The sequence below is a fragment of the Lathyrus oleraceus genome, chromosome 7 (assembly GCF_024323335.1).
Source record: "Lathyrus oleraceus cultivar Zhongwan6 chromosome 7, CAAS_Psat_ZW6_1.0, whole genome shotgun sequence".
NCBI classification, from domain to species: domain Eukaryota; kingdom Viridiplantae; phylum Streptophyta; class Magnoliopsida; order Fabales; family Fabaceae; genus Lathyrus; species Lathyrus oleraceus.
In genome coordinates, this window is record NC_066585.1 from 195,056,211 (window position 1) to 195,128,299 (window position 72,089).

General features: G+C 35.5%; 2 protein-coding genes across 2 annotated transcripts in view; both read right to left on the bottom strand.

Moving 5' to 3' along the window:
* LOC127108432 (heat stress transcription factor B-2a) overlaps positions 1-354 on the bottom strand; it is a 1,652-nt gene extending 1,298 nt beyond the window's left edge. Inside the window, exon 1 of the mRNA XM_051045893.1 lies at positions 1-354. This exon is cut by the window's left edge and continues 64 nt beyond it. Coding sequence (XP_050901850.1) covers positions 1-212 — 212 coding nt within the window. The 5' untranslated portion in view covers positions 213-354.
* Positions 355-28,817: 28,463 nt separating this feature from the next.
* LOC127100734 (vesicle-fusing ATPase) lies at positions 28,818-42,379 on the bottom strand. Its single transcript, XM_051038004.1, has 21 exons — positions 41,961-42,379; positions 41,658-41,752; positions 41,484-41,568; positions 41,335-41,385; positions 41,002-41,172; positions 40,433-40,587; positions 40,242-40,350; positions 39,529-39,628; positions 39,391-39,446; positions 37,467-37,532; positions 37,294-37,376; positions 35,861-35,994; positions 32,503-32,713; positions 31,680-31,811; positions 31,549-31,609; positions 31,383-31,442; positions 31,092-31,150; positions 30,922-31,009; positions 29,770-29,892; positions 29,542-29,607; positions 28,818-29,247 (listed from the first exon to the last, which is right to left on the bottom strand). The coding sequence occupies exons 1-21, from the start codon at positions 42,147-42,149 to the stop codon at positions 29,101-29,103; spliced, it is 2,241 nt and encodes a 746-aa protein (XP_050893961.1). The 5' UTR covers positions 42,150-42,379; the 3' UTR covers positions 28,818-29,100.
* Between the last annotated feature and the right edge of the window lie 29,710 nt (positions 42,380-72,089).

Genomic DNA, 72,089 nt, shown 5'->3' on the forward strand with positions numbered 1-72,089 from the left:
AGCTCTGAGAATTCAGCTGGAGACCAAACAACAAAACCATTTCCTTCTTCATTCCATGACACTATTTTCATCTCATCTTCAACTTCACTACCTTCTTCCAATAATTCATAAGTCTTCAACAAAAATGGTGGAGGACACTTTAATGATGATGCCTTAAGGGATAAATTGCTTAATGAATCACCAAAGTTTATCTCTATCACTTTTTCGCACATCTTCAATGTATTTCTACGTGTTGCCAAAACAAGTTATATTCTACACAAACTTGCTTATTTATATAGAAGCACTTAATTTAAAATTTAAGTTACCACTTGGTAGATAGGAAGCTACTAGTACCGTGGAAGGTTGGTTATTATTTCTTTTTCTTCAACTTTCTTCAACTTTCACGTGAGAAATATTAATATTTAAATGAAGACATATTCTAGCAATCTATTTTGTTTCTGTATGGTAATTGGAGAAAATGACATCATAATCTCTAACATTATTTATGTTCATGTCGATTTTAAGTTCACGCCATTGCCAATAAAGTGTTGTTAGTTTTTGATTCTCAAATCATAGTTTTGTCCTTAAGAAAAATATATTATTGAATTATATATATATATATATATATATATATATATATATATATATATATATATATATATATATAAGTAAATCTGAACCGTTAACGTGATTGAATCGTATTAAATGAAATAAAAAAGTAAAAAAAAAATACATGGTCGATCCAAACTAAAAATTGATTAAAATAATTACAAATCAATCCAAACAATAGAAAGTTATAGAAAATAAAAAATTATTAAATGTGTTATTTTATAAAATCAGATTGAATTTTGAAATGATTTTTCAAAATTAATTCAAACCAAATCGATCGGTATAAATGTATGCATATATTTTTATATTTATTTATATTAGTATGATATATTGTATTAATTCATTATTAGATTATACTTATTTTTTAAAATAATTTTTATTAATTTAACTTATTTTATTTATTTTTATTATTTTACTTTTTTTTCAATATTTTATAATATAAACTATATATTATATTAAATTTATTATTTATTATTATTTTTATAATAATAAAAAAATATAATTTTATAATTTGAATATTTAAAAAATCGATCTAAATCAAATCGTATAAAACTAAATCTGATTGAATTTGATTTTTTCATTCAGTTATCTAAAATCGAATTGAATTTATAATGATATTTTGCTTTAAAACCGATCTAAAGAGTAGCACAGACACTCTAGTTGATTAGATCAAAACTATTTTTTTTTTATTATGTGAGTCTCATCAATTTTATTCTTTTTATGTAATTTAGTGTTTTTTTTTTTAAAATAACCATGTTTTTCAAAAATAATACGAAAATAACCAATTTTTCAAAAAAAAAATCATGTATGGGGGAGGATGCGCCGGGGGAGTTGGCGCACCCTCCCCCATACATGGTTTAAAACTAAATCTGATTGAATTTGATTTTTTCATTCAGTTATCTAAAATCGAATTGAATTTATAATGATATTTTGCTTTAAAACCGATCTAAAGAGTAGCACAGACACTCTAGTTGATTAGATCAAAACTATTTTTTTATTTTTTATTATGTGAGTCTCATCAATTTTATTCTTTTTATGTAATTTAGTGATTTTTTTTTTTAAAATAACCATGTTTTTCAAAAATAATACGAAAATAACCAATTTTTCAAAAAAAATAACCATGTATGGAAGAGGATGCGCCGGGGGAGTTGGCGCACCCAAAAAAAATAAGAGGATGCATTGGGCCTCATGAAGAGGCGCCAATGCAGCTGGCGCCTGCATGGCGTGTGTGAGAAGGCGCCAATACAGCTGGCGCCTGCATGGCGTGTGTGTTTCTTTTGAAAATAAAATTTATATTTGCAACCAACAGAAATCAAACACACAACCTTTGGATGAATAGTGAAAGACGTTACCATTACACCATAGACCCTTCATGTTAATTTGTTTCATCATATATTTAATGAGCCATTCTTCAATTGTATTTTTTAAATAGTATTAAAATAAAACACAAAATAATTTTATTAATAAAACACAAAATACATTATATATTAATAATGTATTTTGAATACATTATAAAATAGGAGTATAATATTTTGGCGGCCAACAATTATTTTGTATTAATATAAAAAATATATTGTTCTTTTTTCATTTTATTAAATTTTATCTCTATTCTTTAATTTTTAAAAATATTATATATTAATATATTATTTTATATTTAATGATCCATTGTTCAATTGTTTCATCATATATTTTGTGTTTTATATTATATATTAACATGTATTAATATTTCAATTGTATTTATAATAAATATTATGAAGTTTTATTTGAATTTTTGTGTAAAAATTAATATAAAAACTTCATAATATTTTTAAATATAATTGAAAAATTATATTATTTTAAATATAATATATTTTTAAATATTATATTACTTTTTATAAATAATATAATATATTAATACATGTTAAGTTATATAAAATAATACTTAAATATTTAATATATAAAAAATTAATAAAATATAAATACATTATAAAATAAAACACAAAATAATTGAATATTAATTTGAATATATTAATATATAATATTTTTAAAAATTAAAGAATAGAGATAAAATTTAATAAAATGAAAAAAGAACAATATATTTTTTAAAAATAAAACATTATAATAAATCAGATTTATTTTAATAATAAAATAAATACTATCAATTATTTTTTAAAATCGTGCATAACTTAAATGAGATACTTTCTTCGTCCTAAATAATAATTTCTTTATGATATTTCACACAAATTTAGATTATAATTAATTTTATAAATAAATAAATTATATATCATTTATTAATAAAATTTAAAATAAAAATTTAGTGTTTTTCTCTTATGATCTAAGAACAATGGCTCATTAAATATATGATCAAACAAATTAATATGAAGGGTATGTGGTGTAATGGTAACGTCTTTCTCTATTCATCCAAAGGTTGTGTGTTCGATTCCTGTTGGTTGCAAAAATAAATTTTATTTTTAAAATAAACACACACTTGGTTGCAAAAATAAATTTTACGCCATGCAGGCGCCAGCTGTATTGGCGCCTTCTCACACATGTCATGCAGGCGCCAGCTGTATTGGCGCCTTCTCACACATGTCATGCAGAGGCCCAATGCATCTGGCGCCTCCTCTTATTTTTTTGGGGTGCGCCAACTCCCCCGGCGCATCCTCCCCCAAACATGGTTATTTTGAAAAAAATTTTAAAAACTTGGTTATTTTCGTATTATTTTTGAAAAATCTGGTTATTTTAAAAAAAAAATCTAATTTAGTGAAACTCATTTAAATATAATCTTCTCATTTTATATATTGGTCAGAGTTAGGAAGTTTTATTTATGAGATTATTAGTATGTGACAGTGACAACTAACATGCACGTGGATTCTTGTTTTTCCTATTAAGTTAAAATAAAATATAACAACTTTTGGGGCTAGGACCAATTAGAAAAAGGAGCCGAAATACAATGCATATAAAAACAAAATAATATTCAAAAGTTTGATAATGTAAATTAAGACAGCTCAGAAGAATCAGTTAAATAAACATTTCATAAAACAAAACTGAAAGAGAAAGAGGTATACATTTCAAACTTGCTATAGTCATAGTATTATACTTCAAAAATTGATCTTCTATATAGTTCAATTAAACTTCAAACCATTGATATAATACTATATTCTATGGTTGAGATTAAAGAAAAGATATCTTATGTGCATGTCATTTGTTTTCTTTATTGATAGTTGTGAGTTTTTCCTTCTTTTTAGTAATTGTATGAAGGGAAGAAATATCTTTTTTATTTTGATTTGAATAAATTGGATAAAGGAAAAAACAAGATACGTACATCTAAATTTAGATTAAGTGATTAGTTAAGATTTTAATGAGTTGAAGATTTTATATGTCAAAATTTGTGTGTTCTTCGTTGAGTTGAAGATGGAAAAGAGAAGAAGATAAATTTTTAAATTAATTATTTGAGATTTTAGTTAAATAATTGAATTTAATTGAAATACACTGACTTTTTCACCGTCAGTTGATCATAACCGTTGGATATTGAAACAAGTTTGACTATTATTTTAAAAATCTATAAAGTAATACAAATAGGTGATGGTGATGAATTAATTGTGTACAACTTTTTACACTAATAGGGTATAGTAATTAATCTCTAAATAATTATAAGGTTATAAAAATGAGAGATGTTTGATAGAGAAAGAATTTTATTATTTTTTGAAAGAGAAAAAGAAAAATTACTTTTTGTTTCTTACCCGTATTGATATTAAAAGAATGATTGGCACTAAAAAAATTATTGAATTTTTTTTTTTTGCTTTTTTATTGATGTTGATTAATAATAAAGAAGTTAACTTCTTGATATTGATTAGTTAGGTTGATTAAAAAGATTATTTTTTTGGATAAATGAGATAATTTATATGTAAATTATTAATTTAAAGTTTAATTTCTGATGGTAATATTTATTTATATTTATCTATTAATATAAATAAGTTATTGATATTTATAAATTAATAATTTTATTAAAAAAATAAAATATATTATATTTAATAATATTGATTAAAAAGTTATAATAGTTTATATATCTTATTTAATTATATTTTTAAAATGATTTGTTAACTTATAATTGTCAGTCAAAAACCATAATGAACCAAAATTGTAGTACTGATCATGCTAAATATCACCTGTAAATCATTTAAAAATATATATATTTAAAAATGTTAGGTGCAAATGAAGAACGTGGTCTTCTTAAAGTCAACAATCTTGGTAAGTGTTTGTAAATTGTAACCCAATAAGATAATGAAATCCACTAAATTTTATGGCAACCTTGATTTGACTACTCTATAACTAAAATAAATATATCTTTACTCAACTTTTTATTACTTCTTTTTCTCCACTCATTTATTCTTATTTATTGTATTTTAAATTATATAACTACTTCACTATCTATTATTAATAAAATTATTTTAATAAATAACATTCATTTTATCATTAAAATTAGGGTAATAAATAACAAGTTAAAAAATCCATAAATAGAAATTTTTTATTAAAAAAATAATATAATCATTAATTATAAATTTGTATTAAATTGATCGCACAATTTTCAAGATTTTTTTACTTTATTTATCTCTTAACTTGTGTCTTTGGGGCACAAGTTAGCATTACCCTTAAAATTAATATAATTAATTATTATTTTGAAATGAATAAAATTTTTAAAAAATATATCTATTGTGAGATGGAAAGAATGACACCTATTGTTAGATGGCATTCTTGTACTTAATAAAATCTTGGATATAGTCGATAAGGATAGGAAGGAGTGTTTGTTGCTGAAAGTTGACTGTGAACAGACCTGTAATTGTGTGAATTGGAATTATCTCATATTTGTCTTAAGGAGCATTGGTTATTGGGAGAAATGGTTGAAGTGGATGGAAGTGAGCGTGTTCAACAGTAACATGTCTGTTTTGGTTAACGGAAGTCAAACGGATGATTTCAAGGTTGAACGTGGATTGAGGCAAGGGATTCCTATATCTCTGTTTCTATTTGTATTAGCAGTAGAAGGATTAGCTTGCCTAATAAACATGGGTGCAAGTATAGGTGAGTTTGAAGGCTTTTGGTACAATAATTGCACTGAGCACAAGATCCTTCAGTTCACAGATGATACAATTATCCTAGGGAGAGGCAGTTGGGAGAATTTGTGGAGTATAAAGGCGACTTTGAGGGATTTCGAAATGGTGCCAAGGTTAAAATTAAATTTCTTCAAAAGTAAGTTGTATACACTTCACATTAAGGATGCATTTATGAAGGCTCCATCTCATTTTTTATCTTGTAATATCGATGTTGTCCCGTTCTAGTTTTTTGGTCTTCTGATATGATGTAATCTTAGAAGATATGAATTGTGGAAGTCTTTAATCAATAACTTAAAACTAATGGTCTGAAAATCCAGAAGTCTCACAATAGGAGGTAGAGTTATTCTTTTGAACTTAGTGCTTTCTAGTCTATCAGTATTTCTCATGTTGTTCTACAAAGCTTCAAAGAAGATAATCAAAGAGATAAATCATCTCCAAAGCTGATTCTTGTGGCACAGTTCTGAAGAGAATAAATGAATTAGTTGGATAAAATGGTTCAATGTTTGCAAATCAAAAGAAGAAGAAGGATTAGGGGTTTGAAGCTTCGAGTCATTCAATGAAGCTCTACTATATAAATGGAAATTGAGGTTTTTGCAAGAAAATGATGCCATTTAGAGGGATCTTCTGTCAGCGAGGTACAATAATTTGCAGCAGTAAGTCATGGAAGGGGCAGCTCCGAGAGGTACTAAAAACTTCTCAAATTGGTGGAAAGATATTCATTTATTAGGAAGGAATTTTCTATTGAGAAAAAATTGGTTTGTAGAGAACATTTCTATCAAAGTTGGGGTTGGAAACAAGATTCTATTTTTGAATTAGAGGTGGTTAGGTGTGTATGAATAAAGATGTAGTGGTAGCTATGTTGGAAATCCAACACAACCTATGGATAATTTCTATCAATCTTGACGAATAAGATTGTTATCAACCATGCAATAACAATGAAAAGAAAATAACGATTGAGAAAGAAAGAAAAGAACGTTGGAGAAGAAGAAGAATATTTTCTGCAAAGTTTTCTCTCTGCCCACAACCTGTGGAAAACTTATTTATTCACTTTGCAACTGCAAAATTCTGTAAATACAATGTTATGAGTTCATAATGAGAATATGGGTTACTCCCTATATTTATTGATTTAGATTAACTTACTCCCTAAGCCAAAGCCCAAAATTATAAAAACCCAAAATAGTTAACACTACTAAAAATAGGCCTAAGTCGAAATCATGTATGAATCAACATGCTTCGACACACTAATACAACTCAACACACCCTTGCTCTGTCGAGCAACCTGCTTCAACACAAGGAATTAGAATTCAATACACCACCTAATTCATTGTGTCTAAGCTATCTACATTCATCATAGCTCTTAGTCTAATGAACACTTCGACCTGCACTCCCTTCGTCATGATGTCTACAATCTGATTCTCAGTTCTGCAGTGCTCGAAATTCATCTTCCCATCTGCTACCTACTCTCGAAGATAATTGAACCTCATTTCGATGTGCTTTCTTCTACCATGTGCTATCAGATTCTTTGGCAGATTGATAGTTGACATGTTGTCGATCTTCATAGTAATTGCTCCATGACTCTTTGTTGTTATCTCTTCAACCAGACTCACCATCTATGTCGCTTGACATGCACAAATGGAAGCAACTATGTATTCTGATTCACACGATGATAATGCCACTACTGGCTCCTTTCTCGAACTCCAAGCAACCGGTGTGCCACCTAGCATAAACACATAGCCATCTGTGGATTTTCGATCCTTAGCATCACTACACCAAATTGAGTCGGTGTATCCCACTAGTTTGCATTATTTTCCTTTATCAGCTGCAGGAAACAAAATGCCATAGTCGAGAGTTCCTTTCAAATACCTTAATATCCTTTTCACTGTTGCTAGATGTGATACATTTGGCTTCTGCATGAATCAACTCACTATACCTACATTGTATGCTAAGTCAGGCCTTGTGTGACAAAGGTATCAAAGTGACCCAATAAGTCTTCTATATTGGGTTGGGTCGACATCATCTTCATCTGAATCTTTCGAAAATTGTAATCTGGGCTCAGTTGGAGTCGAAGTTGGGTTGAAATCTTGCATCACAAATCTGTTGAGTATTTTGCCTACAAACCTTATTTGGTGCATTATCAAATCTCTACCACTCTTGTATAATTCGATTCCAAGGGAATATGAAATGTCACACAGATTTGACATTTCGAATTCCTTGTTGAGATCACCTTTGAAGTATTTGATCTCCTTCTTGCAATTACCTATTATCAACAAGTCATCGACATAGAGGCATAGTATAAGCAATTCACTCTTGCTTCTTCTTACATATACTCCATGTTTAGTTGTGCACTTCACAAATTCTTTCTCCCTTAGAAAGGTATCTATCTTCTTGTTCCAAGCTCTTGGAGCTTGTTTAAGCCCGTACAGGGCGTTATGCAGCCGGTACACCTTTTTTTCTTCGCCTTGTTTCACAAACCCAACTGGTTGTGCAACACAAACTTCTTCGTCTAAGGGGTGTGCCAGTTGTTCATGTTTTCTAAACCAACAACCAACCTGATTGTTTCGATCCTAGCAATAGGTGCAAAAACTTCGTCAAAGTCGATTCCTTCTTTTTGAAAAAATCCTTTCGCCACAAGTCTCGCCTTGTGTCGAGTCACTTCTCCTTTGGGATTCAACTTCACCTTGTATACCCACTTCACATAGATTGCCTTCTTGTCTTGGGGTAATTCAACAAGTGACCAAGTGTTGTTGACTTTGATTGACTTCAGTTCTTCGTTCATTGCTTTCACCCACTTTGAATCTTTCAATGCCTCAATTGCATTGACTGGTTCAACATCTGTGTAGAAAGCATAGTTTACTAGCTCACCTTCTTCATTGATAATATCATCTGATGTAATCACACATTCTTGCAACCTTGCAGGCATGTGTCTTGTTCTTTGAGGTCTGCTTAGGCTTGCTTCACCTATGACTTTTTGTCGAACTTCTCTTTCGACTCCACTAGTTGGCTCATTGCAAAAGATTATCATTGAATCTTTCTTAACATTCTCAGTCCAATCCCATTCCATAAGCTTACCTATGATCACGTCCCTGTTGATCACCACTTGCTTGTTCATTGGGTCAAACAATTTGTATCCTTCAGTTGAATGATATCCTATCAGGATCATCTGACTCGACTTGTCATCAAGTTTTCTTCTCAACTGATCTGGCACATGTCTATGTGTTATAGATCCAAACACCTTCAGATGACTCAAGCTAGGCTTGACACTAGACCATCATTCTTCTGGTGTGATTCCTTCTAGCTTCTTCGTTGGACATCTGTTAAGGATATATGTTGTAGTCGACACAACTTCTCCCCATAATTCTTTGGGTAGATGTTTGCCTTTTAACATACTTCTCACCATATTCACGATGGTTCTATTCTTCCTTTTTGCGACTTCATTCTGCTGTGGAGTGTAGAGTGACACCACCTCATGCATAATTCCTTCTTTCACACATAATGCACCGAAGTCTTTCGACACATATTCTCCACTACCATCTGTCCTCAGAATCTTGAGCTTTCGACCGCTTTGTCTTTCGACCATCGATTTAAACTTGGCAAATACATCGATCACTTCACTTTTCTTCTTGATCAGGTAAGCCCACAGTTTATGATTGAAATCATTTATGAGTGTAACAAAGTATATTGTTACCTCCAAATTAATCCACATGGGACCACATACATCAGAGTATATGACTTCAAGAATTGTCTTCGACCTGCTTCTTGCATCCTTACTGAAGTTGTTCTTGTGCTGCTTCGCCTGCACACATTCTTCACACACTTCGTTTGGAATGTCGATTTCTGGTAATCCTGAAATTATATTTATTCAATCCAAACTCCTGATGTCTTTGAAATTGAGATTACCAAGTCTATGATGCCATATTCATTCATCTCTGTTGGCTGCTAATACAAGGCACTTATGCTCCATCACATTAAGCTCAATCTTGAAGGTTCTATTCTGAGACATTAGAGCCTTCAAGATCAACTTTCATTTGAGTCGAGAACTCTCATTATCTTGCCTTCGATGAACACCTTGTAGTTCTTTTCGAGTAATTGGCCTATGTTGAGAAAATTACTCGTCATGCCTGGTATGTACAACATATTTGAAATTACTGACCTCTTGTCATCTTTCCTCATAATCAGAACATCACCAACACCTTTAGCTGCTAGAGTATTGTCATTTAAAAATTTCACCATGTTCTTCATTGAGGGCTTTATGTTGACAAACCAATCTTTCCTTCCAGACATGTGTGATGAGCATCCGTAGTCCAAGTACCATTGGTCCTTGAATCTCTCTTCATCTCTCGTTGTAACCATCAGCAACATCTATTCTTCTTCATGTTTCACCAGCTTTGCATCAGTTTCTTGATTCTTCTGCTTTTCTGGACAATCACTAGAATAGTGACCATGCTTCTGACAATTGTAGCACTGAATGTGACTCTTGTCTGGCTTTTGACCACCACCTCTTCCTCCATCTACAGCACCACCTCTTTGGTTGCCTTGATTCCATGGTTTTCTCTGATTCGACCAATTTCCTTCTTGCTGATTTTGACCAGTCAAAATGTTGTAGCCTCCTCTGCCTTTGTTTCCATTCCGACTTCCTTTGCCTTTCCATTCTTTTGTTGATTGCGCCTACAAAGCCACATCACTCTTCGACTTTCTTGTAGCTCTTTCCGTCATTCTTCGTTCATGAGCTTCAAGCGTCCCTTGAAGCTCTTCCTTTGTCAGTTTTGACAAATCTTTCGACTCTTCTATGGCTACTACCACGTGGTCAAACTTTGGAGCCAACAACCTCAAGATATTTTCGACAACAGATCTTGATGTCAACACTTCTCCACATACCTTGATTTGATTTAGCAGTTTCGTAACCTTAGTGAAGAAATCTGTTATGCTTTCATGGTCTTCCACCTAAAGTAATTCATACGTTTTTTATGAGTTTGTAACCTCACCTCTTTCACTTGCTTCGCGTCTCCAAATGACTTCTCTAGAATTTGCCATGCTTCTTTCGCTGACTCTATATCACTAATATTTTCAAATTTATTTGGATTAACACGTTGATGGATTATAAAGAGAATTTTAAAATCTTTCTTTTTTAATTCTTTATGTACAACCTTTCTTGATCTGTCGCATTTTTTGCAAGCGTTGTTACTCATTACTTCACAAGATCCCAAAGATCTTGATAACAGAACACAACCTTCATCTTCTTGCACCAATTCTCATAATTATTGTTCTTGAGAATCAGAAGATTCGCTGGAAAATACTTGTTTGGATGATTCATTGCCATCGTGATTTTCTTCCCACGAATTGCTCAAACCGGAGCTCTAGATACCAGATGTTGGAAATTCACCACAATCTATGGAGAATTTCTATCAATCTTAATGAACAAGATTGTTATCAACCATACAATGACAATGAAAAGCAAAGAACGATTGAGAAAGAAAGAAAGAAAAGAATGTTGGAGAAGAAGAAAAATATTTTCTGTAGAGTTTTCTCTCTGCCCATAACTTATGAAAAACTTCTTTACTCATTTTGCAACTGTAAAATTCTTTGAATATAATGTTATGAGTTCATAATAAGAATAAGGGTTACTCCCTCTATTTATAGATTTAGGTTAGCTTACTCCCTAAGTCAAAGCCCAAAATAATCAACACTATTAAAAATAGGTTTAAGTCAAAATCTTGTGTAAAACAACATGTTTCGACACTTCGACACACTAATAGAACTCGACACGTTATTGTTCTGTCGAACAACCTGTTTCGACACAAGGAATTACAATTCAACAAGTTGCTGTCAGAGTTTTGGGTTAATGGAAGCTGGAAGCGGCATTTCAACTTAGTAACAAGTATTGATAGTTCTGAAGTGGCGGAGCAAAGTGCGTAATTGGTGGAAAATTTGAAAGATATTTCATTATCTCTCAATTCTGGTGATGTTTTTCGTTGGAGAAACAATATTGATGATGTTTTCTCAATTAAGAGCTGTTATTTAAAGGTAAATTTTGTGGATGAGGATGACAAGTACAAAGAAGAGGTGATGATAGCTTTGAAACAGGTTTGAATAACAAAAGTTTTGTCTAAACTCAAAAAGAAATGCACGAGGAAATTTTGTGGTTCAGAAACCCAAAGTAAATAACATAGAATAAGAAGAAGTAATATTGAGTGAAACTATTTATAAGGAGGGTCCAAAGAGTTAGACCGCTAATCATTTTAGGAGTTAATGAGAGGTAAGTGGGCGTTGAAAAATCAAATCTTTAAGTTATTTTTCCTTTTATAAGTCAAGACTCAGTTTACAATAGTTATTTTTCTATTTTTATGATGCAATGATGTTCATATTCAAATGTTATTTTTATGAAGCAATGATGTCATATTCAAATGTGGTGTGACATGTTTAACTATTTTTCTCATATTTACTGAGGCTATGAGTGTTGTAATGTGCAAGGAAGTGTTAAACGCCATTAACTGCAATTGACGAACAATGCAGAAACACAACTTGAGCAATAAAGCACACGAGAGATATGGCAATGAGTAGGGGTGTTCGCGGTTTGGTTTGGATCGGTTTTGAGACAAAAAATCATCCGATCCAAAGATACAAAGAGCATACGGTTTGGTTCGGTTATTGGATGACAATAAAAAAAATTCAATCCAATCCGATCCAATTTATACGGTTTACTTCGGTTCGGTTTTATTCGGTTTTTAAACAAACACTACTTCTAAATCTAAAATAATTTTAATTTTAATTTTTTTTTAAATTCTGACAAAAACATTTTCTATATGACATTATATATATATATATATATATATATATATATATATATATATATATATATATATATATATATATATATATATATATATATATATATATATATATATATATATATATATATATATATATATATATATATATATATATATATAAAAGAAACCAATTTAATTTTTACATGCCCGTGGAATCCGTGGATGGTGAATTTTCCAATATGACACTTCAAATATTAAATTAAATTTTCCTGCAACAATTTAATATTTTTTACATGCCTTGGTGAATTTTTTGAACAATCAATTTGCATGACAGGAAAACAATTCAATTTAATTTTCCGTCAACAATTGGATTTGAACAAAAGAACAACAATAAATTTAATAGAATTTCAATAGAATTGCAATAAAGAATTTAATTTAATAGAATTTCAATAGAATTGCAATAAAGAATTTAATTTAATTGAATTTAATATACTTTAGAATCTTGCAACAATTCAATTTTCCTGTATGTAACAGAACAACAATCATCATCATTGTAGAAAAGCAAATCAAGAATAATTATTGAATTGCAAATTCAAGAACAATTCAATTTTCCAGTAGAAATTTAATTTTTCTGCAACAGAACAAAAATCAACAACATTACAGGAACAACAACAGTTTTCAGAAAATTATTACAGGAATCAACAGAACAATAACATAACTGTAGAAAATCATAATAAAAGCATGTGTATTTCCTGATAATCAAAATCACCATTCTTTCTAATTAGCCTACAACAATTCCAGCTTGTTAATAAGAATATCCATTCTTTCTAATTGGTCTGGTCTGCAAAAACAAAAACAAAAAAACAAACATATCAATAGAGTGAATCATTTGCAGCAACTAAATAAACAATATGATCATATTAGTATAAGCAATACAGTCATACCATATCAAGACTAGCTCAAAGTACCATAGCTAATCAGAATCAATATCAGATACATCTTCATTCAATTGTGGAATTGGAACAAGTTCTACAAAAGTAAACCATATTCAAGATAAAAACAAGATAAATATTAATATGAATGGATAAGAATGTTAAACAAAAAAATAATACAAGTTATAATTAATTTACCTAATTTCAGATTTTCTAATTCATCCACAAGCTCTTCAATATCAACTGACACTGGGGATGCTTTACACCAATTTTGTGTGCAAATTAATGCTTCAATTGTCTTTGGTGTAAGAGAGCTTCTATAACAAGTAAGCACTCTACCTCCGGTAGAGAAAGCGGACTCCGAAGCAACAGTTGACACAGGCATTGTCAATACATCTCTAGCCATTTGACCAAGAATAGGATACTTGTTGAAATTCACCTTCCACCAATTCAAGATATCAAAACCAGGACTTTTCTTCTCTAATTTCTCCATGAGATACAAATCCACCTCATTTTTCTGCATGCTCTCATTTAGATTCATGTCCATCTCAACTTCCAAAGCAAATGCATCCTCTGGTGCTTTAAGTTCTACCAATTCTACTTCATGAGAGGAATGTGTAGGAACTTCAGATTGACCTTGACCAACAAAAATCCTATAACTATCAAATATTTTGTATAATGTATCCTCTATTTTCTTATACAAAGATTCAACAACATTCTTCTCATACACCTTGTTCAAGCCCCACCTAACAAACTGCATCTTATGTCGAGGATCAAGCACAACAACAACAAAGAGCAAAATGTTCATTTTTTTAACATCACCCCAATAGTTCTCATATTTAGCTTTCATATTTTCAGCCATCTTTCCAAGCAAGTTGTCTGAACTTGTTAATCCTATCCACCCCTTGAATGTAGTCAAGATCATAATGTGTTCATTGAAATATTGAGAAGAGGTTACAAAAGTAGAACCTGAAACCTTCTTTGTGATATCAAAAAATATTTTCAAAAAATTAACAAAACATTTTGCATTATCCCAATCCTCATTATTTGGAATACCACCTTGAATCAACACAAAATCAGCACACTTCTCACTCAATCTCTTAAACGCCTTCTAAAACTTCAACGCACTTTCAAGCATAATATATGTGGAGTTCCATCTAGTGGAAACATCCAACTGAACAATCGACTTTTCTTGTAACCTAGCTTCCTTAATACAAGTTTTAAACCTATCCAAACGACCCGGAGAGGCACGAACATATCTAACAGCATTCCTAATCTTACTAATTGAAGAATGATAGTATTTTAATCCATCTTGGACCACAAGGTTCAAAATATGTGCACAACAACGAACATGCATATATTCCCCTTTCAATGGATGTGAATTCCAATCATCCATTGTATTTTTCAAGTAAGTGATAGCAACATCATTGGAACTAGCATTATCAACCGTAATGGTGAAAACTTTACCTATTAGCCATTCCTCCAAACATTTTTCAATTTTTTTTCCTATGGTCACTCCTTTGTGATTTACAATTGGGCAGAAATTAAGAATCCTTTTATGGATTTTCCAATCATGATCAATGAAATGTGCAGTAAGACAAAGATAACTCAAATTTTGCACAGATGTCCAACAATCAGTTGTAAGACAGACACATTGATTTGATTTACTTAACACAGTTTTTAACTTATGTTTCTCACTCGTGTACAAATCCCAACAATCTCTAGCAATTGTAATCCTTGAAGGAATTGAGAGTTTAGGTTGCACAACACTCATAAAATGAAGAAATCCCTCTCCCTCAACAAACTTAAAAGGCAACTCATCAATAATTATCATCCTAGCTAAAGCTTTCCTACATGTCTCGGCATCAAAATGGACACTAATGAGAACACTACCATATCCGTTTCCATCTTCTTTTTTCAATTGTTGAAGAACAAGAGTCTTTTGAGTGGGATCAAGAGACTCTTTGGGAAACTTCTTACATTGGTGCAACAAATGGTGTTTCAAATTACTTGTGCCATTTTTTTGTGAATCAGCAGCATATGATACATCACACCATTTACACTTAGCTCTTGATCCTATTTTTGTAAAATGTTCCCAAGTCCAAGATCTAGGTTTAATAGGTTTTCTATTACCTGAGTCTCCAGATGCAACATTAGGATCGTTGGATGTGGTTAATGTTGAAGCTTCTCCAACTTTCCTTTTCTTATTAGCATTTTCTTCATCATTGTTTACTTCATTACTTTGTACCAATGGAGGTGGAGGTTGAACTGTTTCACCCTGCAAAATATGCAAAATAGGAAACAGATGAAAAATAAATTGTAGAACATCAACTGTTTCAACATTACACCATTGTAGAACATTAACCAACATTTCCTAAGGTAAAACAAACTAATTCGAATTAAATTTTTATACCTGGCTGGTGTTGCTAATAAGATCAAATTGAGTAGATGAAGCAATAGAATCAGAGGATTTTGCTTGGCTCATTCCTTAAAAACAGACAATATTTTTTTATTAAAACGGGAAAAATTAGAAAATACAATCTAAATTCAAAAACAGAAAAATTATAAATTAGAACATATAAAAGATACAAACTTACTTAATAGTGAATGAGGGTTCCGAATAGGAAAATAGGTTGAGATGAAATGAGAGAGAGAATTGTGAATAATAAAAATTATAATGGTTTGTGGGAGATGAATTGAAATAGGAGAGAGCTTAAATTGGAACTTGAGGAATTGTCTAAAGCTAAACGTGCTTTTCCAAGAAATAATTATATTTATTGTTTTTAATTTTGGGGATGATTGAGATTGGGTAGATATTATTGAAAATCTGAGATTGAGATTGAGGAGAGATTATAGACGATTGAGCTCTGAGTTTTATGGACTAAAAAGACAATGTTTGACGGTGGAATCCCACAAAATATTTAATATAATACTATTTTTTAGGGGTAGGAAATCATCACCGAAACGTTTGGCTTTTCATTGTCATATAATATTTAATTAGTATGCATTCTAGTAAATTTAATAGTATTTATTTGCAGAAAATCATATTTTTTAAAGCATGACCGAAACGTTTTTTAGGGGTAGGAAATCATATTTAACTATAACTATTAACTAGTATGGATTCTAGTAATAGTATGTGTTTAAACAATTGTATTTATTAGTATTTAATTGTATTTAAATTGTAATATTTAAATAATATTACTAATTAGTGCATGATGTGCTGTAAAGGTGCATTGTATTTAATTTGTAACGGTGCATTGTATTTAATTAATTAGAGTTAATGAGAATACTATATGAATAAATATCGGTTCGGTTTGGATTGGTTCGGTTTTCATGCAGCCAACCGAAAACCGAACCGAACCGGTCGGTTATTCTACAAGGTGGTCCAAACATATCCAAAAAAAATCGTTTTTTTTTTGTTTTCGATTTTTTCGGTTCGATTTTCGTTTTTTTTTTATTGGATTGGATTTGAACACCCCTAACAATGAGTAGCATCGCAAAGATAGAAAAATTGACCAATGATAGAATGCCACGTACCCGAAACAAAGGGAGCACTAGTGCAACACATAAAAATAAGTCATAATTCTATAACCAATAGAATAACTTCCTCTATAAGTTATCTATTCAATCAAATCAAACTATAAATCAAATAATATCATTTATTTATTTACGTTCCTGTATAAATACACCATAATTTATACATTTTTTAGGCTCAAATAAAAAAAAGAGCTGAAATACAATGCACATAAAATAAAGTATTACTCAAAAGTTTGATACTACAAATTATCACCGCTCACAAGAATAAGTTAAATAGACATTTTATAATGAAAAACTAAAGAGAAAGAGATATACATTTAAAACTTGCTAAAGTATTATTTGTTTGGATCCTGCTATAGTATTATTATACATGTAATATTGCAAAACTTGATATTAAGTTGTAATTAAGAATATATGCATATAGGTGCAACATTTTTAGACTATATTTTCTATTTTATTCTATATTTATTTATATTTTACACCGCATAAAAAGATTTAAATGATTAAAAAACATGTAGTTATATATGTTGGAACTCCTAATGCATTTTTCAAATTTTACTAAGAAAATCGTTGAAGAATTTAAATATACATTATCACAATTCTTTCTAGAAAATATTAATTAACTTTGTTTCAATTGATAAAGAATGAACTCATTATACATGTAAGAATTCTTTGATATTATATTATAAAAATTATTTGAACTATAATCTATATAACTTTTAAAAAAGAATGCTTGTAATATATTTGAATATTTTAGAAATGACTCGATTTCCTTCTTAAATAAGAGAAGCGATTGATAACTATAAGTGTGAACTCAGCCGTTAGATTGATCTAGAGAGTCAATAAGACTTCCGCACACGTGTAATCATCTATGACGAAGAGAAAGGGGAATTTATATGTTCTATGTTTTATTCTTTCATATTATTAATGGGTCTTTATCCTTTGGGACTTATGAGCGGCCCAAAACAGTTGCCTCAAGCTCTTACTTTTACTTTGTAGGACGAGGGTTTATGACATATGCTCTCGCTTGGCCATTGAATTTGGGGATGTGGAAGTCTTTGGTGGGACGTCGTTGTCTTTGAGAACGGATGCTTTAAATGTCTTTCTTGTAAGAGGTGACATTTTCTTGGGAGTGGTTGACACGTCTTCATACGTTAGTTAGTGATGATATTTCCTCTTCCTTAGGAAACTCGAGTATTTCAAACAGTTTTTGAGGAGATCACAACTATTGGTGGTGGTGTCGTGGATGTACGATCCTTAGTGGAAGAATAAGGTATAAAATGATTTTGGAGTGCGATTTTGGCCTTTTCTGTCATTAGCGACCTGCAAGAGAGTTCTTTCTACTTCCTTTCTCTTTCAGCATTTGATCAAGTTCATACAATCTTGTTCGTTGGTACATGTCATGCATGTTTGATTGACTCATCTTCTCTAAGATAAATTTCAGTGTTTTTCTTTTTCTTTTGCTCCATATTTTTATATTTTTTGAAATAGTGAATGTTTGGCCTCTTACCTTATTTCTCGGGATATTTCCTCTGTTGTTGGTATTTTCTTCTAATGGTGCAAGTGTCTGAACTTGAGTGCATCTTATCTTTTGCACAAATATCATTTACTATTACTCAACATATTTTTAAGTTTTCAATGAGTGGACTCAATCCTATAAAATAATATTACAAAAATATTTAATAAATAAATTGATTAATACTTGCGTAATAATATTGAACTAATGTAAAAAAAAATGTACTTGTTTGTTGTTGTGTTCCCTTGAGTGGCTTGGTTAGTCTCTGTATCAATAAATTTCTCTTTATAGGATGACAATCATATTTGGTTAAAATAATCAACAAATGATGGGATATCAGCACATACTAGCTCAAAATATTGCAAGGATTGCTCATACTCAAACACCCTATTTGAATACATAACCTTATTACATAGTTTCATCACATGATCTTGTCTATTAACTTCGACAAACTCCTTGCACTTTGATCCCACATTTTTTGCAACATAGAATACACATAAAAGGTGGATCGAGGATGGAAAAACAACTTCAATGGCATTCATCAAGGCAAGTTCCCGATTAGACACCATGACCTTGGGAAATAACTTTTCTGATGCGAACAACTCCTTCAACTTCTCTAGTGCTCATGTGAAATTTCCCTCCTTTTATATTTCAAGTAAGCAAAACCAATAAAGAATGTCAATTCAATTAAGTAACACCAACATTCTCGAGTAGTGGAATCGAGTACCTGTTAATTTTATACGTGTAGTCAAAGATCAAAACCATGTGAAACATATTTTAAAACTTAAGTGAATTAGAATGTGTCCAGAATATATCATTCACTACTTTTGAATCATCTATGTTTCTAATCCAACACATATACTTGTCATTATGATTTAAGGTCAACAAATGTTGAATTTTTGTCAATGGACCTCAAATAGTATACTGGATGTCGATCTTGCCTAATAATTTGCCTGACACTAATCCGATTCTTAACATTCTTGTCTTTCAATGCATCAATTATGTCGTAGGTGTCATGTTGTACTTTGTCATGTCATTTACAAACTATCTTTCTTCGAGTTTTAGATGGTCTAGTATGTCATGATCGTCTAAATCATCTACTAAACGGTGGTTATGAATACCACATCTAACTTTTATGTACCAACCACAACCACATGGAATAGATCTCAGTCGAAAGAAACACACAACACTTCTACTACAAGTAACTTTCGACTTTCCTTTCTTCTTATAATTTCCTCCCTTCTCACAACCAAGAATCAATTTGTCATTTCTTGCTCTTAGCCCATCTGTTGTATCGGAGCAAATGGTAACCACAATAATATTGTGTTGTCTCTCAATATATTGTGTCATGATATCACTTATGTCCAAAAAAGAAATATCTTTCCGTTATAATATAAAATGAATTATTCATAGATTTTACAAGTCGATTACAAATTTCAAAAGTTTCAATAAAACTTGTAAGTAAAACATACCAAGTGAATAGTGAAGAATTGTGTAAAATCTTCTAAAACATCATTCATTGTAGATTCATTCATGATGATCAATTTAAAATCCTGTGTACTTTAAAATATTTGATATGTGAAAATTCACACCGATTTTTTTTTGATATCCGATATAAATGGATAGAGTTTTTGATTGACAATGTAATGTCTTTTAAATCTACAAACTTTTCCTTTTTAAAATTTTTATGATTCTATCGGATTTTATGTGTAACTATCAGATATTTAATTTTCATTTGATTTTTTTTAAGTAATTTTTTTCCAAAAGCTATAAAAGTTTGCAGATGTAAATTATAAGAGAGACGTTGCATTTAGAAAATATGGAAGTGTCAAGTTTAATTTGGAGTGCCATGTTGAAATCTCTGATTATTCTTGCCTTAGAATGCATGAAAAGTTCTTTGATATTAGTTCAATCAATACTATTTTCTAAGAAAATCTGTTATTTTAAGCTACAAGAAGAAGAAAAATTACTAATTCTACTCTAAGTAGTCCATATACAATTTAAAAATGCCTCTTTTATTTTGAAAATTCATACGCATTTAAAATACACAAAATTTATGTATAAATGAATTTTACACTATTTTATAAATAAAAATTAATCTAAAAATATATTTACTGATTAAATTTGAAAGTATATTTCCGTTTTTACTGATTAAATTTGAAAGTATATTTCCGTATTCCAGTACGTTGTGTATTTTCTCCTTCCCACGGACCCACCACGCACAATGATGTACTCTCTACACATTACCACGCAACGATGCACATTCCAATGATAAAGATATGACCATAGTGAGTCATCTTAGCCACACTTTTTCACGAGAGAATTCAGTAACTTTTGGTTCAACAACTTTAGGACATTTTAGTCATTTTCTTACATATTTTATGAAATATAAAATTAAAAAGAAAATTAAGATGAAAGAGAATTGTAGATGAAAGAGAGAGGGAAAGTCATGTGACTTCTTTCTCCAAACTATTAGTACCTTCGTCGTTTTATTATAAATTTCGTCCTCTTATTATAAATCATTTTGAAAAGCACAGTATAAATTATTTTATAATATTAATAAATTATTATATTTTTAAAAAATATTTATTATTTTTTTTCTTTTCAATTAATCTCTTATATTATTTATCTTTTTAGTAAAGAACAATTTTATAAAACTCTTTATAATTTATCTTTTTCATATCATAATTATTATATTTTTTAATACGTGTAAAAAGAAAAAAACGATAATTTATAATAAAAAAACAGAGGGAGTACTATTTTCAATACTTTTAATATATAAACTCTCTTTTAAAAAGAACAAGAAGGTACTTAGGTACTTTCTGAAATGTGGAGGAATCATTTTTCACTTAGTATTTTTCGGTGCTTTTATATAAACTCTTTTAAAAAAATAAGAAGCTAGTTCTGAAAAGTGGGGAAATGGTTGAATCTGGAACTCTACTTTCAGATTTTTTCTGTAAACATATTTTCAAACTGATTTGTTATGCATAAATTTCATGAGTTTGAATTTCGTCCGTCCGAAACATTTTTGAATTCTACAATTACTTTTAATTTTCTATGAAAGTGAAAAAGTAATCCTTAAATTGCGTTAAGCAATTCCCAAAAAAAATGTCTCACGTGACTATAAAATGTATCCAACTCACCCGCTGTATATACGGCACAATATGATGCGTTAAACATACAATTTATGTTCTTAACCTATAATACCAAAATTTTCTTCTTTCAATAAAACAAGACTTTATGATATGGAGCACTGCAGTTAAATTTCAACCGATGATGATTTCAACGCGAAAATTTATACATTAAGAACGGACTTTTTTTAAACAATGTTTGGCTATACCAAAAATGTGAATGTTTTAATTAGATAGCCATACTTATAAAAGGACTATTTCCATATTTTTTTAAAAATAATCATCTTTTTGAAATTAAATACGAAAATAATCAAGTTTTCAGATAAATTTCTAAAATAATCATGTTTGGGAGAGGATGCGCCGGGGGAGTTGGCGCATCCCTTGAAATTTTAGGGCACCTTCATATCCCCCTAAGGCAGGCGCCCATGGGGTTGGCGCCCTAGTGAATCCCCCCTAAGGGAGACGCCCATGGGGTTGGCGCCCTAGTAAATCTCCTAAGGGAGGCGCCCATGGGGTTGGCGCCTTAGCCTCCTCCTAAGGGAGGCGCCCCTAGGGTTGGCGCCTTAGCCTCCAGCTAAGGGAGGCGCCCTTAGGGTTTGCGCCTGAATGTGTGTGTTTTTTAGGTGCCACTTCTTGTGGCGCCTATGTGTATTGTCGGATTTATCGCCTCTATAAATACGATCACCTTGCATACGATTATTTTCAGTCAAATTCATCTCCTAGTCTATATTTTCACTCAAATTCATCTCCTAGTCTAGTCCAACCATCAATTTTAATTTTCTTTGTTTTAACAATGTCTACATACATTCAAAAACGAAATGCTGATGTAATATTTTCTACCGTTGCGGCTCCGATACAGGTTCGACTTTGGAACACAGATACGTTTGAACGTCTTAATCGGACGTTGTATAGTTGGTTAGAGGGAGAAATTGGAGAGGGTGAACGGATTAGAAGAATACAATGGCTTGTGTCCACGTTCAACCAAAACGGAGAAGTGCGTGAATGGGTGGATATTAAGACCGACCAAGACGCTCGTAGGATGATGCAGTACATGTTCAAAATTGTTTTGATGGTTGTAATCGCATAGTTTTTGTATTCTAGTTGTTTTAATTGTTTGTGTTATTTTTTATGAACAACTGTCTTTACGTCACAGCCGTCTACTATGAAGTAAAATTAATTTTCCATATATTGCAATAGAGGTACTTTGAAATAAATTTAAGTTTCCATATATAGCAATAGAGGTACATCTGAATTTATCTGGTTGTGCTTATTCTAACACTAGGACAGTTATTACGATTGTGACCTGGTTGACGGCATGAACTACATAGTCTAACCATTTTGTTCGCCGTATCCATTTCGATTCGAATTCGGGTGCTGTTAGGGCGACCCTTTTTCTTCCTTCGCATAACTTCGTTGTGCCAGACGATGTCCCCTTGATATTCTGGCCAATAATCCTCTTTTGCCACTACTGAAAAACTAATTTTATAAACATTTGAAAGGTTGGCGACTTTGTAAAGTTCAGATAGCAAGTAGGATGGATCTCTTCGAACCTTTGAGCACGCCGCTATGACATGGGAGCAGGGGGTACAGAAGGCTTGGAACCTTTCGCAGTCGCACCAACCTCTATCTAATTCAACTTTGTACTGTCCCATTGGCATGCCCTCATTGTGATCCATGGACTCGGCAACACTAAACCAACCTTTTGTTCGGTCAAATACCGTAACCACGTGTGTGTTTGCTTTGGCAGCTTCATGTCTGATGAATTTCATTGAAGCATCACTGAACAACTGTCTAGATTGCAACACGGAACTCCATTTTGAGCGTCTGGTTTCAAACAACACCCCAAGCCTGAAATATGTAGCTTGCACCAAAGCGGTTATTGGTAGGTTACGAATTCCTTTGAAGACAAAGTTCATTGATTCCACAAGATTTGTTGTCATGTGGCCCCAACGTTGTCCGTCGTCGTATGTCCTAGTCTACTTCTCCAACGGAATACTATTGATCCACTGAACCGCATCTTCGTTCGACAATCTTATTTCCTCGCGGTAGTGTTTGAAAGAAGGTTCTGTCAACGCGTAACCTGCATTGACAACCTTCTTACGCAACGTCTTATCTTTGATTTCTCGCATGAAATTCTGAGCAATATGTCTAATACAAAACACATGCGTCGAGTGAGGATTTTGCCAGCCATTGTCAATGTTATTATATGCACTGATGATTGAGGGGTGTCTATCAGAGATCAAACACAAGTTAGGTTGAGGTGCTACGTGCAATCGGAGATTTCTTAGGAAAAAACTCCATCCCTCAGTTGTCTCCCCTTCAACTAAGGCAAAGGCGATCGGAAAAATATTGTTGTTCCCATCTTGTGCCACTGCCATCAGTAACGTTCCTTTGTATTTTCCATACAACCATGTACCATCAATTTGTATAATTGGTTTACAGAAAGAAAAACTTGTGATACACGGTTGATACGCCCAAAATAGACAGTGAAATATTCTATTTCCAACAGCACATGTACCATTTGGTGTATATGCGGGCAATGTTTCCATCTTGAAAATTGTACCGGGAGCATAGTGTTTTAGAGCGAACATGTATTTTGGAAGTTGTTTGTAAGATTCCTCCCAATTGCCAAATACTTTTTCAACAGATTTTGTTCTAGCTATCCATGCCTTCCTATATGATGGTGTGTAGTTGTACTCTGCCCTAATATGCGAGATTATTGTACTTACCTTTAAAGACGGATTATCGGCAATGACAGACAATATTTCATCGCATATTAGTTGGGAGCTTAATTTACGATGATCCTGCATTGGGTTGGTCAGGATGCATGTGTGATCTGGACCCATTGATCCAATCTCCCAAGACTCCTTCCTCTTCCTGTACGAAGCTGACAACTTAAAAAGGCAGTGCTCATTCGGACAATAAACTTTATACCTCAATGCGTCAGTTCTGTCAACTCTGAAATCTGCTGATAGTTCAATGTGGAATTTTTTGATGGCTTTTACACATTCCTCTTTTGTGCGAAATGTGTCTCCTTGTTTCAGAGATCCTTGCATTTGCACGTAAGGATTGTACCATACATCTTCCGAAGGTTCATCCGAACCCAAATTTAACCTTGTCATGTGTTGGGGTGGGCAATATACATGACCTACTGGTATTGGCTCCTCTTCCTCTTCAGCGTTCACCATCGAATCAACGATGATCTCAGGTTCCTCTTCTTCATCGTCTGGAACATTCACCTTAACTTGTTCGTCATCAGTCTCACAAAACACTTGTGACTGATTAATGTACTAGGACTCCTGTTGTTGATGTGGTAATATATACAACTCTATATCGTTGTAACCGGATTGTTCGTGACTTCCAAACATATGTTGAACATCATCATCATAATCTTCTTCTGATAAAATTTTACCTGGTTTTCTGCAAAACAAACTGGATTTTTATAGATGATCTGACCGACATTATTGGACTGCAGCTTCTTTTCTATTCTTTGTTTTAGGTGTGAAAAATTTGATCGCCGATTTATTGTAAAACGAGTCACTTATGTGTCTCGAAAACAAAAACCGAACAATTGATGATCAAACATTTCACCGTCAACATGTGCACTGATCATATATTGTTGTGTGGAAGACATTGTGTTGAATGGAATTGAAACTGAATGATTTGTAAATCTTGTTCAACCGCATAACATAAATAGTTGGCCAATGCATTAATAAATTCATAATAGTCTGTACAGACTTGACTATACTTGCACGCAGAGAAAAGAGTGAAAACAGACTTGACTATACTTGCACGTAGAGGGAAGAGTGAAAAGAATACTCAATACACAGGGAATCAAGAATCTCTGATTTCTTTGTGCCCTAATGTAGCCTAATGTGCCCTAAGATTAAACATAAAGTAAACATAGGCGCCCATTCCCTTGGCACCATAAAGTAACATAGGCGCCAAAGGGTTGGGCGCCTCTTTACAAAATTGAACATAGGCGCCACTAGGAAGGGCGCATCTTCCTAATGCCTTACACTAAGGCGCCAAGAGGAAGGGCGCCTCTTCCTTGCATGTGAAAAATCACATGTAGGCGCCAAAGGTAATGGCTCTTCTTCCTATTGCATGTGATTTCTTCACATGCGCCTACTAGATTCCTTCCATGCTACTTTTGTCATTCACTTTGTGTCATTCATTTGTCTTTCAATTTTGTCATTCACTTGTTTTTTAACCTCATGTGCCTTTGCATGCAACCAATCATAATTCTTTATGGTTTCTAAACCTACTCACTTATTCATCTATAAATACTCTCTCATATCAACATTATCAAACCATCTTCATCACACTCTTTCCTTCTACCACATTTCTTTCATCTAACAAACTTAAGCTTTGCAAAATCGAATCATGTCTTTGTTAACTATGGGCGATGAACACAGAGGCACAATCGAGAATATCTCGGCATTTGTATGTTATCTCTCTCTTTTAGTTACTATTTATGGATTACTTGTAATACATATGTTCTTTGTGTTATACCTTTCAAATCTCTTTCTTTTTAGTTTCTATTTCTGGATTACATCTAATACATATTTCTTGAGAATGTATTTCTTCTTCTAATTGTATTTTTGTTTTTTTGTTATTAGGATCTGAAGCGGTTTAGATGTCGTGTACATGAATATGTACCCCACGATCCTTTAATAGAACCATATATTAAAGGATGTGGATTTGGAAATCTCCTAAACATTGTTTCGTACTCGGTGGACTACAAGTTCATCCTGGCTTTGTTGGAGAGGTGGAGACCCGAGACCCACACATTTCACCTTCCGATTGGTGAGTGTACCGTCACACTTGAGGACGTGTACATGCTGTTGGGTCTTCGTATAGATGGAAAGGCAGTGAATGGGAAAGTTAACCAAGACAACAATATATGCAATGAATTACTGGGTGCCCCTTTGTTAGACGACGACACTTAGGGAGACACATCCAGTCAAGCAAGGGGGCAAGGTATAAATTTAAAATACCTTAAACAATATTATAATAGTATAGTACTGTCTAAAGATTCAATCGAGTATGAGAAAATAATAAAAGCTCGGTGTTATATTATGATTTTATTTGGTAACTTTTTGTTTCCAGAAAGTACAGGTAATTCTGTGAATATAATGTATTTACCTTTATTACGCAACATCAATAAGGTAAACACTTATAGTTGGGGTTCAGCTGTGTTGGCCCATCTATATAGTGCATTGTGTAAAAATGCAAAAAAGAATACCTGTACTTTTTTTCATGTGCTTATTTGCTTCAAGCTTGGGGGTGGTCTAGGATGCCGTCGCTCGCCCCAGAAAATGAGCGTCCATTCGTGTTCCCCTTACAACCAAGTAAGTCTACCACTTTACCATTCACCATTTAGTTAATTATATCTATTATTTAAATTAACAGTAAATAATATTTTTCACTTCTTTTTATTATCTTAGGTGGTCAGTAAGGGGAATGAACTACAATAGGTGTCCGAAACACGCTATTGTAGTCTATCGAAATCTATTGGATCACATTGGACATGATGATGTAATACTCCTACCAAACTATAGTTAATCTTAAAATAGTTCTCAAATTATTTTCCATCTAACGATTTGGTATTTTTTTTCCAGTTTGTATGGAGGTCATATTTGGGTCTGGATCATGATGTGAATCATGACGATGCTGCAGTTTGGACAGCGAAGACACCAATTATCCGATTCACTACAGTTGAAATGCACCAAAGTGATCGGGTCAAACTGCAGTTCGGAATGCTACAACATATTCCAGAGTCTCCCACGTGTTTGGGGAATTGGCATCAAAAAAGGGTCGATGCACAGTGGGATTATTCTGACTGGAGAGACTTTGCAAAAGACATGTGTCGTCAATGGAGAAATCGACGACAACACATCCTAAACGAACCAGTCATCCAAGGTGTAAGACCGACTCAACAATATATGGCATGGTTTAGGTCTGTAACAACTCAGCAATTTGTATCTGAGCCGCGGTATTTGATGGATCCGCGCCAACTTGCTTCGTCATCGTATGTCCCACATCAATTCACCACCCAACACCAATGTGAACCCACCCAAACCCAACAACCAACCACACAACATCAACCGACCACATACTCAAACCAACCAAACACCCAACATCGCAACCCGTTCATGTCAACCACCCAACAAAGAACCATCCAACGTCGCAATCCCTTCATACCACCCACCCAAACACAAAACCAAGAACCAAACCCCGCAACCACAACCGTCTATAGCACCGATGATTCATATGGGTCACGTCATCGTAGCCCCCCACCATTTAACACCCAACCACTGTTTAACTATAGTACGCCCCAAGAACCATTGTTTCGTTTTCAAAACGACTCAATGACCCAATTTGGGCAACTATACCGTCCCCAATTCACCCAACCCCAACGCCCTAACTACGATGACATGGGCACCGAACTCCATTACGGAAGCGCCGTTGGCCACAGCCCCTCCGGATATTAGGAGCAAATGATGACACATCTGTCGAATACCGCCGGAACCTCTGTCGGACCTTCCAACCAGCCATCGCTCGATCAAGTCAGCACTCAAAGACCACAAACACCTCAAGAAAATCGTGGGAGATCTCGGAGACAACCTAACGCACCGGGATGTGGAACCGGGGGACATTATAATCGGGCAGGTCATTAGGGTTTTAGTCATTCTAATGTAATCAATTATTATATATTTAATGAAGTCATTTTATTTTTATTTTTATTTATTATGTATTAAATAATAAATATGAAATATTAAAAACAAAAAATATTATAAAAAATTATAATTAAAAAAAAAAAAAGACACACACTCAGGCGTCAACCCTAAAGGCGCCTCCCTTAGGAGGAGGCTAAGGCGCCAACCCCATGGGCGCCTCCCTTAGGAGGAGGCTAGGGCGCCAACCCCATGGGCGCCTCCCTTAGGGGAGTCACTAGGGCGTCAACCCCATGGGCGCCTCCCTTAGGGGTATATGCAGGCGCCAATTTTATTGGCTCCTCCTTTAGGAGCCCAATGCAATTGGCGCCAATACGTCTGACGTCTGCCCTAAAATTTTAAGGGATGCGCCAACTCCCCCGGCGCATCCTCTTCCAAACATGGTTATTTTGGAAATTTTTCTGAAAATTTGGTTATTTTCGTATTTAATTTCAAAAAGATGATTATTTTAAAATAAAAAATCGACTATTTCTTTACAATGTTAATTTTCAAATTTACGAAAATATTGCAGTAAGATATCATAATAAGATATTTAGATAATGTTGAATCCCCAAGACAAAGGTTATGCTTATGCCAATGTAGTACAGCTCAATTCAAACTAAGCCATACCCCCAAACAGATAACACATGTATCAAAATTACAATCAGCATAATCAAGCATAATTGATAAAGCCTCTTGAAAACGGAACAAAAGTATTATGCAACGTAAGAATTTTAAATATACAAAAAAATGATATTCAATTATCTAAAATAGTGATGATACAATGCACTCTACTGTAAAAGCACTTGATGAGACACAATTATATTAATCTGACAACATCTCCAAGGCAATCGAAGAAATGAGATATATTAATTTTCTCTTTGCCAGAGTAGATAGCTTCGGCTGATCCACCTTGTGCACCTTGCGCTGCCATCTCAATTAGCATGTATAGCTTCTTGATAGGCATCTGAGGATAACATTGAGCATAAAACTGGAGTTAGAATGAGTACAAATATAGCAGCAAATGTTCTTAGACAACCACTAGTTTCCAGTAGGAAATATTATGCGCAGAAGCATACCACATTGGCAAAAAGATAAAAATATCAACAAACAGACAACTATCACCTATACCACTAACAATCTGCACATGGACAGTTAAAAATTGAAAGAAATGCTTTTTCTTGTAAAGTTTTGGAATTCCAGTGTCTTACAAATAAGGCCAAACTATCACAGACAAAATAAACTGAGTAATGATACATACATTATCCAATGCCTCTGCAGCAGAATCAATATCTTCATCCGCAAAAACATTCAACTGTTCAAGGACCTGTAATTTTACAAATGAAAAGAAAATGTTTAATATTTATTTTAAACTACAGTATTTATAATATAAGCAACAGTAACAACTTAGAAAATAAACTCACGAAACAGATTAAATTGTTATTTCAAATATGTCAATAGCATGTAAAAAGAACGGATATAAGTTTACCTTCTTCGCATCATCTCTGCTCAATGTAGGAACATTGTAAGTTATCGAGAAGTTATTACAAAAACCAATTGAGTCCAAGAAATCTACTTCACTAGTAGTTCCAATTACCATCAGTTTTTTCCCCTGAAAACATGGTTAGAAATGCACATTATTTACAGTAAGGTTTTATTTACAATAAGGTTTGCGTAACATCAACAAAAAATTACTTGCCATTGTTATTTTTATTTTTATTTGGTGATATTGACAGTCTGGAGATGGACTCTCAACAGTAAAACATACTTGCATCAATTGCAGAAAATATATGCATGCACTAAAACTCAAATACTTAAGGTGTTGCATACTGAAAATCTAGTTCTCAGTTAACACAAAAAAAACTTGAATTCAGTATTTGTTTTAGGTGGAAAATCTGCCAAAAAAACAATATGATCATAATTGTGATTTGACGATTCGAAAACCAACTATTATATTTTGGTTAGCCAACTGGAACAGTAAAATATAGTAAGATCTAATAGCAGTAGATCTGCACTTCACGTGCCCAACTCTCCCTTCTCCCACAAAGTAACACCATGTTGTTGACAATAGTGTGTTATGAGTGTCATACAGGTGTCAGACACGATTCAAAGACTGTCGAAGCAAAGAAAAAAAATTGGGGACACTTTGACTTTTCCGACATTTTTCTGACTTTTCCAACATGTGTACAGGTGGCATAAATATGTCAGTGCTTCATACATATTGAAGTTGATTGGCATGTCATCAAAGAAAATGTAGAGAGTGGCCTAATCAACACTCCATGTGCCTACGACCAAGACAACCTTGCAGATCTTATAAATAAGAGGATGAGCAACAACTTTGAAAGGACTGTTTCCAAGTTATGAATGATAGATACTCATTCACCAGTTTGAGGGAGAGTGTTGTAAATAGTGTATATTTGAAACTATTAGTAATAGTTGTATTTTACCCATTTATCAGGTCCATACATCAGGAAGAGTGTTGTAGATAGTGTATATTGTAACTATTAGTAATGGTTGTATTTGACCCACTTACCAGGTCCATTAGGTTAGAATAACATTGGTGGTTGTATTTAATTCATGCTTTTGAAATATATTAAGATATGATTTCTACAAAATTCAAAAGACAAGGACAAACAGAAACCTTTGGGGGAAGTTTCTTGAGCAAAACCAGTAGTGTCTGAGAAATAAGGTTTGAGAAACGAGGACCAATAGGAACATACTCCAATAATCTGGATCAAAGTACAGTGAAATAATTAATATTCGAGGAGAAATTACAGATAAAAATGACAAAAGAACAATAACAAATCATACCTCTCAATGTCATCAAGAACAATGACACTCAAAGGTGACTTGTATGCATCCTCAAAAACCTATTAGAAATCATCACACCTTAACTTTCAAGATAAATTAGCAAGGAAAATGCTAAAATAACACTATTGATGTATTTGTTAAAGCTAAAGAGAATTGAAAGTTAAAAGCATATACTTGACTGTTGACTCAATAAAACTGGACTTGCAATGTCAGTAATCTAGTCTACAGAAAATATATATACATGCAATACTCAATAGGTTAAAAAGAATGGCTCAAAATATTATGGCAAACCTTAATAATCTGAGCACATTTAGTGCTCTCGTGTAGACCAATCATTGTTTCAGCTGAAATCTATCCAATTACAGAAGATCAAAGTTAAAAACTTTGGCCATAATTGTAAAGTCAAAAGCAATATAGATTTCTAGTGTGTAATGTTCAAGATAAGGACAGAACTTACTATCTTGACATATGCGAAGTCACTATCGATGCCTATAGTAGCTGCAAGTGCGGTTTTACCACTATAACAACAAAGCAGTTTAGAAACATGTCATCAGAAAATGTCGTTTGACTGCGAAAATCAACACATACCTGCCACGATAACCTTCCAGAAGACAAGTAACAAGGGGGCTTCCTTTACTCACTTTAACTTGCTCCGCAACTAGCATTGCTCTCTGGTAAATGTGCTTATGTCGATCACCACACTCCACCATGCCATGGAGTCTACAAATCAAATAAAACAAAACCTTATAATACGGCGAATTTTATTATTTCTATAGAACTTTCAGATACCAACGTCATAAAACTAAATAACAGCTTTTGAAAATAACTAAAACGATAAGAACCAGCAGAGCTGCAAAAACATGTGATAAACTATCCAAGGGATCCCAGCGAACTACATTTGCAAGAAACTTAAAAATACCTTTCAAGCCATCAAATTTATTTGGTGTTTTGCATTCAAATGATGACAAGAGGTAGCAATAAAACATTCATATAGTTTGAAAATTGTACTCTTTGATGTTTTACTTTATTTTCGTCAGGTTAAAAGGCTGCACAGTCTTTTTGCTATAGTAGTGAAGGTATGTATAAAATGGAATAATAAATACTCGCATTTGGCAACTGTTAGCTTCTGTTTTAAGTGCTTGTAACTATTAGCTGTTATTTGTAAAGAGTCTATTGAAGTAACAGAAGCTAACAAAATATGAAATGCAGAGTTTAGAGATTGCTCTCTTTCACTTTCTCAATGTTCCTAAAACTTCCCTATATTTTCTTGCTCATACTCTAGTGAAGTTTGTGAGAAAAAGAATGTGAAAGAGAGAATCCAAGTTATTATTCTGAAATCTCAACTTTCTATCATTGAACCTACGAGGTTCTTATACAAAGGTATTTATAAGAGAAGCCTTGCGACCCATACCTGCATCGCTCAAGATCATCAGTGGAAGCTCCAAATGCAGGAATAACTTCATGAAGTGCATTCAAAAAGTCATCCATCGTAACCTTAATGTTTTCCTCCTCAACTGGCTTAGTGAGATCTTCAAGGCTCAATTGTCTATTTAAAGCATATGAAACAGCACTTTTCACAACACCTTCAAGTTCCGCACCACTGTAGTTTTTAGTTCGAGCAGCTGCACGAAAAAAAAGAAAACGTAAATCCAGAGTAAACCTTCCATACTCTTCATAATTCAAAAGCCATGATTCTAATAATTTTACTTTTCCTCCTCTTCAGAAAAATGAAAAATAATATTGACACCTTAAATCATTTGTATCGCTTCATAGATTTACATGATTGTTATTAAAGAATTAATATGATCAAATAACTGATTACGAATTTTGAATATTTTTGTTATTGATTCATAGGAGATTTACAAGTGTATGCATAAGAGACAAAGCAAACACAGTCCATAATATTCGGATCAAATCAAAACAGAATGAGCTATCTAAGGAAACTAGGATCCTAACAAAGAAATCAAATAATAAATCAAAATATATTAACAAACAACATGCATAATGTTTTTTCACTATCTTATTATCATCATATTACTATGTTTTTTTATTATCTGATTATCATCCCCTTACTAGTTGAATTCATTAACCAAAAGTAAGTCCTGGCTAAGGAAACATTTAAGTGGCCAAAGACAAAAAATACTGTTTCATTCTGGCATTATACTGAGAGGTTAGGACACCGTTCTAGCCAAAAGGGACATTTTTAAGACGGTACCTATTTTTGATACCTCTGCTGCAGTAGATTGTAACTTGTGGAAATTTATATTTGTTTCCATGCATGTTTCTAATTGGCTGAATTTTTCTTCTAACTTCGATTATGTGAATCATCAAGTGTCACCTCTCTTTATTCTTTTATAAAAAATAAAAAATAGACTGATAAATTATTGATTCTAATGCGTGTGTGTGTGTGCGCGCGCACACACACATATAAGTGTCAGTATCCTACATTTTGGAAATAATGATGTCTATGTGTCAGTCTGTGTTTCATAGTTCATGCATATTAAGGAATTATCTCGGAGCACAAGACCGAATATATGTTCTGTAAATATCTTTGCCTCTTGAGACTATGGTTTTCATACTCAAACACATAAATACAATCTATCAAGCACACGCTCGGACATTGAAACACAAGCGTTATAATGCACAGAATACTAGCAAATGACCACCAAGAAGGAACGAAGATGAAGACCATACCAGCGAAGACCGGAGAAGATAAAAACATCAGTATGCAGAAACACATGAGAATTTTTCAAAGTGTCTAATTAAAATACTACAATACTACTTTTTGATGCGAGTCCACATTATATGAGATATCACATGAAAAATTGTTTATAACTGAGACATGGCAGATTTTGTAATGATGAGTTAGGATCAATCCATATACATAAGATGGTAATAGAGCATATCCAAGAAATACGGTTAAGTTTTATTATTATTTGTCAGTTATGGTGTGTTGTGAAACAAATAGAGGGAAAGACAGGAAAATTTAGAAGGAATTATCAATTGGGTTATTAGGAAGGAGAGATCAAGCTCTCTAGTTCTTAGAATGGAGAGACCAAGACTCTCAAAGTTCTTGGAAGGGCATAAATTTGTAACATTTCCATCCCTGTCTTTCAAGACTTTCCTTAATAATCTGGTGTGAGGTTGCTTTAGTGTTATCAATAGCGGATGGCGGACGATGGTGGAGAGCCAAAATCACGACATATGGTGCTGTGGCACTACCATCCTTCACAAACTTGGCATGGTGGAGAGCCAAAAAAAACCGCCACTAGTATCCGCCATAGCCGATATTTGACTACACTGGATTGCTTTAATAAATTTTTATCATCTGTTTAAAGATAATTCAGCAGAGGCACAAAATAGAAGCAATAATTTAATTTTTAGAGTGTGCCTATGAAGGACACATGGACATGCGCGATGGAACTCATGAGATGCCATGATTTCAAGAGGCAGAGAAGGATTGAGGAATTGCTGTAAACAGTTAGAGGCACAACACTGCATAACGAACATCAAGATCAATTCCATGGAGAAAATTATTCTAGAAGTGGAGATGGCAGTGGGGTAAGAGAGGATTTCAGATCTGGCCTGAAACAGGAACGGTGGAAATTAACAATACCAGTATTTGATGAAAGTATGGATGGAGAAAATCATCAAGGGCTGGGAGGAGACTTGGGGAATCAAATTGAGGGATCTTGAGGGCAAGGTGATTCTTTTGGAGGAGAGTACTGTTAGACATTGTATCAGAAGAAATACAAAAATAAGAAAGCAGATTATGTTTGAAACAAATAGGGAGAGACAATGGAAGAGTTAAGGGGGAAATTATCAATTGGTTATTGGGAGGGAGACACCAAGCTCTCTAATTCTTGGAAGAGAGAGACCAAGACTCACGAATTTCTTGGAAGTGCATAACCTTGTAATTTTACTATCCTTGTCTCTCTAGACTTTCCTTTATGGTCAGGTGTGTGATTTGCTATAAATTTTGTTTTAAGATAATTCTGCAGAGAAATTATCCTATAAATTCTGTTCATATCCTACTTTATTTAAATATAAATGCCAGGTCTAACACTATTCTTATCCGGTAAACATTATTATTTGACTCGACTATTTCAACAAAAGAAACAAGTGAGATTGTACTTAATTTATGCTAGATCCAAAAAAATCCTTCCCTCACAATTTTATTTAAAATTCAATAACATTTTAAGAAACAATATTTGATAAAAAGTTATAAAAAAAAAAATAGTGTCCAAATTCTAGAGAAACTAATTGTGATCCTCAATGAAGCAACGATAGATCAAGAAAGTCACCATCACCGTGCTGGAAATAGCGTGTGAGTGTGACACAAATAAATGTGTAAAGTAATCAGACACCTGAAATCTGGAATCAGTTAAAAATTAACGTGTGAGTGTGACACAAATAGAAAGTCAAAGCCTATGTTAGGTGATTTGGAATCAGTTAAAAATTAAATATTGCATAGATTTATAAACGATTTTCAGTGAAAACATCTCTGAACCAGTTTTTAATTTGCCAAACTCCACCTCAGTTTTGCATGTGATGGATGAAACTAACAAAAAAATAACATCTTAACAAGTAACTCATGTTATAATACCCCAGTAAGGAAATATTCGGCTAATGCAATTAAGAAGCATAACCATCCAAATTTAATCATTACTTTATTGATGATAGCAGATATATTAAGAAGCATAATCATCCACAAATAATTATTACTTCATTGATGATAGCATATATATTAGGCATCACTAAACACGTACCAAGCTCTTGAAGATTCACATCAGGAGCTAGAAAAGAATTCTCTTTCATCTTGTTAGTATGAATTTGAAGAATTTGCAATCGACCATTTTCATCCGGGAGACTTATCTCAACTTGGACTTCCAACCGCCCTGGTCTTCAAGACATAATAGTAGGTGATAAATTACGAGAAGATATGCGCCCCATAAACATAGGCATGTAGCAACTTTATAAATCAATTACAATTTTCAGAATTAAGCATTCAGAAATAAGCACATGCATAGTGTTGATAGTTTATATAGGCTCTAAAATGAGAGATAATTGCATCCCCTTATAACTAACATATGAACTCAGACCAATTATTTTAACAGCTTAAGTTGGGAAGCATTATGGAAATCAGTGTTGTCAATACAGATAGCAGAAACTAGCCGTTTGTTAAAATTCTGATATGCAGTAGTGCTATAGTGCTGCTATAGCAGCTATTTGACAACATTTTGCACTAAATAGCGTATCCCGGAACAATAGCGGTTTGTCCAAATTCCACTACACTAAAGAGGTATAGCACCGCTATACCGGCTATTTAGCAAGATTGATGGAAAGGACTATTTTCATACAACTAAGTTGCATTACATATAGCTCCCAATCAAATATTTCATGTCTGTATCAAACACAGACTTAGCATCACTATGCTAGAGAAAAGGCTTTTTAAAGGAAGGAAGAACATTACTAATTTAGTTCACTTCAATACCAATTAGCATATATACAGAAAAGTTCTACCAAGCCTTGGGTTGACTATATTTATAACAATCTTAGTGCATAAATTATGACATGTATGATCCAATTTGAGGGGGAGCATTAAAATAATTACATGCATAAAGAGCATTGTTATCCTAATACTGACTCATGATTAGTGCAGATTAGTTTAAATTTAGGAGGTTATTGCTGCTGTAATTAATATAAAATATAAATATATTTGTGTGTAGACTAAGCAGTCACAATATTTTTCAAACTCTAATAATTTTATGTTGCGAATATCAGGATAATGTGAGGGGTTAGCTGTACTGTATAATCATGTCAGCTGCAACTATTGAAAGTTAGAAAATTTAGTCACGTGCCTATTTGTAACTGAGTTTTGTTGTAAATAAATTCAAACACCGGTAGCTGTCAGGCAGTTGCAGATCTAGTAGATCTGTCAACTGCTCCAAAAATATACTCAAATATATCTGATCAAATTCACTAGTCTATTTTGAAATCTCACTCTCTGATTTATTTCTTTGCTGTTATTTTCATGCATTTCCTCATCTGCTCAACTTCTAACATTCTATAAGAAAACATTCAGATTGGAAGATTTGACAAAATTATAGCATATCAATGTTAACTGTTTATATATTTAATTTCAAGAAAAGAATATGTTAAGATCTAGAACAGGGGATAGAGGTATAATCATATAGATTACCTTAAGAGTGCTTCATCAAGCATGTCCTTTCTGTTTGTCATTCCAATAAGCAAAACATTGTTTAGTGATTCCACACCATCTATCTATACACCAAACAAAATCTCTTAGAATTACTGATAACTACTATAGATATATATTAAAAAACACTTATAAGATTTAACACCTTCACGGACCTTAGTAAGAAGCTGGTTCACAATGCTATCATGAACCCCTGTACCATCTCGAGTTGAGCCTCTGGACTACACAAGACATGAAAAGAAAGATATAGCACAGTTTGGATCAACTTCTGGCATATAGGAACTTCTCTATATAGATAATATTTATTCTTTACTAGCCAAAATTCCTTTATAAGCTTTTTATCAATGGTTAAGAGATCTTCAGATATGCCGAGACGTAGAAGCCCGTTTCAAAATTCAAATTATTCAAGTTATTAGTTAAAAGACTCATAATCATTGTAGGATTATTTTGACTTTAATTTCCTTTTTTGTCTGCAAAAGATTATCCAAATTGGATACAGGCAGTATTTTTCATAGTCCAGCATTGAAATGCGACCATGTTCTGGTACTCATGTTGGATATTTTGTGAGGCCTCGTTTTCCTTCCCAGATAATTACTCATTAAGTTCCTCACTATATGAGGGACGAGCAAAGTGTGCCAAATCAGATATGCCGAGACGCAGAAGCCCGTTTCAAAATTCAAATTATTCAAGTTTTTAGTTAAAAGACTCGTAATCATTGTAGGATTATTTATTTTTGTCTGCAAAAGATTATCCAAATTGGATACAGGCAGTATTTTCATAGTCCCGCATTGAAATGCGACCATGTTCTGGTACTCGTGTTGGATATTTTGTGAGGCCTCGTTTTCCTTCCCAGATAATTACTCAATAAGTTTGTCACTATATGAGGGACGAGCAAAGTTTTCACCCCCATTGCATGAGTGCCAAATCAGAGGTAATGAATAGTTGGCAGGCGCCTAGGCAAGGGTGGCATCGAATAAACATGGGTCCATCGAGTGGTAATAATCTATCAGCTGGCTGCAGAGGTGTTACTGGGATGATAAAGGTTGTTGGGTGTGGGGGTTTGCTAAGCCTTTTGGATCTATGTGTACTTACATGGAAAAGCTTTGGAGTGCTTATGAGGGTTTAGAATGGCCAAAGAGATAGACATTCAGTAAGTTGGATACATTTTGTCTCAGAATTTGGGTTGGGCCTAACTCATCCCTGCAAAACCGGCTTGTAAGATGAGGATTGCCCCCACTTACACAACACAGACCATATCTCTAAGCAATGTGGGACTAAATACACCCCTTCAAAGCTAACACAATGAAGGTTTTAGGGGCTGCAATGAGGCAAGCCAAAGAGCCGCAATTAAGGCGACTAGGGACGGACAACAATTAAGGCGGAAAGTCCAACACACACCCTCACGCTTGGGCCTCAATGAGCCCGAAGCGTGGACGATGCGGGAAGCCCAACAATGGATCTAGGATAGGCTCTGATACCATCTCATAATGTGTGGGTTGGCCTAACCCATCCCTACAAAACCGGCTTGTAAGGTGAGGATTGCCCTCACTTATAAACACAACACAAGTCATATCTCTAAGTAATGTGGGACTAAATCCACTCCTTCAAAGCTAACACAATGAAGGTGTTAGGGGCTGCAATGAGGCAAGCCAAAGAGCCACAATTAAGGCGACTAGGGACGGACCGCAATTAAGGCGGAAAGTCCAACAATATGTTATTATTAGAAGCTTGCAAGGTGGTTCTTTGGATAGTGTCCAAGGAAGATTAGGAGACTGCTGAAGGCTGGCTGGCTGGCTGGAGGCTGATTAGAATGTTTGCATAAATCATATTTATCGAGAGAAAAATATGGTCGTGGATTGTCTTCCCTCTTGAGGGTGCGAGTTTGGAGAAGATTCGGTAAAAAATTAGCATCCTCCTCCTCAGATTAAGCAGTAGGTGGCTGCTGATGCGTTAGGAGTTTGTTACTTCTTGTTTGATTCTTCCACCAGATAATGCTAATGTTGTGCTACTTATTAACAAATTGACTAGAACAACATAACAGATAATTGATGTTGAAATAATGTTTGAGAAACCCCATACCTTACAAATAGCATCAATTTCATCAAATATAATAACATGCAAATCACTTTCATCCCCTGAAAACGGAGAACAAGACAAGTGAATTATCTTAGATTTGAACTTAAAGAACATGCAATGCATATATATTATATCCATCACCTAGGTTCTTCTGATCCTGTTCAGCATCAGCAAAAAGGTCTCTTACATTCTTTTCAGTTTCACCCACAAATTTGCTCAAAATTTCCGGGCCATTTACAATCTAGTACAGGTAAGAAAAGGAAAACTAAGATTCATCAACCACCAAAAATATAATAACCAGGCCTTAGCCTATAGAAAGCAAAGCATATATTTTTCCCATCCAATTTTAAAATTATTCAAACATGTCAATCAGTTAAGGAATCTAAAGCAAATTACTAATACCAAAAATTATGTTAGTGTAGAAGGCATAAAAGCATGGTGAGAACTGATAATATGCCAGGAGAAAGTTACACCCACCCAAATAAGACTCATGCAAGGCATAGTTAAAGAAATAGGCAAGTGTTGACTGCAAGTAACAGGATTTAATACTCTTAAATCAAGCCTATATTTATGATGAAAATTAATTTGTGACAACACATGCAAATGATCATGTTATGCCAAATTTGGAGTGAAAAATAATAGTAGAAAAGGGATAAAGTACCAAATAGTAAAAACATTCCAGAAAAACATATTCCAAGGCAAACACTCTGTGAAAATCAATTAGGAGGGTAAACAGTATTAATTAAATAAAAGATAATACAAATATTCTATCTCTATTAACCACTGCTGATTACATGTGTAAGTAATATAGATGCACATCTATATTACACAAGTATAAGGAGTGGTTTCCAAACCTTTGGATCCTTGCCATTCAAAATTTTTCCAATTTGACGTGCCATAAGAGTCTTTCCAGTTCCAGGAGGACCATAAAGCAGCATGCCCTTCACATGCTTGATCCCTAATCTGAAACCTCAAAGCTACCAAGTGAGAACGTGATATATCATAAAACAGTGGATAAAATGAACTGTTGTATCAGATCTATTACTTAGATGTCACATGGGGAGGGAAAACACGAGATGCAAAAGCTCTTCGAAATATATCTGCAAACTCTGCACCCAGGCCACCAATACCCAGAGACTCGAGGTTAAACTCTTTCTGCTTAAAAATGTTGCTAGTAGTACCTTCGCGCTGATTGATAATCTGCAAAGCACAACATAAACCGGTAAAATTATGCCAGGATAGTTACAGTTAGTAGAGTAGAGTTACGAAGTTTTCCTACCTAGTTGGGAAAATACTTGGTTGTTATTTCTAGAGTAAAGTGAAGAAGTTTACATAACATGACATTATTTTGCATAGCAAAGTGTTAACTATCACCTCAAATGGAATACATGAAACAATGATCAAACTAACTTACTGGACTTCGTTACTAAATGATATATAGAAGATATTACCAAAAACTTCTGTATGAATAGTCTAAATCAAGATTGCGTAAACATTACCCAAATCAAATCAGTGAAATTAAGCATCAATGGAAGTTAAGCTGTGTAAGAACTTGTAATGTGTCGAAAAGAACTGAACAGTAGAGTAGATGTCAACGAAAATTAGGAAACTAACCTTAATTCCACTATCACGTGGCGCATCAAAAACAAAGAATGTGTCATCTAAAATCATTCCTCTTTCAATAGAGCTAGACTTTCCCTGGCCCTCAACAGTAGCTTCACGGACTGTAAAGCTATAATTATTTCCCTGAAACTCAAATAACACTTTCTGCCCTGCTGTCATTACCTGAATTAAATAAGATCCACATTAATTTTTTACAATTGGATTTAGTATATCAAACAAGAGGAAGGTTACATAAGAATAACATGTCTATGTTCAATTTACTCAAAAAGTAACCAACACTGGTAGTTAACTGAAGGGTTCAACTAGCCCTGTGAAAGACCCTACCTGGTTATTAAGTCTTCTCCGAAGTTGTTTGGCTAGTATAATAGCATCAATCTACAAGACAAATCAGCAACATCAATTTCAATCCCAGATTATTCTAATCAACATTTTGATGACATGAAAATGCACTTGTTTCAATTTACATAAAATACCTGTTCATTCCTGCTTCCAACCCTTTTAATGAAGTCCAATTCAACAGTTAGCACGGCCAGGTTGAAGTTTTCAGGTGGCACGAATCTTGAACAACATAGCAAATCAAATAATGAGCGAAATGGAAGGTCAATACTCAATGCTAATCAACTAAATACATACTAAAACAAACTAACCGGGTCACATCTATGGATTCAGCTGCAGAAACCTTTGCACATCGACGTTGAATGGAATTCAAAGCAATGTGACCACCGCGTATGCTTTCATGAGCTGTATTATCAAAGTTAAGGCCACAAATACAAAAAATCGCATAATCCTGTATAAATTATCACCTTCCAGCATTGCAATTTGCCAGGAATAACATTTTCAAAAAAAAATAAAAAAATTAGTTCTACGCTAATGAATTGAAGAACGCGATTTACATAAAAAATAAATAAAGGAATTGTAATGAAATGAAGTAAATAATAAGGTAAAGGATATGAGAGAGAGAAAACGAAGACATCGCCGATGGAAGCGAGGTAGAGGTTGCTGTGACCGGGAACGGCGAATTTTGGAAGATCGGAGGCGGAGATGTAGGCGAGGTTGGTTAGGGCGAGTTCTTGAGAAGGCGTATTGGTAACGATCATGGCGATCGAAGCAGCCGAAGATCCGAAGAATCGACCCGCCATTGTTTGAATCGGATCTTGCTTTCAGATCAGAAGATAATGGAAATGGTGTTGCCTGCGCGGGAGAGTAATACCATAAACCGGTAATGCTAAGAATAAAATGTATAAGATATGATATGATTTATGAGTATATACTTTTATTGCTATTTGACTCAAGAACAAAACTAACTTAAGAGTTAAGAATTACTATCAAAAGAAAGGCAACTTAACTATATATTTGGATTCATCAAATGAATTCATTTGATGGAAATGTATAAATTTTGTATTGTTTGGATTAATAGAATAAAGTGGAGTCGAATGCATTTCATTTTATTACTTTTCATTATTTTGATAATAAAATGATATTTTTATTTTATTCTATTTAGCTAAAATAGTATTAATTACTTTCACTTTTCAACATGAAAATAAATAAATAAGGAACTTTTGAAATGATCAAATTTGTTATTTTTCTCAATTACATGTTTTGTGGGGGGATGTGATAGCTTTTAGCATGGTATATAATACTTGTGTGCATTTTATTCCTTAGTAGGTATTGATTATTATATTACATTCTATTTTTAAGTAATAAAATGGGTAAATTCACAACCCAATAAAAGGGCTAAATATTTCTTTGATGTGTATTTAACATTGTATATAAACATGATGCGAAAGGTTGAAGCTGATGAGTGTGACTTTTTTTTTCTGTCCCTCTGATAGTTAGTCTTTTGTGGCCCGGCGCAAAATAATTGTGCACTGCCGACTTAGTTTTTTTTATACAAACTAAAAAAAAAATTGTTGATATATTTCATACCAGCAAATATAAATTTTACTTTTTCTTCTGATATAGAAATGACGAAAAATTATGAGATTTTATGATTTATTAGGATTAAGGTTTAATTTAAATAATCTGTAAAGTAGAAGTATAGTTTGAACTTTGAAAGTTATGTGGTAAAAAAAACATTTGTTATATAATATAAAAAGTTTCAGTTGATGCAAATATAAATTTGAATGTATCAAAAACATACTTCCTATAAAATATCGTGCTTTTTTGAAACGGATTAAATGATCATTATAATATTGAATTATTATGTGCTTTATGCTATACGCGGACCCTAATCCTTTTGCAAAGTTGATATGATGAAAATTTTACCTTGTAACCCTACAGTTAGTCTCATACCCCTACAAAATTTTAAAAATTCTCATTCTACCCTTAATTGGTTTTAACCAATTTACCATTTCATTTATACCATTCAGTTGAAAATTTCAGAAATTACACTTTCACACCCCTCGCATCGGAGCTCCTGCAAAATGACTTCTGGTATGTATTTTTCCCAAACCGGAAGACCTAAAGAATGACTTCCGGAACACACAAAAAAGCAAACCGGAACACTTCATGAAAGAGTTCCGGTTCAATTAAAAAAAAATTACAAAACCGGAACACTTCTTGAAAGAGTTTCGGTGAACAAATTTTACATACCGGAACTCTTTGGAAAAGTGTTTCGGTATGTATTATACGTGTTCCGGAAGTCTTTCAAGAAGTCTTCCGGTTCGCTTTTTTTTTTTTTTTTTGCAGGAATGGAAAATCTTCCCCAAATATGTGTAGATACTACTGATGCGTTTATGACGACGGAAAGATTTGGTACACGAGAAGAGGTTATCAGATGGATTAAAGAAGTTGGAATCAACAATAAAGTAACTGTTATTATCAGTCGTTCAGATACTGAAACGGGGAAGAGAGAGAGAAGTAACAAAATAATATTTGGTTGTGATAAATGTGGGAAACACAAGATTAGTGATAGTGGTACCCAAAGTGCGTCAAAGAAATGTGGATGTCCATTTAAAATCAGGTCGACTCCGGCGAAAGATGGATCTGGTTGGAAGATTGATGTAAAATGTGGGTTACATAATCATGGTTTACCGGATAGATTAGAAGGTCATTCGTTTATTGGTAGGTTGACCACATATGAGAAGCAACATGTCGCTGATTTGGCAAAGAGACATGTAGCACCTAGACACATATTGCTTTCCTTGCAAGACAATTATCCTGAGAATGTCACTCGGATTACGCAAGTATACAAGCATAAGAGTGTGATACAAAAAGAGATAAGAGGTCCTAGGAGTGAGATACAACATCTGTTTAAGCTTATTGAGGATGCAGGATATGTGTATTGGAGTAGAAAAAAGGATGACTCGGAAGTGGTGAGAGAGATATTTTGGGCACATCCTGATTCAGTTAAGTTGTTGAATATATTTCCGATTGTGTTAGTTATGGATAGCACCTACAAGACAAACAAATATAGACAACCTTTGTTTGAAATTGTTGGCATGACATCGACCGAGTTGACTTTTGCTGTTGGATTTGCGTATATGGAGTCTGAGCAAACAGAGAATTTTTGTTGGATATTGGAGAAATTAAAAGAGTTGTTTGTGAAGAAAGACATGTGTCCACAAGTGATTTTGACAGATAGAGATCTTGCTTTGATGAAAGCAATTGAAGTTGTGTTTCCCAACTCGATTAATTTGCTATGTAGATTTCATATTAACAAAAACGTTGGTGCCAAATGCAAACAACATGTGGTGAATGACCTGCAAAAGACGATAGACACATTATGGATGGAAGTTGTCTGGGTTAGTGATGAGGTTGAGTATGGTCAGCGGTTGCATCAACTTGAGCAAGCATGTGTTGATTATAGTGGATTTATTAATTATGTGAAAGACACATGGTTGACTCCACATAGGCATAGATTTGTTGGAGCATGGATTAATCGAGTGCTACATTTGGGTAACACAACGACTAATCGGTACGTCTTATAATTTTGTATGTGTTATTTTTATATCTGATATTATTTCTATGTATTTTTTATGTGTTATTTTCAATATTTTTAGGGTTGAATCTGCTAATTGGAAGTTAAAGCAGATGTTAGGAAACAGTATAGGTGACATGGTCAAATGTTGGGAAGCAATGAATAACAACTTGAGGTTACAACTGGGAAACATTAGAGCTTCTTTTCAAAAGAGTTTTTACGAAGGTGAGCACGCGCGCGTAAGTCCCTTTTATGGTTATTTGCGTGGTTCCGTATCTCGAGCTGCTTTGAGACGTATTGTTGAAGAGTTATTGAGAGTTGATTATGTTGGAACTAACAGGCAAATATGTGGTTGTACTCTTAGAACATCTTATGAGTTACCTTGTGCTTGTGAGTTAGGAAGATACAGACTAGGTGGTATACCGATACCCATTGATGTTGTTCATGTTCATTGGAGGAAACTAACTATGGAAGTTGAGTTAGAGGTAGGTGAAGACGATGGATCAGAGGTGGATATGACTTCTGCAATGGATGAGTTGTGGAGACGATTTAGGTCATTAGATGTTATTGGGAAAAGGGCATTAAAGAGTAGGATATGTGAACTAGCATACCCAACAATGACAACATTGTGTCCACCACCTGAGAAAATAAAAACCAAAGGAGGAGTGAAGAAGAAAGGGAAAAAACCAGCAGATTATGATGTTTATAGGGACCCTTCGTATCATGAGTATGTTGATAAGGCATCTCAATCTTCACAAAGGCAATCTCAATCTTCACAAAGGCAATCTCAATCTTCACAAAGGCAATCTCAACCATCACAGACTTCGAAGAAGATCAAATTATCAAAGAAGCAACCACAATTCATTCTTCAATTTCCTAATCATATTAGGTCATACATTGAAGATGTAGTTAATGTTGAATCAGATGGTGATTGTGGATTTAGAGTCATTGCATCATTGCATGGATATGGTGAGGATGATTGGCCAATGGTTCGTAGAGAGTTGGGGTTGGAATTAATAGACAAGGATAGATCAACTTTGTATGACAAGTTATTTTCTAATCGGTTGTCAGTAGTGAGAGAATCTTTGATGATAGAATCCTTTGGTTCACAGCCACCTGAAAAATGGATGAGTCTACCAGATATGGGTTACTTGATAGCGAATCGCTATAATGTTGTACTTGTCTGTTTAGGTAATCCGTGCATGACTTTCTTTCCGATGACAAGTTCACATTCACCAAATGTCTCTATTTATTGCATTGGTTTTGTTGACCGCAATCATTGGGTTCAGGTACGTATTTATATGCCTAAATACAAACATTATTTCAGTTAATATTTTATGTTATATGACTTAATCTTTTAATTATTTTACTTTATCAGGTTAACATGAAAGAGGGGTTTCCATTGCCACCGGTCACATTAGATTGGAAGAAATTTCGTTCTCATATAGCAACTACTTGGATGTTAGGATTTGCAGGACGTATGCAACATTGGCAATTACTTACACCTGTATTAGCATGATTATGTACTCAAAACATAAATATGTAATCAAAACATGAATTTTATATTAATATGTCTATTATATTCAAAGCTTAATACATAAAATCAATGTGAACGAGAAATATGCAAAGCTTCAAATAAATCAGAAAACTGTGGATCTTCCTCTTCGGCATTAACCTGTCTCAGATAGCGATGAATCAATGTAGATACACGAGCCCAATCAGGATCAGATGGCCCGACGTCATATACAGGAACTGGTACCTCTCTAGGAGTTCACGATGGGGAGGGACCAACCGTGGATGGGAAACACAATAATACCACTCCAGATAACCGTCTACTGTATCAGATGGAGTGGTGGCCACGGTAGATGAACCGATCACAACGATAACACTCTGATGGTAACTGATCCAATCAACATCAATATCCGTCGCCATCATACAATCCAGAGGTGGGGATGGAACATACTGCCTATACCCGAACTGACGTAAACATCTATCAGGCAAGTATGTGACAACTGTTTCACCCCACTTCAAACAGCCCCTGTAAAGACATGTCTCATCAAATACACATCATGCTCTATGATCCTCAAATGGTCGCCATATGACGTCGGCAGGTGTCAGCTCGTCCAAAATAGGTTGTAAATCATCGACCTTCAGGACTCCCTGCCTATACGACCATCTCATCGCTCGGGGAAGACCACAGTTATCAGCAGGTTTCCAATTCTCCCCTCTTTTTCCAACAGTTGGAAAGTACTCGTGAATCCAACACTATTACAAAATACAAACATAATAAATAAAACAAATTAAGTTAACATATTTTATAAAATGAATCCAACATTTAATTAACATAATTAAATTATATACCTGTAGGAGAGTAGGATATCCACCGAGCTGTTTGCAACTGTACATGGACGCATCTCCAAGATATCGGTAGAGGGTAACTAGTGCAGCTGCTCCCCAACTATATCCTGAACATCCATCCAAGTCCCTAAACAGGAGGAGGTATCGTGCCTCTACAAGTGTAAAGGTCTTATCAGCAAATATGGTGGAACCCACCAACATCAATAGATATGCTCTAGTCGCATATGCCCAGCTGGAAGCAGCTCTATGATGTACGAATAAATCATATAACCACTCCAACTTGTAATACGACCCCCTACAGCTACGAACATGTGACTGTGCCTGACCCTGTGACACTCCTAGGTAGTCAACAGCAAGTTCAACAGCTAGCTCTTCAGTCACATCCTGAGGACTCCAGAAGATACCCCTGATGGGCAAGTGAAATAGACATGCGACATCATCTAAAGTAATGCTCATTTCACCAAACGACATGTGAAATGAAGATGTCTCTAGATGCCATCTTTCCACAAATGCAGAGACAAGATTTGTGTCTATCTTGTTCAGACTCGTTCTCTGCAGTGAAGATAAACCGGATCTAGATACCCAACTCTCCATTTGTGGTGGAAGAGCCAATGGAACCCTAGAAGTCAACTTCAGTCCATGTCCGGCAACCTTCAACTCTTTCTTTGGACCTCTTTCCTAAAAACAATTAAAACACATATTAGAAAACAAATTATAAAATATTCAAATATTATTCAATTTCAAATATACGTTGTTTATTTACCTCACCGAACCATATATGTCGAGCAACATGATGCTCGTACTTCACCAAAAGAGACGTATCGTACGGCCCTCCTGGATATCCAGCCGGCTCAGCTGCAGCTGCAGATGAAGATGCACCCCAGTCTAACGTGCGGACTGGAATCCGGCCATCTGCACCTCGTCTTCGAACCACTGCAAAAAAAAATATTTTAAAAAATAATTAAAATTAAAAAAAAAAAATTACGTACCGGAACACTTCAAAGAAGAGTTCCGGTTCGTAAAAAACAAAAAAAGTCTTCCGGAACACTTTCTTAAAGAGTTCCGGTATACATCACCCAAACCGGAAGTCTTTAAGAAAGACTTTCGGTATACATCTATACAAACCGGAAGACTTTCTAAAAGACTTCCGGTTCAGTGCCCCTTAAAGGCAACAAACCGGAACTCTTTAGAGAAGTGTTCCGGTATACAATTAATGAACCGGATTTACAATGCAAAAAAGCCAAATATTTATCTTCTCCGAAAGTCTTCAACGAAAATGGTAAAAAAAATTGAAATGAAAAATATACCCTATTTATATGAGGGCATTTTGGTCAAAAAAATTTAAATGTAGGGGTGTAGGTACAATTGTAGGGGTACAGGATAACATTTTCTGATATGAAATATGAACAAGAGCCCAATACCCAGTTCTAGTGAGCTTATCCTTACGCTCAATTGTTGTAATTTGGAAAGCAACTCTTACAATAAACTGAACAAAGAAAGTATTAATAACATATCAAAATAATTTGTATATGTTTCATTAAATCGGTAGTTGATATAAGTAAAATTAATTTAAAGTTAAAATTAAATATTTTTTCGTCCATGTGAATTTTTTAGTTTAATCATTACTTAATTATATATTTTTTTGTTCTTACAAAATTTTGTGTCCCTGCAAAAGTTTGGATCTCTATTAAAACTAAATTGTAAAAATAATCACTATCCACAGTGTAAAGGTGTTTCTCTCCTAAGAGAAGAAAAGTGAGATATGGAGCCTTTTATTTCAGTTTTTTTTATGATTCTTTTAGTGTTATTTATTTTGTTAAAAAAAATTATAAAGATTTTGGTAATTATAGTGATATCATATTTGATATGATATAGTATCTGATTTGTGTAACACATTTTTAATTTAGTTATTTACTCGATTTATTCATGAATTAATGGTAAATTAGTGTATATTATTTTATTATAATATGTGAGGTGTAGAGGTTAATCGGAATAAGTTAGAATTATTTATGTTTATCTTAGTAATTAAATAATAGGAATTTACTTAATTAATTAAGTAAATAATATCGGAATAATCAAATAATGAGAAAAAGGGGAGTATGAAGAGATTTTGAGGACAAGATGGTCATTATAAAGTTAAGTTGAGGATAGTATAGAAAAACATAATTATTAGGAATATGGTTATTGGAAATAGGAGAGAAGTGGAGAAGAAGTCACTTTGTAATATCACGTAAAAAAAACTTGATAGAAAAGAATGGATAGGGCAAGAAGAAGGAGAATAAGGGTTTAGGAGAAAAAGTTCATAAATTCTTCCATCTTTGCTGGAATAATGAGGTAAGGGGGGAGAAACTATTCATCTATGGGTGCTAAATCATGAAAGGGTAGAGCGATTTTCCTTAACCTCATTACGATTATTAGATTTTTCCTTTTATGAATGGTTTATGATTAATTCCTGAAAAAGGTTAATGGATCTTGTATTTATATGTGTTGTTATGATGAATCCATGATGAATTTAGTGAATTGCATGTTAGTCAGAAAAATGATGTATTGTTGAGTTAGATGTTGAGAGATAATAAAAGTCAATATGTTTTCATGTATAATGATGTATGGTATGTTTTGGAACTGTTAGAGGTGAAAAATTGGGGTTTGGGCCGCATGGACGGCTGAAAAACAAGAGCGATCACACAAAATCGGGAGAAAATTAAGTTTTTTTGGCTCTGCTACGGATCGTAGCACGTGTTATGGACGGTCGTAGCAGCCCTCTGGTTTCTGGGCCGAAGGCGAGCCAAAAAGGGAATTTTTGGATGGGAGGCGTTACGGGCCATAATGCATGTTGCGAGCGTCCGTAACAGTTCCCTGGATTTTGTATCAAGTGAGACATTTTTAGCATAACTTGAGTTCCGTAATTCGGAACGAAATGCGGTTTGAAGCGTTGGAAAGCTAATGCAAATTACTATCAATTGGTAAATGTTTCAAAGGCTGATTATGATAAATGTTCGATTCTTTGAATATTTGAAATAAATGTTGAACTTGAAACATATTTAATCCCCCGACGAGTTTTGTCGTAACCTTTGATTTGTAAGTCCAAATGACGAGCCGTTTGAAGTGTTAGAAAGATAACTCTCAGAGCTATATCATAGTAGTGCTTGGTGAAAACTTGAATAGAAGTCATGTACCTATTATGGAAATGTTTGTGCTGACTTGTGTTATCAGTTAGAGAATCATTATGGTTATACGATGATGTGTTGTTGTTTTGGTGGAGTAACAAAAATAAATGCTTATGAATTTACATTTGTTAAATTACAGATGTTCATTATTGTTTAGTCATGTCATAACCTGGATTTATTGTTGAGTATGATGAATGATGTTGTCGTGTGAAACTATCTTGTTAATGTTGTACATGCAATTATGCGGTTGATATGATATTGTTTATGTTGTTTCAATTGTTGTGATAATGGTGATGTGACTATGTGATGAATTGTTATACTTATAATGATAACATGTTGAGTTGAGATACGTAGTTTCGATATGGAAACTACCTTGTGGTTGTTGTACGCGAATCATACAGGTCGATGTCATACCGTTAATTGTTGTTTAAATATGGTGATGATACATTCATTCATTCATGCATCTTATGTTGTTGGTGGTTGTGATAGAGACGAGATACGGGTCTTAGTGAGGGGACTTGTGATTTTTATATGCTCGGTGTGGGACTTAGAGCTTGGTGTGGGGCTCATGGGTTTGGCAGATGGAATCCGGTTCATAATGAGAATAATTATTGAGATCGCTACCGCGTACATATGAGTCTATGATGTTATTGAGACTCATATTGCATATTTATTGTGTATTGTTGTGAAGTAGGTGAAACTTGAATACATGTCTTATGCTATATATTGGATTATGTTTGAATTGTATTGTATTTAATCTACTCTGATTGTTTATGCATCGTTAATTATTTGAATGTATTTCTCATCTCTTCTATTTGAATGTTGCCTTTACATGGGCGTCATGCATATACTCAGGAGGAGATATCGTTGAAGTAAGTGGAAGATGGCTCTTGGAGTACTTACTTAGTTTATCCTTTTGATTAGTGGTGTCTTGCTCTGATTATGTAACATCAGGGTGGGAGCGTTTGTTTACATATTATTTTGCTTATGTTGAAGTAAATATCGTTTTGTTTTGTGGAGATTCCAACTGATTCGTTCGAGTTGATTGATATAACTCATTTTAATTATGTTATGAAAGTTGAAGTTTGAGAATAAGTGCCATGAGATGATATACCTTTAATAATTTTTTAATGATGATTCCGCTACGATGATACCCTAAGTGACAGTGAGCATGTGATGACAGATTTTATATGAAATAATGTAACACTTATTATGGAGCAAGATATGTTTGATGTGAGTGACACATTATGTGGTTGTACTTTTTATTAAATTATGAGATAATTTATATGTGGGGTTTTAGGGTGTTACATAATGGTATCAGAGCAACTCGGTCCGTCCGACCAGGTTTTCTAATGTTGTTTGTTCCCTAGTATGCGACATATGTGTGAAACATCATTGGTGCTTGTTTATTTTACTAACCGTTTGTCTGCATGATCAGGATTGAAACAAGTGGAGGATAAGTGTCATACGGTGAACTGACTTTGTGTGTTTTGCTTTTTATCGCAATGTCGCGGATAGCAAGAGTCGCCACCGACTTTTCTTTTATCCAATAAGGAAAGGTGGAAAAGAACAGGAAAGACCTCAATAGATTTTGGGTTCGGGAGGTACATTATACAAAGGGAAGGTGTTAGCACCCTTTGTATCCATGGTTATCCATGGGCTCTTAATTGCTGGATCACTTATATTCTTGTCTGAAAAGTGTTCGTGAATTGTTTAAAAAATGTTTCGAAAAGAGAGTTTAACTTTGTAATGATTCTCGTATGAATGTATACAAAGTATTTATCTCGTTTGATTTTGAAAACGGTTTAGAAAAACGTAACTTGGTAATGATTCTAGTATGAATGTATACCAAGTGGTGATTTTCTAGGATTTGCAAAGTGTGAGGGGTGGGAAATGTTTTAGGTTATGATCCAGCAATTGAGAGTTATACCTTCCTAAGGTCGTTATGAACGTTTCCTATCCTTATGAGGGTAAGATTGTCCTTACTATTGAGAAGTAAGTAATTTTACCCTTTGGATGTTTAAGGGTCATCGTAGGGTCATCGATAGGTCATTGAAGGCAACAGTTGTAAGGATACCTTAGCATTCAAAGGGACGATCATCATTTAACCGTAGGCTACACCGAAGGGTCATCGAGGGACGAAATCATATATTCGAAGGCAACATCCGAGGGACTATGATTTATTTTATGATGATTGAATCGAAGGGTCTTTGCTAAGTGTATCCCCACGTTCGCGGGACATGACCGTAATACCGTAATCATAGGGTAACAAAGAGAGGTCCAAGATTACTTATTTAAAGGCAAAGTTTTACAATTAATTAGGTAGCCGTAATCGATTAAGTAATTAGGTCCATATTAAAATCAATGAAATCAATACATTAAAATCAGCTAGGTAATTTAGGCTTAAATAATTCAGCATCCATCTCCATAAGAGTATCCCACACATAAAGTGGAATACCTAGCCGGCCGTTTCTTCGGGAATATGTAAGCCTTTACACAATTCAACACACGGGTTAGAACATCGAGATAAAGTGCAATTGAAAATTGCACTACAAAGTGAACACAATAGTCATAAAATCAGGCCAAATAATGTAGAATTACAATAAATCTTGGTTAGATAAACATAAGGCAGAACATAAAAGAAACAAAACAGCCACTGTCCCGTTCGCTCCTGCTTCGCCTAGCGAAGGCTTAGCGAATGCTCACTGCATGCTCGCTTAGCGAGGTGTTAGCGAGCGGCTGCGGATTCTGGTTTTGATATCAGTACAATTTCAACCAATTCTATGTCTTATGGCTTTCATTACAGCAATTATATGATTAATCATTTAAGGTATTCAGGTTCATTGGAATTCACATGCACAATCTAATTACATATCAAAAAATTCAACCATGATGCATTATGTATTTAGAGATTACAAATTGGAAGCATAAAACAATAGTGATGCGCAAACCTGTTTACTGAATTGTAACACTTGGCAGATCACGTTGGGCGGCGGCAACTTCGGTGCGGATGAGCGGCCTTCAGGGTTTCTTTACTCGGAATTCTCTGAGGTAGCCTCCAGGGTTTCTATGCCAGAGTTTCCGTCCGTCCTAGTCTGTCCTTTTTTCGGGACTGAAGTGTTGGTATTTATAGTGATTGTGGTGACCTAATGGGCTCAGAATGAGGCCCAAAAATTCTGATGTATCGCAAGCTTCACTAGGCGAGTATTGTAGCGAAGGGTTCGCTAGGCGAAGGATTTGCTCGCCTAGCGAGCAGGCCATCTGTGACCTAATGGGCTCAAAATGAAGCCCAAAAATTCTGGTATTCGCAGGCTTCGCTAGGCGAAGGAGTTGCTCGCCCAGCGAGCAAGCTAGTTTGGGCCTTTTTTGGATTGGGCCTGTTGTGAGCTGGGTTCTTGTTCTTTTAAGGTCAATGTCTTGAACAATAAGTGGGAGTGTCTCAAAAAATGTTTTGCGAGATTAACGGGTAAATTTTGGGGTACGACAGCTGCCCCTGTTCAAGATTCTTGAACCGAGAGAGTTAGAATGGTAAGTGCGCCATTCGTGGTCTGGAGGTGGAAGATTATTGAACATTAGAATGCCCAAAATTTTGCACCTGTTAATGGAGATGGGCTTAAAGATGCCATCCAGGTAGTTTGATGATGAGAGCTTCAGAGTGCGTCGTACATTAGACGAGATCTGAAGACATGGGTGTCCTATTGGGTCGTACGCTAGACCGTATTGGAGTAATTGAAGGTCAGAATGGATCGTCCGTTAGATCGTATCTGAGTGGAAGGAGTCATATGTTGAGCTGAATCAGAATGAACCGTACGTTAGACTGTATCTGATTGTATTTGTAGATGCTGTATTTGCGATAAATGGCCGGGATGGGCTTAAAGATACAATCCTTGGGAGGATAATTACCCTGAAAAATAAAGTTAGCTCCGTGCCATGTCATGATGCATGAAATGTTTTATGCTTTCGACAATGAATGCGAACAATGTATGCATGCGTATGCTATGAAATGATGTAATGAATGAATCATGCATCTGAAAAGTTCTTCCCGAGGAATCTACTGGGGAAATAAACCTCAGTCTTCCGGTTAGAGATACTGGTATCGGTGATCCTCTCTTAGCCGGGGATACTTGATTCTTGTCTGATGGTAGAAATATTCGACAGAGCCTGGTTGGGGACGGAAGAAATGACCAATCTGTCTAGTGATACCAATTTCTTCTGGGGAATAGAATTAGCAACGGATTCATTGGAAAGCATGGTTAGACTTTCTCCTCGATCCTGACGTCTCGTAGTAATCGTTATTGCTATTTTATGCATCAATCATATTCAAATGCATATATCAATTCAAACTAAATCAGTGGATATTTATGCAAACAAAACAGAGAGAGTAAAACAAAAGCATCTTTTTAGAAATAACATTGTATTGATTTTGAAAGAGGGCCTATAAACAGGCAATTCGTGTACAAGGAGACAGAAATCCTAGTAAGAGGAAATCGTCAAGAAAACAAAGAGAAAGCTATGCGGAAAAGTCCTACTGATTTTAATTCCACTACTGTCATTATGTCTTCAAGCCTCTCATCTCCTGCTGTCGGATAGAAGTGATTGGCTTGCTCAGTCCCTTTGATTTGGGTGAAACTGACTGAGAACGGGACATAGTCATACGCTTTAATCCCTAATTTTTGCCTGGACCGCCTTTTCAGGTTTTCAGTCCACTAGGATACCCTTTTTTGCCCAAGCGCCTTTTCAGGTTTTCGACTCACCGGGTGTACATTTTTATATGTTTATCCCTAATTTTTGCCCGAACCCCTTTGGTTCGCCGGGATGCCCTTACTTTTGCCTAGGTACGTCGACCTAGCGGGTCTCTTTTATGCGTAGTATTTTTTGACTATGTCTGCGTTCACGGGATGTGGGAAGTCTTCGCCATCCATTGTAGCGAGTATCATGGCTCCACCAGAGAATACCTTCTTAACTACAAATGGCCCTTCGTATGTGGGAGTCCATTTGCCTCTGGGATCACCTTGTGGTAGAATGATACGCTTGAGCACCAAGTCGCCAATTTGATACACCTGTCTCTTGACCTTTTTGTTGAATGCCTGGGTCATGCGCTTCTGATATATCTGCCCATGACAAACAGCCGCGAGTCTCTTCTCATCAATCAAATTGATCTGGTCGAGTCGAGTCTGAATCCATTCATCTTCAGCTAAGCCGGCATCCCTCATAATTCTTAGAGAGGGAATCTGAACTTCCACTGGTAAAACGGCTTCCGTCCCGTAGACTAAAGAGAAGGGAGTTGCCCCTGTCGAAGTTCGTACTGAAGTGCGATAACCGTGAAGAGCAAAGGGTAACACCTCATGCCAGTCTTTGTATGTTATTGTCATCTTTTGTATAATCTTCTTAATATTCTTATTAGCAGCCTCCACGGCGCCGTTCATCTTTGGCCGGTACAGAGAAGAGTTATGGTGTTTTATGTTGAACTGCGTGCATAATTCAGTAATCATCTTGTTGTTCAAATTAGTACCATTGTCAGTAATAATTCTTTCAGGGATGCCATACCGACAAATGAGACTATTCTTGATGAATCGTGCCACCACATTCTTGGTGACGGGAGCAAATGAGGCTGCCTCTACCCACTTTGTAAAGTAATCGATAGCAACAAGGATGAAACGATGTCCGTTGGAAGCAGTAGGTTTAATCTCCCCAATCATATCGATGCCCCACATTGCAAAGGGCCAAGGTGCTGTCAACACGTTCAATGGAGCAGGAGGCACATGCACCTTATCCGCATAGATCTGGCACTTGTGACAAGTTCTGGAGTGATGGTGGCAATCAGCTTCCATGGTAGACCAATAATATCCTGATCTCAGAATTTTCTTGGCCATCGTATGTCCACTAGAATGAGTCCCAAAAATACCGTCATGCATGTTTTCCATAATCTTTTCTGCTTCCTTTTTATCCACACAGCGAAGCAAAGTCGAATCATGATTACGTTTGTATAATACTCCATTACTCAAAAAGAATTTAGCAGAGAACTTCCTCAGGAATTTTCTATCATTGATGGATGCCCCTGCAGGGTACTCCTGAGCTTCTAAATATCTTTTTACTTCGTGGAACCAAGGTTTCTCTTTTACTTCATCAGCATTAAGTGCATAACAATATGCTGGTTCATCTAATCGTTCAATGGTGATCCTGGGAGCTTCATTGTCCCATCTGACTCTGAACATAGAGGACATGGTAGCCAATGCATCTGCCAACTGATTCTCTTCTCGTGGGATATGTTCGAATGTAATCTCTTCGAAGTATGGGATTAACGTTAACACCCGCTCCCGATAAGGGATGAGGTTCGGATGTCTAGTGTCCCATTCTCCTTTGATATGACTGATGACTAATGCTGAGTCTCCGTACACACTCAAAAACTTGATTCTCAGGTCTATAGCGGCCCTGAGTCCCAAAATGCATGCTTCATACTCAACCATATTATTGGTACAATCAAAACATAGTCTAGCTGTGAAAGCCGAGTAGAGTGGTTTGGTGCAGAATCTACTTGTTTGGTGCTTTCCTTCCTCGGTGGGTTGTTCCCCAAGAGAGTAATTGATGATATCCCCAGTAGAGTTGCTTGTGCAGCCAAACTCTATCCGGATGACCTTGGCTCCCTCAGTGGGTTGTTCCCCAATGGAGTTATGTTGGATCCGTTCCCATAGCAGTGTTGCTAGGATCCCCTGCAGGACTTTGAGATTTTCTCTTGTTCCCCAACAGATTTGTCTTTGTGGCTCTTTGCCTGTTGTGACTTTCTGTGCCCTAGTTGGGGTGATCGCTGATCCATTGCTCAGAGAGTTGGTATTCTCCAGATATCCCTGATTCTTTTGCTTCTGCTTCCCAGCAGTACCCGCAGATCCTTGCTTTATAGCATGTAGATCTCCAGCAGAATTGGCTTTCCAGTTGGTTTTCCCCTGGAAGTGTAATACCGGACGTTTGATTCCTGGACCTGTTGTGTTAGAATGTCTGTTTTGTCAGCATTCATCAAACATAAGCCACGCATATTCATGCATATTCATAAAACATTCAGATATTCATGTTGCATTTTTGCCATATATCCTTTGTTTGTTGTTCCCTGCTATGGTGATATGGATCTTTATAGATCTCCCTAAGCAGATGTCGGGTGTTAAATCTCTCCATATAGAGTCAGCCCCATAAGCAGAAAGTGTCTGTCTGTCCTTCTGCAGTTCCCCACTGAGATATACCCTCGTGGATGACAGTTCCTTCCGTCTCCTCCCAACACATATATTGGGATGGATGTTCCTATTTGAGTTATATCCTCATTAGGACGTGTCTTGATTCAGTCTGTCTTTTCGGATCCTTCCTGAATCGACGTTTGTCGTCTGTTTCTTGCGCTTCCCTGTGGTGATTTTTATCCCCAGCGGATTCCGGGCCTCTACCCTTATACCGGTAGTTGTAAGTCCTATTGTTCCTTTCCTCTTGGCGGAATTTGTGGATTATATACCTTTCATTCCTCCGCAAGAGTCGATTTTGGCCTCTACCCTTATACCAGTAGTTGTAAGTCCTATTTTTCCTGGCTTTCTTGGCAGAACTTGTGGTTATACACCTTTTAGTCCCCAGCCAGAGCTGTTGGTTTTCTACCTGGTAGTCGGTAGTCGTAAATCCTAGTTCCCTACTCTCCAACAGAGTTTGCGGTCTGTTATAAAAACTCATTTTTGGTTTCTCGTGCGGATTCGTGATTTCTATCCCCACGCAGAGTTTTTGGTTTTCTACCCCGTATTCGGTAGACGTAAACCCTAATTTGTGGTTATTCCCACCAGAGTATGGCTTCTACCCCGTATTCGGTAGTTGTGAGTCCTATCTCTTTTCCCCTAGCAGCGGTAACCTTTGTGGTTCGGTCTGGCTGATGGTGGATTTTCTGTTGTTGGGGTTTTATCCCAAACAGAGTTCTGTTCCCGGTGGTGATTTATATCCCCAGTGGAGTTTGTGGTCTTCTACCCCGTATTCGGTAGCTGTAAATCCTATGTCGCTGTGATTTTGCTCTCCAGCGGAGTGGTATCTTATGATACATGTGGATAATTGCCGGTTGCTAGCAATTTTATCCTCAGCTGAGTCTTTGGTTTCTTACCCAGTAGCCGGTATTGTTAAACCCCTTGTTTTCTCAGCCAGATTTTGGTCTCCTACCCCGTATTCGGTAGATGTACACCCTAATTTCTTTGTGGTTATCTTCATTCAAATATTCGATGTTGATATTCCCCCCTGCTTTGGGTAGTTGCTCTTGAGTAAGCACTGGTATTCCCAGCAGTCTCCTGGATCATTGCCGGATGCTCGCAATGTTATCCTTTTGTAATCGCCAGTGGGTCTTTTCACCGTTTGCTAGTGATTTGTTCCCCGGAGCATTGATTGTTTATCAATGTATCCCCAGTTTTGCGGATAATTGTCGGATGCTTGCAATTTATCCCCAGTGAGTCTTTCATTTACCCTTTTGTTGGTAATGTTGTTACTCCCTTTGATTGGTCATCATTATATGCCTGTTTGGTATCCCGATGCCTCTCTTTTCGGTCGATTTATCCTTTATTAACCCTTATACCGGTTATGGATAATCTTCCATGCGAGTATACTATCCACGTTCGGACGGTAATGGATAATATATCTCATGCACTCTTCAGTTGAAGCCTTGTGTGTTTCCCTGGTCGAGTAAGATTCGTTATTTCCCTTTGCGGAATCGAATATTCTTGTTGGTGGATAATTGCCGGATGCTTGCAATTTATCCCTTTGAGTTGTCTTTCGTTTACCCGGATGCTTGGTATCGATTGTCTCTCTTTTTGGTTAGTCACCTATTATATACTTCGGTATCTCTGGTGTCTTTTCCTTTCGAGTATATTATTCACGGTCTGCCGGTAATGAATAATATGTCTCCTGCGCTCTTTAGTTGGAATCCTTTGTTGATTTTCCCCAGCTGAGCAAGATTCGTATTCTTTGTAGAATCGAATATTCATCCTTTAACCAGTTTGTGTTTCAGATGTGTGTTTTGGCATATATACCAATTCACGTTTCGGTAGATCACCTATTATATACTTCGGTATCTCTGGTGTTTCTTACCATGCGAGTCTATTATCTACGTTCTGACGGTAATAGATAATATGTCTCATGCGAGTATTCTATCCACGGTCTGCCGGTAATGGATATTATGTCTCATGCGCTCTTTGGGTTTGTGTCCCCAGTCGAGTAAGATTCGTTTTCCCTTTGTGGATTTGAATGTCCATCCTTTAAGTCGTTTTGCTTTTTCAAGCCCTCCTTTCGGATGATGAGTGTCTTGGCACATATACCAATTCACGTTTCGATCGGTCACCTATTATATACTTCGGTATCCCTGGTGTTCCTTCCTTTCTACTCCCTATTATGACCTTGGTCCCTTGTGGAGTTAGATTTTCCTGAGTTTTGTACCCTTTGTTGGTCTTCCTCAGATGTTGGTTGATTGATATCTCTCACCCTTATACCGGTCTTAGATACTCATTCTTCCTGAGTTTGTTACCCTTATACCGGTAGCACCTCACCTCTTGCTGCTTTTCCCAGGAGAGTCTCTTTGTTAGACATTCCCCTGTGGAGTTTCCTTTGGTGATTTTACCCTTTTGCTATATGGGCGTTTCCCCCAATATATGCATTTCCCGGCAGGGAGGTTCTATGTGAATCTTTTCCTGGTCCGAGTCCGGATTTTTATCCGAAGTATCCTTTATGGATAACTTGAGTCAGCTTATGTCTTTCCAATGGATTTGTTTTCCTCTGGAATTCTTTATTCCCCAGTGTGAGTCCTTTGCTTCTCCAAGCAAGTTCTCCAGTCCGATGTCTGTTATCCCCACTCAGGGTCGTATCTAGTTCACGCTGTGTCAGTTTTGTTTCATAACCTCGACTTTGATTTTCTCAGACATTTCAGGACGCATGCGCCGAACCTTTTGCTTGACGGGACGACAATCTTCTTTTGTCGGCAAACGATGCACTACTATGTCAGTATCCACTCCTGGCATGTCTTCGTAGGACCAAGCAAAAATCTCTATGTAGTCATGTAACATCTGAATCAATCTTCCCTTGACACTGTTCTCCAAGCCTGCTCCTATTTTGACTTCTTTCTTATCTATTTCGGTACCCAGATTTACAGTCTCAATTGATTCTTCATGCGGCTGTATAGTCTTTTCCTCTTGTAGTAACAGTCTGGCAAGTTCTTCGGGTACTTCACAATCTTCCTCACTTCCATCCTCGGCTTGGTAGATCGGATTTTCAAAGTCATAATGAACAGTAGTAGAACTATTATCAACAGGATTCAGAGTGGGTATTGTAAGACCCCAATTTTGGCCCTAAGATCCCTCATGGCCCATAACATATCATATCATGGCCCCAAGGATCATTACATACCCTAGCTTCCCTCCTAGTGGGTGGGATACTTTGTGAGTGTGATTCTTGATCACCAAGCATGTATTGCATTTGTATGTCATTGCTTTTTATGTGTTTACCAACCAAATGTACAAAAATATTGTCATCTAACCTTGTTGCTTGCAGATGAAGCAATCATCAGTCAAACAGTCAAATCAGGCCTTGAGCAATAGATGGTGGCCATTCTTGAAGAATTTGGACACCATGATCATTCATAAATAGTTCATATATGTTGTGATATCATTTGGAACCAAGATCCCATGTGCAAGAGGCTTGGAATTCATCAGAACATGGCCCAGTCAAGAAAAGTCAACAAAAGTCAACTGTGGTCAACTGTGGATTTAATCAGTGATTTGATGATTGGAATTGGTTAGAAAGACCTCATTCATGTCTATATAAACCTCATTTGGCATTTCAAAGACCAAGGTTGAAGGAATTGAAGTCAGACAGAAAGTTTCCCAAAATGGCAAGTGGACCTGTAATCTCAGCTGCCCAAAATGGAAAGTTTTTCCCCTCAAGATAACTTCATCATACAAGCTTCAAATCAAAATTTGTCCAACATGAAAGTTGAAGATCTTGATCTCACCTTTCCAAAAAGTCCAAGAACTTGAAAATCCCATGTGTGGTTTGCAAGTTATGGTCCGGTGAATTTCAAAAATGACCCATAATCAGGAGGGCATAACTTCCACATGGAGTGTCCAAATTGAATGTTCTTTATATGCACAAACTCCATTTGACATGTACTTCCATATGGCATAATTGGATTTCTTTAAAAGTGCTCCATGCAAAAGGCCATTTTTGAAGTGAAACAATTAAAAGTGAGGGGCAAAATGGTCCAAAATGCAAAATAGGAGGAATTTGAGCATGAGACCAATTCTATCAGCTTCCAAATGATATTTGCAACTTGTGCAAAGTGAGAAAATGTTGCTGCAAGGCTTCTAACCATTCCAAGGGCATAAAGGCCAAAGGCATTACAAAGCTTAATTTTGCTAATTCACTATTTTTCATTAATCTTGATTAATTGTTGTATTAAGCAACCATATATATAGATAATTGCTAACAGAAATCAGAGGTTAATCATTTTTTCAGAATCTAACAGAAAATCAAAGAGAAAAAACTCTCAAGTTCTCTCATTTTGGCTCCAAGTTTCACAAACTTTTTCTGATTTTTCCTCAAGATCCTTTGATTCTTTGTGCAAATTTTCTGTTAAATCATAACTTGCAGGTACTATTGCACTTCTGTTGAAGGAGATCGAACAAAAACGGTGGCTGATTCTTGCTGTGGTGAAACCTGCATCTTCAAATTGCAGTCGGTGATTCGTATTGATCGGTGCACCTTCGAGCTACCAGAACATCATTACGCGCCTTCTTGATCATCATGCTCAATCTGTTTTGCTGAATCGAAACTCGAATCTCGCGAAATCCGCTACTGCAACTCCAAGAAAGGTTGGAATCGCATCTCATAATCGTTCCAATGTTGTTAGGGATTTGGTAGAGTGCTGTTTGTAGATCGCGTATCAATTTGTAGTTTGAAATTTCATTGCGAATTGGCTGAGTTATCTTCAATTGAAGTTTAGATGCATTTCGTTCTTTCGTTCGATTCATATTGTGTATTAACTTCTGGACGAAATCGAAGCCATGTTTGTAATCCTGAGCTAAAGCCGGATCCAACGGTATATGGATTGTGGACTTTCATCAAGAATCGTCCAAAACCTAATTCTGGAGACGAAGAACACGAAGAACAGCTATGAAGTTCATGAGTTCTGGAAATTTCCATGCTTTGATCTTGTTTCCCAGCTTTTCACTTCCATTCCGTGTTTTAGAACGCCAGAGCCAATAGCATGGAGCCACGTCATTTAGTGGAGACGCTGCGTTTTGGCTTCAGACCATATTATTACTGTTTTGCCATTTCCTTTATTTAATTAACTAAAATCAATATTAAACCTAAATGATATTCAATAAATATTTGAAAACTTCTAAAAATCATAAAATGTCCAATTTTAATCCAAATAATTTGAGGATTTTTTTGCTAATCTCCATTTTTTCTCTATTATTTTTTAGTCATGAAAATAAATATGTTGCTTGGTAGAAAAATTAATTGACATAGAGATATCCTTAATGTATACCATTTTCATATGTTGTACCATTTAAATCATAAAATCACCATACATAATCCAAATTAAATGAAATTTTAGATGTAGGTTCTTAACACTCTCCTGGAATTTTTGGCATAGGTTTTGTAATTTTTGGACCTCTGGTTTTTTTAATATGATTTATAGAACTTGAGTGTGGAAATATGTGACACCATATGATATGTTGAGTTCCCTAATTTTTTTGCCATGCTTCCCCTTGGCCTATGGCCTTGATTTTTTGCATGTAGCACATTTGACATGTTAACATTCAATATGATTTTTTGTGGATTTTTATAATCCATTTTCCAATTAATTTGGATTTTTGTTTGCTGCCTAGCATTTTAGGGCTTTACTTGTGTAACCTTTTGTATATATGTTACCAAATCCACATCCTTAACCCTATGGACATGAAATTTGATAGAGTAGTTCCTAACATGTTAAGCTATCATTTGGCTTTGGTCCTACTAATTTCCCATTTACCATCACTGTTTACCATTTAATTGAAGTTAATGTACATTTTGTAACTTCATTTGATTGTGTTTTTGCATGCTTTGTCATGTTGAATTAATTCCCATAGTTCTACTAGTCCAAATTGTATGAAAATTGACATGTAGCTTGTTGAATGTCCTCTGTTTAGGATATAATTTTTGTGGAATTTTCTATGCTGTTTTGATATTTTTTGTGATGTAATCATTCTGGTTGCACATATGTGATTCAACATTGCTTACTTTGCCTTAATTTGTACATAAAATGAAATTGGTGTATGGTTTGGATATGAGACCAATTGGAGTCCCTTTGTAATTGAAATATCTTGGTTTTGATCATGATTTGCTTGCTGTTTTAGGATTTCTCCATCCTTTGGACCCTAGGCTTGGCCTAGTGGTCTAGTTACTTATGTTTGAGCTTGACTTTGACTTTTCAGGTTAAAAAGCTAATGCCTTAAGGAGGTTGATGCATAATTGAGTTGAAATCATTTGACCATTTGTTTGTTTTGTAGGACTTGGTTCACTTGGTCTTTGTGCTATGCACATGTTGCACATTATTATTTGATTATACATTGGTTGATTCTTATGTTAGTGTTTGGTTTATTGTTGGGATGCTGATTCTGTTTGACTTTTCCAGGTACCCTTAGTTGCTCAGTTCTCTTAAGAACTTGCATTGCTTTGCTTATAAGCAATTAGCATTGAGGTATTGCACCTTCTTCTTCATGTAGTCTGGAGACCCGGCCCGTTATTTGGCCGGGCAAATTGTCTGAAGTCCTCCTTAAGAGGCATTGCTTGTGTGTGTTTATATTTGTCCCAAGCAGGAAAAGTCCTCATTTGAGGCAATTGGTGGATCAAAGAGATAAGTAGCCTATCTCCCACTATTCTGTGAGTCTTCTCCTTGCTCCCATTACATGGTTGTAGCATTGAGATCCAAACCCAAGATCTATCGAGTCAATTGGGGAAAGAGTTCCATCTTTCTGAACTCCCCCACATTCTTATATTTACATGCTCTCTCGGACCTGAGATAGAAGCAATGAGGCACACCCCTCATATCCTTTCATCTGCTTCACCTGAGCCCCTCAATGGCCAGGTTAAGAGCGACACTTACCTATTACAGTGGACTTTCATAGTCAAACCCTTTTTGATTGAGCCTCCTTGTTTGGCTATAGAGTGTGCTATCTGATTATTTGTGATTTATTACTCATTTGTACATGATTGCTTGCTTGTCTTAGGGCATTTACTATCATTCATTGCTCCTTGTAGCATGTCCATACCTATGTGATTTGTTTGATTACCCATTGAGGAACCAGTTATAAGTCCCTGTGAGTTGGCATCTGTTCCCATGACATGGAAGGGGTAGAGTGTAAGACCTCATTGGTCACTCATACCCATTGCCTAGTGCATTCATTTGTGTATGTGAGGATTCATTGTAAGTCCCGGTGATGTGGCATTGGTTTTCCTAGGATCATACTGTGGAGGTTAACATAAGTCCAGATAGATTGGCAGTTGACTTCCTTGTTTTGTTTTTTTGTTTTATTCTGATGGAGATTAGTGTAAGTCCATAGAGTGGCTTCTGATATCCTTACTTGTTTTAGGAGACAGGTATAAGACCATTGAGTGGCATCCAGTATCCGCTTTTATTTACTTTCATCTGTTACCATATTCATATTATTGCTCATCTGTAGCCTATTCCTAAGGACCCACTTGAATCATCTTCTATATGATTTCAAGAGGCGGACCCTTCTAAGAAGTTTTACATTACATTATCCATTCATCCCATTGTGTCCTACCTTTTCACACATGTTTAAAAAAACTTGAAATAAGTGTTGTGCAAACATTCTCACCTCTTTCCAAATTAGAAACTTGGACCTTAAGTCCATGATTTTCCAAACTCCATTTTTGTAAATACTTCATTTTGAATTGACTTTAATCATACTTTGACCACACTTTGTAAATAATTCCAAATCAATTAACTTCACTCATTCAAATGATTTTGTGGCTTTGTCCATGTTTGTCAAGTTTTCATACATTAGTTATAGGTTTGATTTACCCTAGTTGGTTGATATTAATCTCACCTATTTGTCCTTAGTAGATGAATTGTAAGTCTTCCTTGCCTATTATAGGGTTAACCCCTCTCTGGCAAGTTGAAGCCTTTCTCACATGGTGGACTAGTTGTTATACAAGGTTGAGTTTTCTCCCATGGGTAACGTAAAACCTTAGGGCTTGTGTTTTAAAATTGAATCCACTAACTTTTGGAAATTTTTAGCCGAACTACGGCGTTTTGATCCTTACCTTTGATGGAAGGTACGTAGGCAACGGGTTCATCCGTTCGAACACAAAAATAATTAACATGTACATTCTTTTCTCATCATCCCAATCATGTTTGCACATCACTTATGTCATGACAAATAATAATTTTCAAACAACAAAGTGTGAAAAGGGCTCCCTAGGAGTACCTAGGACGTGATGGGTGCCTAACACCTTCCCATTGCGTAATTTACCCCTTACCCCGATCTCTGATCTTTTTATTGGTTTTCTACGTGTAAAACTTCTTAGGTTTTTGTTCGCTTTTTAGCCAGTCCTTAGGATAAATAAAAGTGCGGTGGCGACTCTATATTCATTGTATACATTGCTTATGATTTAATTGATAGATCATATAGCGACGAATACACCGCTACAGGTATGGATCTGCAATTCGTTACGTGAGTGTGTGTAAGAAAACATAGCTTTTTGGAAGATGACGGGAAAGATAAAGAGCGCAATATTTGAATGCAAAAAGTCCATTGATTTATTGAATATGAATATGCTTATGAAAATGACAAAACCCTCAACAAATTAGCTATTGTGCCCCGGGCATAGACACAATGCTTTAAGTTCAATTGTAAAAATTAAAGAAATGCAACACTAAAACAGGCAATAACAATTACTCCTGACTAAAGGAAATCGGGATAGTGTCTTCAGCCTTCCATAGCTATCATGCGTTCCTCCAGCAACTTGTACTTATCATCTCTTGGAGAGTACTGTGCATTTTCATAATCTTCATCGTCATCCTCAGGGTCGGAGAAATCGACATTCTCCTCCTCTTAATCATTCTCCGTCTCCTCTTCCGGACCATTCGGAATTCCAAACTTGACTCCCGCGGCCTGTCTTTTAAGCCTTCTTCCCGGGTTAATGAAACTCACAGCTTTCTTGTCTTTCTTCTTTTCGAGCAAAAGAGCCTTCAGTTCCTCCTGCCCCTTGGATAAGCTTAGCATCATCTCTTAGAATTGAGCATTCTGAGCCTGGAGATCTTTGATAGTTTGTTCGAGGTCCATTTTTCTGTTTAGAAAGTAGACTGTAAGAATATTGATCTTTGAGAACACCTGTTATGCAATGTATGTTATGCTATGCAATGTATGAAATGTTTTCAAGGACTTTTGGAATTTAACTTTGCGTAAACCACCAACAAGAGAGAAATTTTTATTACTAATTTCTTTAATCAATGTTCATTACAAAGGAATAATAATAAAAATACAATGAAAGCTCAAGTCTCCCAGGGGCGACTTCTTTTTGGGCGAAGATATGCATTGAGTCTTCGTTCCTCATTGAGCTGACTGGTAAGTTCTAACTCTTTCTTTCTTTCAGCACGAAACTGGGTTTCAAAAGTATCCCTTTCAACTCTCAACTGGATCCAGGATCTCTTCAATTCTTCAACATCGGTAGGCATATCTGGATAAGGAATGATCTGAGGAGTACCTCCTTCAACTTCTGGTTCGACATTCTGAGGTCCGATTGCAGGATATGGCATGATAAGTTCACGAGCTCTGGCGCGTACCCATCTGAGATAAGGTTCCATAGGAATAGAGTTTTTCTGTCCTAAAGTACTTCTTTTCACCATGCCCCAAGCTCGTACAAACCTTTGGCGGAGACCTTGGGAATCATTGTCATAGTCAAACACAATGCCTTGGATAATTATCTCATGTGGACCATCCCTTCGAGCATAACCAAATTGACGGAGGGCTAAAGCTGGGTTGTAAGTAATGCCCCCTCTTATCCCCAAGAGAGGTACATTAGAGAACTCTCCACAACGTTCGATGAGAATAACATCTTCTTTGTGATGAGGACACCAACGGATGTCTGAATGGGAGAGCGACATTATCCTTTGAGACCATTTCAAATTCTGCTCATTCTTCAAGACTGATTGAGGAAGGTGCGAAATAAACCACCTACACAATAAAGGTACGCAGCACATGAGGGTCCCTTGTCTCTTCATAGTACGGGTGTGAAGGGAATGTAAAATGTCTCCAAGCAAGGCAGACACAGGGTTATGAGTGAGAAATATCTTAATAGCATTCATGTCTACGAATTGGTCTGGATTAGGGAATAACACCAAACCATAGATTAGTAATGCTAGGACGTCTTCGAAAGCGTGGACATCCATAACTTTTAAGAATTCTCGGGCCTTATTTGTCAGGAATTTGGCAAATAAACCCTTAACTCCACTCCTTATTACCCAATTAGCTTCAATGTCGGACTTCGTCATGTGTAAAGCTGCGGCAACTTCTTCAGACTTCGGAACCTTTTCTAAACCACTGAACGGTAGTTGATCAAGGATAGGTATCCCAAGCAGTCTGGAGAATTCTTCCAATGTGGGTACCAACTGATAATCTGGGAATGTAAAGCAATGATGTTTAGGATCGAAGAACTGGAATAGAACTCTCATCATATCTTCTTTGAAACCAGTGGTAACCAAATTGAGAAGAGAACCATGTTTCTTGACGAACTGAGCATGGTCGGGAAGTTCTGACACTAAATCCTTGAGTTGAGGAGAGATTGCTACAAAATTGATCCGGATGGTCTTCCTGGGAGCCATAGCCTTACAAAACAGAGCAAAGTTAAATTCCTAAGTCCTTGAAATGGTTAGTATAATGTTATGATGTCATGATGTTATGATGTTAAGACGTTATGATGTTATGAGGTTAAATAAATAACAAGCACAAGCAAGTCACACAACCATCATTCCTAGGTTTTAAGGCTTGCATGAGTTCCATAGGTAAGTACCCTCCCCACTGAAGTTTGGTTGGTTCAACCTGTCCTAGAATAGTAACCGGGTTCTAGAAGGACCTCCAATCATTGATCTTCCTTCAAGTCCACTTCAGTGCAACACCAAGTGGTTGACCGAAGCTTCCCTAAAGTCCAATCTCAAGGAGTGTAGCATCGAGTCTCAACCAACCCCAGTCGGAACCGAAGTCAGTTATCTCACTACTTTCTAATGGCTAGGATGAGTCAATTAGGGTTCTAAAGGTCTGGTTAATGCTTTGATGACACCACGCGGAAGCCAAATTTTTCCTCAAGTGAACATGAGGAACATCAGGACATCCAAAGTGTCACATTAACCGTAGCCATCATTTTAACCATTCCAGTATACGCCGGATAGTCGCGATGATCTATTGCTACTTACCTAAGGTACACTAGATCCGGGTGTAGGATCTTTCACTCAAAAATACCCTTAAAAGAAGGAACAATTTAAAAACATAAATGATTTTTTAAGGTGACCTCTCTTTGTAGTCCCCAGCAGAGTCGCCAGTTCTGTCATACGGTGAACTGACTTTGTGTGTTTTGCTTTTTATCGCAATGTCGCGGATAGCAAGAGTCGCCACCGACTTTTCTTTTATCCAATAAGGAAAGGTGGAAAAGAACAGGAAAGACCTCAATAGATTTTGGGTTCGGGAGGTACATTATACAAAGGGAAGGTGTTAGCACCCTTTGTATCCATGGTTATCCATGGGCTCTTAATTGCTGGATCACTTATATTCTTGTCTGAAAAGTGTTCGTGAATTGTTTAAAAAATATTTCGAAAAGAGAGTTTAACTTTGTAATGATTCTCGTATGAATGTATACAAAGTATTTATCTCGTTTGATTTTGAAAACGGTTTAGAAAAATGTAACTTGGTAATGATTCTAGTATGAATGTAAACCAAGTGGTGATTTTCTAGGATTTGCAAAGTGTGAGGGGGTGGGAAATGTTTTAGGTTATGATCCAGCAATTGAGAGTTATACCTTCCTAAGGTCGTTATGAACGTTTCCTATCCTTATGAGGGTAAGATTGTCCTTACTATTGAGAAGTAAGTAATTTTACCCTTTGGATATTTAAGGGTCATCGATAGGTCATTGAAGGCAACAGTTGTAAGGATACCTTAGCATTCAAAGGGACGATCATCATTTAACCGTAGGCTACACCGAAGGGTCATCGAGGGACGAAATCATATATTCGAAGGCAACATCCGAGGGACTATGATTTATTTTATGATGATTGAATCGAAGGGTCTTTGCTAAGTGTATCCCCACGTTCGCGGGACACGACCGTAATACCGTAATCATAGGGTAACAAAGAGAGGTCCAAGATTACTTATTTAAAGGCAAAGTTTTACAATTAATTAGGTAGCCGTAATCGATTAAGTAATTAGGTCCATATTAAAATCAATGAAATCAATACATTAAAATCAGCTAGGTAATTTAGGCTTAAATAATTCAGCATCCATCTCCATAAGAGTATCCCACACATAAAGTGGAATACCTAGCCGGCCGTTTCTTCGGGAATATGTAAGCCTTTACACAATTCAACACACGGGTTAGAACATCTAGATAAAGTGCAATTGAAAATTGCACTACAAAGTGAACACAATAGTCATAAAATCAGGCCAAATAATGCAGAATTACAATAAATCTTGGTTAGATAAACATAAGGCAGAACATAAAAGAAACAAAACAGCCACTGTCCCGTTCGCTCCTGCTTCGCCTAGCGAAGGCTTAGCGAATGCTCACTGCATGCTCGCTTAGCGAGGTGTTAGCGAGCGGCTGCGGATTCTGGTTTTGATATCAGTACAATTTCAACCAATTCTATGTCTTATGGCTTTCATTACAGCAATTATATGATTAATCATTTAAGGTATTCAGGTTCATTGGAATTCACATGCACAATCTAATTACATATCAAAAAATTCAACCATGATGCATTATGTATTTAGAGATTACAAATTGGAAGCATAAAACAATAGTGATGCGCAAACCTGTTTACTGAATTGTAACACTTGGCAGATCACGTTGGGCGGCGGCAACTTCGGTGCGGATGAGCGGCCTTCAGGGTTTCTTTACTCGGAATTCTCTGAGGTAGCCTCCAGGGTTTCTATGCCAGAGTTTCCGTCCGTCCTAGTCTGTCCTTTTTTCGTGACTGAAGTGTTGGTATTTATAGTGATTGTGGTGACCTAATGGGCTCAGAATGAGGCCCGAAAATTCTGATGTATCGCAAGCTTCGCTAGGCGAGTATTGTAGCGAAGGGTTCGCTAGGCGAAGGATTTGCTCGCCTAGCGAGCAGGCCATCTGTGACCTAATGGGCTCAAAATGAAGCCCAAAAATTCTGGTATTCGCAGGCTTCGCTAGGCGAAGGAGTTGCTCGCCCAGCGAGCAAGCTAGTTTGGGCCTTTTTTGGATTGGGCCTGTTGTGAGCTGGGTTCTTATTCTTTTAAGGTCAATGTCTTGAACAATAAGTGGGAGTGTCTCAAAAAATGTTTTGCGAGATTAACGGGCAAATTTTGGGGTACGACAATAAGCTTTTGTTTCTCTGAGAGGTTTCAGGTGTGGAAGATTGGTTCGGCGTGTTGTTGATTGTAAGAGTGCAGACTGTTGGATGAATCAATGTTGTTTCCTGAGTCGTTGAGGAGGAAGATTCGAAGTTCATATCAACAGTTTTGACGAATCAGTGTCATTTCTAGAGTTTAATACTAGTGATGAGTGGTTTGTGTCTACTAAGCAAATGGATGAGCCCGTAAAGGATGATGCTGCAATATTTATGATATTAGATTATACGAAGGTTGAAGTTAAGGCTATGATTGGTATGTTACCACTAGTGTGTGATTTTCTATAAGAGTTTCATGATGATATTCGTAATTTGTTGTCAGAGCGTGAAGTTGAACGTGATAGACTTAGTACTTGGTGCTAGTTTGGTGTTCAATGACCCTTTATAGAATGTTTGTTTCATAGTCTATTAAATTGAAGAAGTAACTAGAATATATACTTAACAAGAAGTTTATTCATTTGAGTGTTTTATTGTGGGGTATGGTGGTGTTTCTAGTTAAGAAGAAAAATGGTGGCATGAGGTTATGTGTCGATTATAGACAGCTGAATAAAGTGATGATCAAGAATAAGTATCCACTTTTGAGGATTAATGATTTAATAGATATGTTGGTAGGTGTTTGTGTACTTATCAATATAGATTTGAGTTCGAGTTATCATCAGATCCGTGTGAAGCCGGAAGATATTCTGAAGACTGCTTTCAAAGTGAGATATAGTCACTACAAGTATTTGGTAATGTCATTTGGTGTGTCTAATGCGCCCGGAGTGTCCATGGAGTGCATGAATAGAATGTTTCATTCGTATTTAGACTAGATCGTGGTTATGTTTATACATGACATCCTGATATACCCGAAGTCTGATGAAGTGCATGAGGGACATTTGAGAATTATATTGCAGACATTGAAAGAGAACCAATTGTACGCAAAGTTTTCCAAGTGAGAGTTCTGGTTAAGAGGAGTGAGTTTCCTTGGTTATGATATTTCTAGTGGTGG

What these genes read in the sequence shown, in the direction of transcription:
- LOC127100734 (XM_051038004.1), bottom strand. Translation starts at nt 42,149, where the DNA reads ATGGCGGGTCGATTCTTCGGATCTTCGGCTGCTTCGATCGCCATGATC. An exon ending in AAATTGATGCTATTTGTAAG is followed by an intron (nt 37,533 to 39,390) that starts GTATGGGGTTTC and finishes TGTCTTGTGTAG; the next exon opens with TCCAGAGGCTCAACTCGAGA. An exon ending in AATGTGCTCAGATTATTAAG is followed by an intron (nt 31,151 to 31,382) that starts GTTTGCCATAAT and finishes GATTTCTAATAG; the next exon opens with GTTTTTGAGGATGCATACAA.